This window comes from Electrophorus electricus, chromosome 24 (genome assembly GCF_013358815.1).
Source record: "Electrophorus electricus isolate fEleEle1 chromosome 24, fEleEle1.pri, whole genome shotgun sequence".
Classification (NCBI taxonomy): domain Eukaryota; kingdom Metazoa; phylum Chordata; class Actinopteri; order Gymnotiformes; family Gymnotidae; genus Electrophorus; species Electrophorus electricus.
In genome coordinates this window covers 8833910-8905838 of record NC_049558.1, presented here as the reverse complement: position 1 = coordinate 8905838, position 71929 = coordinate 8833910, and the positions used below count along the sequence as shown (strand labels likewise).

Genomic DNA, 71929 nt, shown 5'->3' with positions numbered 1-71929 from the left:
AATCTTTGCTGTTCTTCCAAGGAATCACTCATTCAGGTATTGAGCTGAAATTGCCATTGTATGCAGATGGCTTAATATATGTGACAGACCCAGTGAGCTGCTGCCTTTTAATCTTGTCACTTTTGAAGACGTTTGGCTTCTCTTCAGAATATAAAGTGAATTTACAGAAAAGTAAATGTTGTTCGGTTAATTTAAAAGCACTATCTCTTAATAAGTCAGTCTTGCCCTTTAAATTAGCTTCAACTGGGTTTAGATATTCAGGGCTACAGATATCTTGTACTTTACAAACTTTTCTCCTCTATTTGTCAAACTCAGAATGGATGTACAGAGATGCAGATCTCTCCCTCTGTCTTTACTAGCCAGAGTAAACATTATAAAAATGAAGGTCTTGCCCATATTTCTTTTTTTCTGTTTCAAAACTCTTCCTTTATTTTTGCCTAGAAAATCTTTCAAGTCCCTGGACCAATTTAGTGACACTTTCATATGTAAGGGCGATCTTTCACAAAGATGTAGAACTGATGGGGGGGCTTGCCCTCCCAATTTTCTTTCTTTTTTTATGGTCAGCCCACATACATAAAGCACTTCACTGGCTTCAATCTCCAGGGTTGCCGTGGTGCCTAGTGCACCATGACACAAATCCGAAAGCATTGTAACTACAACAGTAAATAATTATCAATCCAAAAGCAATAAATAATTTTTTTATTCCATAAACTCCTACAGTCTGTGATCAGTACCTTTTTAGTATGGCATTTACCTCGCAAAAGACCACAAAAAGATGTTAGAAACACCTTTTAGCACCGTTTTTCTGAATGTCAACCAAATACTAAATAAATCACCAAGTACAGATGGATTCCCAGCTGAATTCTTTAAACATTTTTGGCCAACCATTTGAAATAAAGAGCACCTGATTCATTCCAACTCAAATGAATACTGCATTAATTTCAATGCCCTTTATATAGAAAAATTAAACAATTCCTGAAAGAAAAATAAAAGGTCTGAACCTTTTTATGATGGTGATGAATTTTTAAGGCATTGCAGATTCATCAAAGAATTTGTATTATCATTTGAAATTAAATGAACAAAAATGGACATGCAGTTTAAGAATTACACTGAACGAAATGCAGCTACATTTCACATTTTATGCATTGCAATTGATTTTCAGGGGTTCGTCCTAAATTAGCCAGTTTTTACTTTTTTTCTCTTTACTTATGTCCCAATAATAAGCATTACACAAAGTTATCTACATCAAGCCAGATGACATTTAAAACAACTCACATCAGCACAGATATTATGGTTAGATAAACAGTCACTGTTAGCTCGCACTCTCTTAATTAGCTTGTTCCAGCGCTAAGTGTTTCGTACTTTCGATACCATGGCTAGCAAGCTAGCTAGCTAAAGTCTGTATGTATTTCTCCAGCTGGGGGCCTTCCTGTCTTGAACAGCATCTTTTTTTTTTTTTTTTTTTGCTTTGACCTTCAAGATTTTCCAGCAGGCTTTCAGGTTGTTAATGTCACACTTGTCCTTGATTCCAACAGATCCAATAAAACATTCATCGAGTTTGTCCAGGTCCTCTTCCTTTTTTCTCACAGTCAAACTGTCACTTTTTTGAGTGTATATCCTGTATATTCACTCCAATGTGGCACAACCAAGAATTCCTAACTAACAATATACCACTTCTCAACATAAAAAGAAAGACAAAGGCATTAGACATCTGCAACACCATGAATTAGTAGATAAATTCAATATTGAAACAAATCAATATTTAAAATACCAATTAAAAAGCAGAAATTAGATTCAGTATTGACTGTCAACAATCTAGATATCACTTGTGCTGTATGTCTTCTGCTGTTTTGTCTTCACTTGTTAGTATGTGCAAGTATTAGATAACATTGGAAAGATACATTCATTTACAAATTAAAATAAAGTGGTATGTACTTTTCATAAGCAATGTCAAAGTTCATTCATACTTACTCTTTTCATTTGGGTTTCACTCTGATCATTTTGCTAGTATTTGTTAGAAGCATTAGACTCAATCAATAGTGCCATCAATATTTCACATAGTTTGATTTCATAAATTGAGTAAGAGCACAAATATTCATGCTTAATATTAAAGAACATTAACCTATTTAGTGAGCTTTATCAGCTCTTTCTTTAAATAGAAACAAGCCCAGGTTTGACCTTTTCTGAAATGTTCTGCCTCTCTGAAACTGGGCTCTTCTTTGATTCTGATATTGAATTTCTCAGTACCAACCTCTTAAGTACTGTGCAGCATCTATTTATTTGTTTTACAAATTGTTCTGGCAGCCATTTGCAATTGGCTCAGTTTTGTGGCTCAATGAAAAACACAAGGGCCCATTCCAGAAACTGACTTCCAGTGACTATATCTCCTTTCAATTATGATTGAAGATTGTTGTATATTCTCATCAGATCCTCAAATCTAATGCAATTAACCATAGCATTTGTTCATTGTTAATGTTTTGTGGTTTAATTAAGGAGCATTTGTATCTTTGCATGATTTGAAGGATGTAAGATGAAATATATCTGTTTGTATTCGATAGGTATGTGACAGTATTACTCTTTCTGAATTCAGTGGATGAGGGCGGGGAGAGCAGTTTCCCTGTGGCTGACAACAGGACCTATGAGGAGGAGGTGAGCCATGGATGCACTTTGTTGCCATAGCAACACAGGGCAGCAAGCTCTGTTGTCATAGCAACCAAAGAAATTGGTAGGAAGATGAGGCCGGTGTTGACTCTTGACTTGAATGTGTTCTGTGTGAAAGATTAATGCATATTGCTGTGACATGATGGCGGCATGATGAGGAATGTTTGTGCTTTTAAATGGTATCATCTCACTAGCACAACGTTGCAGTGAGTGAATGGGCATAGAGTTGAGGACTCTGTCATAACACCTTTATACACTTGTCATGAGCTTTAGGTGCAATGTTTCATAAATATTCTGTCTAACCTTAATGTGCCTATTTCTGGGAATGCTCTCCAGCCAATCTAATGATGCATGAATATTTGGTGTACATTGACTACTGCAAGTAAAGACTATTTCAGTGTATAGTGTATATTGCTACATGTTTTGCTACCCTACTACAGTTGTCAGTTCCAGCCAGATCCAGCACATCTTGCAGTGGGATTTAAATACTCCTGGAGACCTACACTAGGGGAAATCAGCTGTATAAGATTAGAGTTGAAAATAAACTCCGAAGGGGCTTTATTCTTTGGGAATAGGACTGGAGATTCTTGGTCTAGATCAGAAATGTCCCAAAGCAAGAAAAAAAGAGAGAATCTAGTAAAACCTTAATGTAAGCCATCAACCCATTTGCAATCTTCTACTCACTGTCTTTAATCATTTTTATTGTGTTGTGAAATCTTAAGAATTAAACTCAGAATTTTGTTGTTGCTTTGTGTGTGTGTGGTATGTGTTTGTTTGTTTTTTTCAGGCTTTGGGTGACCTCTCTGTGCAGTACTGTGCCAAAGGGAATCTGAAGATTAGGCCAGTAGCTGGCACAGCCCTGCTGTGGTATAACAACCTTTCAGACGGCAATGGTTACTATGCCTTTATTAAAAGTCTTTTATGTTTTTTTGTTTTTGTTTTTTTTGTTATTGTTTTTTTTTTTTTGGGGGGGGGGGGGTGGCCCATAACTTCAGAATCATAAGTAGACTCAATTGTTTAGTTTTCATCTTTGGCTTTCAAGGAATTCTGCTAGGTTCTGCCCATCAATTTCAGCTGCTTTGCTAATTTGCATTATATACAAAACCTACTCCTGTGGACTAGTCCTAGGGTTTTCACCTGATCTGCCTGAAATTGGTGTCAAAGTAATTGCAAGAATCTGAACAATTAATTTGCAAAATAATTTGCCATTAATATTGTTATCAAATGCCACTCAGTAGTCCTTTGGTGGCGCTTTACTTGCAATAATTACACTTTCTCAGGACCCACTTGTATGATCAAGCTGAATTTAACTTTCTGCTTCTGCAGGCAAGCCTATCAACTTTCATGTTTAGCTTATAGGGGTGCTATTGATAAATTCAATGTAAAAAAACAAAAATATCTTAGGAACAATTAATTGGATTTAAATGCTGAATTTATGAGACTGACAACTTTGCAATTATGGAGTATTTAGAGAAATCTTAATTTTGCTTTTTTTGCAAAACATACGTTTCAAACTAGTCCTATGATTTTCACCTAATTGTCTCAAAGTTGGCCTTAAAAATTGTTGACTTTTTAAAGATGCCATACAATAGAAAATTCTCTTTACCATGGCAAGTTTGAATTAGTAGAGTGTGGTACAAGGAACTGAAATTCCATGAACCCCACTCTGTTTGTCAAACTCTGCAAACACCAGCCCCCATGTACTGCTCCAGGAACTTTAATAGGTCTTTGGGTTTTGTGAAGAACGGGGATAGTTGGAGTCCATATTTAACAGGATCCTGGAAAAGTTGTTTGATTGCTCTGAACATTTCACTCTGTACAGTTTCTCAATCCTTAGATAATATAGAGAAGGCTTTGCTTAGTGTTTGACACTGAAAAGAGGGTCAGGTCCAACGTTAGCCATGCTATGAGATTTTTTTTTATCTACTTTTTGTCAGTTGACACCAGATCCTCTTATCCTGAAAGTGTCATAATGAGCTAACAAATGTACTTTTATGCTGTGGAGATAGAAAGAAAGTAGCTAGTTAGTATAGGTATCGTTAGCTACTATCAAGGTCTAAGTAACTAGATAACTAACTAACTAAACAGTATGATGAAGTAGATCATTTACATGAAAATGTCTGGCCAGCCCTTCTCCATTTACATGGACATTCATTTTATTTTTTGCCTCTGTCCCATTCAAAGAAAGTAACAAGCCAGCGAGGAAAGCTAGCTAAATAATAATGACAACCTAGCTTATTTACATAGAGGTTGGTTTTGTTTTCCTGCCTGTGTCCCATTCAAAGAAATAGTCTGTGGTGTCATATAAATCTACAGTATAATATGTCTCTATCAATCCCTTTGTCAGGTAAACTTCTAATTTCGAGTTCATATATCCTCAAGACAAAACCCGGATGTTAATTAGCTAATTTAGATGCTAATTAGTTAATTATATATATCTACTCTATAGCTTGCTAACTCAGGCCTAGCTAATGTTAGCTTCTCCACCACAGAAATGATTGTCATTTGACTAGATATCTAGTCAGTCTCTTAAAATCAGCTTTGTTTAAGAATTGAAATATAGTCCAATAAAGGCTCAGGCATATACAGTTGGATGATTGACTTGTTTTTGTGTGAGCCATCATGGTGCCAGTCAGAGTAGAGCTGATCAATCATTCATGTGCCCGCCCCCAAAAAAGAAATCGGCTCATTCCATTCTAAAGCCAAATCATAAGGTTGTAAATAGGACTAAATAAAACGTATGTGGGCTTTTTTCATTCCGACCAACGTCACATACCTTCTATATAGATATGTGGTCATTTTTTAAATATGAAATAACGAATTTTGCTAACTGGTCCTAGGATTTTTTATCTAGTCCTCAAATTTTGAGTTTTAAGAGTCAATAATTATCCAAGGCATGTTAACATTTTTACCCACTATGACCTACACATACCATTCTATTCTTTCAATGCGTGTTTCTTCATTCAAAACAACTGTAATTCAGGAATTCATTGAGTAATACTCATGAAACTTGACAGGAACATTCAGTTATGGACCTTGAGGTAGCCTGCCAATATTGGTGGCTTTTCAGCAACCGGAGTTGTTGTAACATAAAAATGTATTTCAGAACAAAGAAATGAATCAATTCCTTTGTGTTTAAATTATAGACAAGAAATTAAACAGTGTAGTTTTTATGTGAAATACAGATAAGCTCATTATAAGCATCACTTTTTTTGTTTGTTTTTGTCGGTTTGGGGGTGTGCCCCACAAATGACATTTTTTTCCAAACATGTCATTAGCTTTTCACTTAATTTCAGTTAGAGTCTAGAAAGTATCTGGAGAGCTTCTTTGTAAATAAACACTAAAATATTTTGACTTGTCAGAATGTTTGCCAGCAACTGAATCTCAATCAAACATATGTTGGCATTTGTTCACAGTGTGGCCTCTAAATGCCAGTCAGCCCTTCCAAGATGTGTATATTCATTTAAATCAGCTGTAATTGAGGAATTCTTTTAGTAATTCTTATGAAACATGACGGGAACATTCAATTATGGGCTAAGGTAGCCTGCTTATTTTGGTACATTTTTCACAGTAGCAGATAATATAGCAACTAGATTACATTTACATTGTTACTTTTACATTTAAATTGTGGGTAGGAAGTTCGGTTTAAACTGCAAAACATTGTGTGACCCGTTGTTCCACTATTAAGCCTCGCTATTTAAAAAAAATGAAAATGGTTCATCAAATGCACTTGTCATTGGCCTTTTATTCAGTCACTTTAAATATGGAACTAGTAGAGAGCTTCCTTGTGAATATGTATCCCAAATATGTGGATGTGCAATGGCTGCCCCATGTTAGTCAGTGTCCAAGAGCTAGCCTTTTCATAATAGGTTGGCCAAAACCGTGGACCTTGGGGATTGCTGCTTACTGCCATATTTTGCGTTGTTTTATTAATTCACGTTTTGAGCAGCCTGTGGTCCTAAAATGTCCAAGACACGGGGTGTGTGTGTTTGTCTAGAATAGTATGCAAGAATTGTGTTAATGTAGCTTGTTTCTCACGGTTCCTCTTGCTCTGTCTTTACCTGGCGTATGGAATTGTACTGTTGGTGAAAATACACCATTAATGCCCCCTCTCTCACCTTGTCCTTTTAGGTTGGGTAGGAGAGCTGGACGAGTTCTCTCTCCATGGTGACTGCATGGTCACTCGAGGCTCCAAGTGGATAGGCAACATCTGGATCAACATTGACCCTGACCAAGAGCGGCAGAAGCGCTACCAGCAACTGGTCTCTGGGCAACAGCTCAGGCAGGAAAGTCAGAACTTGGAGCATAGTGACCTCCATCAGGATCTATGAGCTTCACTACTTCCGACAAAGGCTGTCCCTTTTGTGCTGACTTGTCTTGGCTTATCTCCCCCATCCGCTTTTTATCCTCCAAGATCATTTCCAGTTCATCCAGCCGTTTTCAGCCCAATGCTCATTTTCACACTGTAGTGCTGGTCTCAGGTGCTCAACTCAGCTAATAGCACTTTTCATAGCCATACTGCTCTCTGGTGGTGTTAGTATGTCACATATCATTTGACTGGAGGGTTTTGACTGAAAACTACTTTGTTATATTAAAACCTCTATTTAACAATTTAAATTATGATAGCAGTTCTGTTATTGGAATGTTATTTATTCATAAAAATATTTATTGAATTATGCATATTTATTGTTAAGTACGTATTTATTTATTCAATGGAGTTTATTTATTCTCACAAAGTATGTTTTGGTTTGGTTATCTACTCGGTGCACTTTAAGTTTGATTTATTGCAATAGCAAAGTATGTCTGTAATTATGTCACAGTTAAGATTATAAATGGCAAATAAATGCAACCAACGTGAACTGACTTAAGTGTTTTAAGTTTATAAGGTTTCTCACAGCTCAAGTGTGTGACTTCAAAGCAGAATTACATCTCAGAAATCTTTCACATTTCAGACTTCACCATCCCACTCAAGTGTTTAATCTAGACTCCAAAAGATGGTGCTGAAGCAGTGGATACTGTCTACCATTTCAATTATGTTACTCATCTGAGGATGCCTGAGGAAGATTTGCAAAATATAATTTGATATTAAGTAATTTTACTGTCTTGTGTCTAATTGTGCATCTCACTAAGTCATTTTACAAACATTGCTGCTACTTGTTTCTTTGTTTGTTTGCACTGTAAAACTACTGTAAAACTTTGACATATACACATCTTATTCTACACATTGTATATTCTAAATTTCTTAAAATTTCCTCATTTATAGTTTATTCTGTATGGATTTTATTTTGGTAAGTACTCAGGTTCTTTACATTTTTTATTTTTTGTGCATAACTTGTGTTTATGCAGTAAATTCTCACCACAAGCATTTTATTGTGCATTTGTCTATGACCAAATAAAAGTTAATGATAAATTAAAAAAAAAGACTTTTTGACTTCAATTGTTTTTAAATTCTAATCACCAATTTAGATTAGAGTTTAATTATGTAATTGTGTTTAACTGTAAACAACTTGCTAAACCTCATAGCAGCTGAAGTAAAAAATAAAGCCTGTCTGTAATAAAGATTAGCATTCAAATTTGAATGAAGAAAACTCTACTCTATTTGTAATAATTCCACAAATGTCTTAGGCTTCGCAGTATTACATTTACATTTACATGTACGGTATTATTTGTTATGCCTGTGTGGCAAAAAAGATCATTGCTAAAATGTTTCATATAAATAAAATTGCATAGTGACAATATAATTCAGTACAGGTACACCAGTAGAAATCCAACCCCCCCAAATGGTTAATGCAAGGACCCCTCTCATCACTCATAACACAATCACATAATTACAACCTACCTATCTTTTATGTTGCTATAGCTCCAAATTTACATAATTCCAACTTTTTCCAAGAGCCAACACTCAAAATGTAATTGTGTTACAATATACGTTTTCGGAAGCCAATAACAGTTCTTAGTAGAATGGCACAACTCAGTGGAAGCACATTTATGTACAGACTACCTGAAATGCGGCACAAAGGATTAATCCTATATCAGATCAAACTCAGACTCTTGGGATTTTTAATCCTATCCCATGAGGTAGCCTTTGGTCACTTTCGTTATGCCCAGGGTGAAGGGGACCCTTCAAGCTTAGATCAACTATGCAATTCTGCAGTCTTCTGAACATTGCCTTAAGGTTCTGTTGGCTTCAGGTGTGATCTCTGTACACTGTGTCTCGTGCCTCTAAGCAGTCTTCAGCCTCAGAATAGAACCGTGGGCAGTCAGACCATGTGCTTGTTTAAACTTTCAATGCAGTATTTCTGTATATATGTTTACCTAACTATTGCTTACTTTTTGACACATTAATTACTGTATTTAAGGCATTAAACCTTTCTAGATAGTTTGTCCTCAATATAATCCCACTTTCTGTTATAGGTGCTGGTTGGCTGTTTAAAACGTGATAGTTGCGTCTAGTTTTATTAAGACAATTTTGATTACTTGTCTTTCATAGGACGATTAGTTCATCTGACGTCTTCCATATTATACCATTCAGGTTATCAAATGTTCATAAATTATATAATGTTTCGTTTTCAGGTTAATTCACGGTCACAATCGAATAAGTAATGCATTTGCATTAAATCCACAACATCTTTGCCATCAAAAAACGTTAATCTATTTGCCAACCATTTATGTTATCTTCTTTTTTATATAGCCTATCTCATTTATCACACATTTTCACTTTTAAGTTATGGTCCCGTATGATTGGTCTAATTAGAAATGCATGCGTACTAAATCTACAACGGCAGTCGCAATCACATAAACATTAACCTCTTTAAAACGCTGTTACTGCTTTTAGATTATTGCCATCGTCTCAGTATGAAAATGCAATGTAACAAGTAAGCAACGATTGACCTGTCTGCCTGCAACATGTTTCCAGCAGCGTTAGACGCAACAAAGGAGCCCAACTCAACAGAATCCGGTCGAAACGAGTGAGTCCGGCGGGCGGTGGAAGTAGCGCAGCAGAACGGCCGCGAAAAGCACCAATCGCGGCACAGGGACCGGCGCGGAGGAGGGAGGGGCTGTACGAACTGAGCGCTGATGCTACAGGGGGCTCACATTCCCACCGACCGACGTAGCTGCATCGGTTTCTCACCTCTCCGACTGACCTACGAAACCCCTCGCTAAGGACTCGCTAAGATTAAGAGTTATTTTCATTTAACTTTTATCCATGCGATTCTTCAGGCTTACCTTCAAGTGCTTCGTCGACTGCTTCTGAGGGTCCCTTTTAGCCTACAGCTTGCGACGCACCGAAAATATTCCATCTTGAACTTCACCCTGCCAATCTGCAACATCGTCGAAGACCATTTTAAATATCTACAAATACTGACGAGAAAGAGAGACCAGCAACCCCAAACAAAAGAACTAAAAAGACGCACCTAAAAAGGACTATATATATATATATATATATATATATATATATATATATATATATAATATATATAATATATATATATATATTATATATATATTATATATATATATATATATATATATTACAAAAACGCAGTGTCCGTCACCCCGCTATTTGTAAATTATAGGGCTAGCCCTCCTGCTAGCCACTACTCGGCATGACGCCCGAGGTGGGAGAGCATGAACAAAGTAAGAATATCTATCTATCTATCTATCTATCTATCTATCTATCTATCTATCTGTCTGTCTGTCTGTCTGTCTGTCTGTCTGTCTGTCTGTCTATCTATCTGTCTGTCTGTCTATCTGTCTATCCGTCTATCTGCCTGCTTTTATGGTAACCTTTATAGGCCATCACTGAAGTTATACACCGACATGCTGTGTAGTTGATTCTTTTTATCCTGTGGTTGTAGGGCCAGTGTATTTTACATCACAGCCTGGCTTGCTGTAGGTTACCAGCTTTCAGAAATTAAAGTGCCACACAGTGTGAGCAGAGATGTGAATCACCCACATTCTGCATTTCTACTAAACCATTGCCTTCTCAAGAGTACTCTGGCCTGTAATATTGGAAGTCAATTCATATTAGCTCTCATATTAGCCATAAGATAGTCACTTTCATTAACGATGGTGATACGCATGTTGAAATGTTGAAATAAAATAACTCAGTACTAACAGTATACACTGTTACTAGGAGCTCAGTTTTATCCGGATTATAAACTAATGAAGTCTAATAGATTATGACTTGGTTAACAACTTGCACTCTTGTTCTTTCTTGCTCTCATTCCTTCAAATCTGGAATCAGCTCCTTTTTCAAATCTGTGACACCAGTGACATTATAAGATAAGATGATACAAACCAGTGGCACAACATGCAGTAAATTGAAATATAAACACCTTGATAGAAAAAAAGCAAGGTTGTCTTTGTTTTTGGCTGGGTCATAACATTATTGCAGCTTGTTCTGTTTGTTTCTGTCCCTCTTTCTTTTATTTTTTAAATCTTTCTGTTCTTCAGAGGATGGAGAGATGGGCCGAGAGGAGAACGGGGTGGCGCTCAGATGCCCTCTGGTGGTGGCAGCTGGGGGGCGTGATGGTGAGAGGTGTGAGCCAAGCCTCGGCTCAGGGGTGACGGACGGGTGTGTGTGCGGAAGCGGAGTGTGTGTGTGTGACCCCAGAGCAGTACTGGGTCATGCGGGCAGACAGACGTGGAGCAGTCAGATGGACTTCATTATGTCTTGTGTGGGATTTGCTGTTGGCCTCGGTAACGTCTGGAGATTCCCCTACCTCTGCTATAAGAATGGTGGAGGTGAGACGGATGGACACACGCACACACAAAACCAAATATCACTGTATCATGCATACATGCACATCATTGTTTGAGCTATTGCAGATCAGCGCGCTTACTCAACAAGGCCAGTAGAACACATGTTAATATGCAAATAATGGTAACACAAGATGTTTGTATAACAGGAAAGGAGAAACGTAGTCAGGACTTCAAAAAGGAACTAGTTGTTTTTATCCAATGTTATTATTACAGAGCAATTTTCTTTTCATTTGAGCAAAATACAAAGACTGAATACTTGGTGAACAGAGTGCAGAGTCTCAGATAGCCGGGATTCCACCGGAGAAGTGGTGAGGTGCTGTCTGTCTCACTGCAGGAGTAGTGATGGGCTGTCTGGTCCCTGGTGCTGACAGGGCTGTAAGATGCATGCAAGCAGCTCAAACCCAAGGTTATGTAGTAACCTGTACAAAATTCTCTACTTCTTAATTCCACCATCAGTTGCACTTGGTCCTGCTGGCTGTAGAATACTCTGCATCATCCTTTTTAAAAGCATTTGCATTTATTTGATCATAGTTGTGTGTGGACCTTGCTAGTAACAGTCAGTGGGAAATTGTTTTCAAGTTATTAAACTCAAATCCATGTTTAGGCTTTCTCTAATATGTTCTAAATCATGTTCTAAATATGGATTTCTGCCTACAGCAGATTCCTTGGTTTGGAGATGTTGTTGCGGAATTCCTTTTTGTGGAATTATGACTACGGGTTTTTTGAGTAGTCAGGTGGCGTGGTTATTGTGGGACTTTGACCAGGGATTAGTTCTGCTGGTGCCACAGAGGTTTGTGATTCTCTGAGAATCATCGAAAAGCCAGCCAAGGACACAGATTAGTGTGGGTCTTTGGATGTGTCACTGTCCTCTTTTGTACCCTTTCTGCCTATTTCTAGTTCTGCATTTGCCGTTATTTCTCTCTGAGTGTTCCTTGTGTCATTTTGCAGACATTGCATTCTTTGCATTCTTTATACAATTTTTTTCTGTCTGTGCTTCTCTTCTTCTGCTGATGCACATCCTTATAAGGTGTTGGATTCCATTACGCTGGGATAAAGAGTGAGAGAGAATGTGCACAAGATTGTTTTGGAAGACAGATTAGACTCAAACGATGAAACACTTGCACAAACACACTATTGCAAATATATGAAAAATCTGCACATATGTGAATACTACATGTTCATATGACAGGTTGCCCTTATACTTTCACATATACATTTACGTTACAATATTTATCAGACCCTCTTGCCCACAGTTACTTATAGAAGTGCTTTGTTGTCTTCACTGATCTGGCCTGCTAGTAAATTTAGGACAGATTCTAATGATAACATCAAGCTGGAGCCATGTCAGAGACAAGAAGTCAGTGAAGGAAATTATACACCCATACTGCCCATACTTTAACCATACTGCTTGTACACACACATTGGAGGTGTGTGGGTATGCACAAACACTCTGAGGAATCTTTTTTTACTACGCCTGAAAGTCATTTTATGCATTGCTTTGTGGGAGTCATAAATGGTCATCTTGTATGCACTCAAAGCAGTGTGGGATGTGGAAGAGAAAAAATCAAATATCATTACCAATATTATATAATGATAAAAGAAGGAAAGGTCAATTAAAAGGAATAGGAGCAGTTTGTTAAACCTGAAGGCATGCTGAACCAAGCAATGGGCAGGAGATTTTTTTTTTGACAAACCTACCAGGGCTCTGTACTTTAACTAGGCCTTTTTGTTAAAATGATATGACTTCCAGGCAAATTGAGACTCCTTGTGTACATGTGTACACGCATATATGTGCAAGCATTTAGACTACAAGCACTGTGTACACATGCACAGGAATGTGCATGTTTGTGAAAGTGTAACCTATCATATATATGAGCAAGTTGTATGTGTGCATGTGCACATTTCATGTATCTTGCATACACAAGATGTTTGTGTGTGTGCTTTGCTTTTAATAACATTTCACTCTGTTGACTTCTCACTTACATGTCTATTTAATTTCTTGCTTTATCATCCTTTGTTCTTGCTGTTCCTCTGATTTTGCAAGACAGGGCCTTAGAGGCCTTTAGTGTGTGTGTGTGTGTGTGTGTGTGTGTGTGTGTGTGTGTGTGTGTGTGTGTGTGTGTGTGTGTGTGTGCGTGCGTGCCATGCGTGTGCGTGTGTGCGTGCGTGCGTGTGTGTGTAGGACAGGGCAGGGCAGATTGTAGAGAAGATAGTGTTCATTTAAAATGAGGTTAAACACTGTGCTTATGACTATTGTCTTCTCAGCTATTTCCCTCATCTCAAGGACACCACTAGCCTTTCATGCTTAAGCAGCCTGATGAACTTCAACTTTCTCACGTTCTTCCGTTATCTCTATCTCTCTCACCAACCAGCATACTTCATTCTGTCCCTCATTTCTCTCTTGAGTAACTAAGAGACTAAGTAACTGTAAGTATTTAAACAGGAGTGTGTTTTAACAATAGCGCATCAGTTCATTGTAATTGTATGTGTGTATGGCTAATTCGTGTGAAAAATGAGGGAGTGAATTGTTTGTATCATGCTGAATGATTGTGTGTGTGTGTGTGTGTGTGTGTGTGTGTGCTGTAGGGGTGTTTCTGCTCCCCTATGCTCTGATGGTGTTTATCGGGGGCATACCAGTATTCTTTCTGGAGATCGCACTTGGCCAGTTCATGAAACAGGGTGGAGTGTCTGCATGGAACATCGCCCCACTTTTTAAAGGTACAGAGTGAAGATCACAGCGTGGGGATATTAGCAATTGAGCTTGTCACATTTAAAATAACAAGATAATTTATTTTTGTTTATTACTTCTCCATAGCATCCTTTCTTTTGCTCTCTTTAAGGGCTAGGCCTGGCGTCCATGGTGATCGTGTTCTTCTGTAACACGTACTACATCCTGATTCTGGCGTGGGGCTTGTACTTCCTGGTTCACTCCTTCACTTACCCTCTACCCTGGGCCTCCTGTAGCCAGGAGTGGAACACACCCAACTGCACACTCGACTTTAGCCGATCCTGCTCTAATCAGACATTCCTTACTTCCTCTTCCTCTACATCCTCACCACTTAACCTTTCTTCTCTTGAACTCAATGCCAGCTGCTTGGAGCCTGAAGGCATGCGCTCACCTATCATGGAATTCTGGGAGTAAGAGTTCTTTGAGGAGTGTTTGTGACCACGACATTTAGATCTTTAGAGTCATGTTTATTTAGAAAAATGTGAAATCGTCTTTTACAGTGTGAACTTCCAGTTTAACATGTATGACATTAGATGAGAAGGCTTAAAAATAAGGGATGATATATAACAATTTTGCATCTCTTTCTCAGACGCAAGGTACTGCGTCTGTCTGGTGGATTGGATGAGGTGGGTGATATCAACAATTCCATGGTGCTGTGCCTACTGGCTACCTGGGTCATAGTGTATTTCTGCATCTGGAAAGGTGTCAAGTCTACAGGCAAGGTAAGAGTGTCCCTGTGGCCAAACCCACAGTAGAGACTGGGGTTGGTGTGCATGGAAGGGTTCCAGTTAGGGTGGCACTAAATGTGTAGTGTTCTCTCATGACCTTTGACAGCACTGAGTAGTCAGTAGCAATGTGTTGTGGTAGACTGGAACTGTAGTACAAAAATAGTTCAATTAGAGTCTATTCACAATGTGTTTTGAGTAGTCCATGTATATATATGTATCATATCTTATATGAAATTAAAAAATCAGGTTTCAGTATCAGAACAAGAGTAATAAGGGTTAAGCTGGTTAAAGGTTGTGTGTGTGTGTTTGTGTGTGTGTGTGTGTGTGTGTGTGTGTGTGTGTGTGTGTGTGTGTGTTTAGGTTGTGTATTTTACAGCTCTTTTCCCATATTTGGTGCTGGTGGTCCTGTTTGTTCATGGGATTTCATTGCCAGGAGCTGTCAGTGGAATAGTTTATTATCTGAATCCGGACTGGAGCAAACTCAGAGATGCACAAGTCAGTATATACATGCTTTGTTACCAATTATCATGTATTACGGTTAATTATTATGGAAATACCATGGTGGTTTGGCATTGTATTGGTGATGATGATGACCATGACAGTTTTATTAGGTATGGATTGATGCTGCCACACAGATCTTCTACTCATATGCTATTGGTCTGGGAGCATTAACAGCCCTTGGGAGCTACAACCGCTTCAACAACAACTGCTACCAGTAAATAGTACTTTTTCATGATTGTGGCTACTCTGTTAGGTAGCACTTTCAGATACACACAAGTCTCTTGAATAGGAAACAGCGAGGTACCGTATTCTTAATTTTAGTCTGTTTATGTGACATGGCAGAGCCAGGAAGATGAAAAATCTACAGCTAAGACAAAAGTGCTGCATTGTCCATGAGATGAATCCTTTAAAAAGTCATTTTTGTAAGGGAATAAAATTAACGGTTTTGCCTGAATATTAGATGTCTAATACTTAGTAATCCCACTCTATTGTCTCATATTTCTCTCTCTCTCTCTCTCTCTCTCTCTATCACTCTCTCTTTAGGGATGCATTTGTACTGGCTCTTATAAACAGTGGGACCAGTTTTTTTGCAGGGTTTGTGGTCTTTTCTGTGCTTGGCTTCATGGCAGCTGAGCAGGGTGTTGACATCAGCAAAGTTGCCGAGAGTGGTGAGCCCCCATGCTGTCTCCTCCTTCCAACGTCCCCATTTCATCTCCCTGTCCCTTCATTCCTTAACCCACATTCCCACATTCACTTTGTTAACGATGGCTTATCTGGCCACTGGCTTGTCCTCCCAGTTGCCAAACCATTCAAGGAATGAAACAACAATGAAAGAAGAGGGTGATTGCATCAAATGCTGTAACACTTATGAATTATGTATAATGTACACCAAGTGTTAGTTTGCGCTTCCTTTCTTTGTGTCATTATGTTTCTCTCTCTCAGGTCCAGGGTTAGTGTTCATTGCTTACCCTAAAGCAGTGACTCTCATGCCCCTGGCTCCACTGTGGGCGGTGCTCTTCTTCTGTATGCTGCTAGTGCTGGGACTGGACAGCCAGGTAAGGATATGTGCAGCTGGCCATCAAAGATGCAGCACACACCGCAAGTTGCCCAGGAAGCTCAGCTCATATGCTGACAGCCAGAAGGATGCCGGGGCGATTTGTGGCAATAGGAAATGGAATGAACGTCCTTCTGTGGTTCTTGTAAACCATGCGCTGTACAAAGCGCCAAAGACCCTCACCGGTTCTGTCTGAATGTCAGGAGTTGTCAGCTCATGACTGAGCTTCATGGAGCAGAAAGGGAAATGTTTGGGTCAGAGACTGAATTTGACCTGATCAATGAATGCTAAAAAGGGTTCTAAATCTGTGAAACGAGTAATGTTACATAAGAAACCTAGTTTCTCCATCTGCCTTTCTCTCAGTTTGTGGGTGTGGAAGGTTTCATCACAGGACTCCTGGACATGCTTCCCCCTAAGTCCTACTTTAGCTCTGTGCGTCGTGAGGTTGTCGTGGCAATATGCTGTATCACCTGCTTCTTTATCGACCTCTCCATGGTAACCGAGGTAGGAAAGAGCAAGAAACTACGAGGAGGGAGGGCATATGGTGACTCATTCCTGTAATGCATAATTGTATTTCACCTAATATTTCCTGGGTTCCTCCACTTTCACGCCTGTAATTTCTGTGTTGTTTCTGTTATTTCTCTGATTTATTTGGTTTATTTTCATGTCTTCTCAGTCTGTTCACTTCTGTAATTCTTTCTGTAGCCCTCTCCCCATCTCTCTCTCTCTCTGTCTCTGTTTCTCCATATAGGGAGGGATGTATGTGTTTCAGCTCTTTGACTATTACTCAGCCAGTGGGATCACTCTCCTGTGGCAAGCATTCTGGGAGTGTGTGGTGGTGGCCTGGGTGTATGGTAAGACATTGCAGTAAAAATGTGTCCAGCTCAACATTGGACACAAACATCTATATGAAATATGATTGTAAGGGTCGGTGCCAGGCCACCAGAGGGAGGCCTCGAGTCAGGCACACCACTAATCAGGCTTAATGCCCAACAGCTGGGCTAAACCTTATATAAGCCCAGTGACCCGGTCACTCAGTGCTGGGTCTTTGCCAAAGTTCCGAGGCAAGCTCCTGGCTGATAACTTTGGGTAGTGAGCCCTCGTGCTACACCTCACGTCTGTGCTGTGAGGGTGTTCATGTTTTTACATGTCCCCTCCCCTCTCCAGTTTCCCCCCTCAAATCTGTCTCTCTCCTAAGGCTCCCCATAGACATTACAGTTCTTCCCTGTTTTCTGGTTTTGCTTGGGAAGGTTTAGTTTGGTTTTCCCCAGGGCATCGGGGCTGCCATTCTTCCCGTAGCGTCCTTGGTTCTCCCTTTTCCCACGCTTGGCGTGGTGCTTCGTTATTTTTCCTCTAGTTTTGTCGTCCTCCATTCCTTTGAAGGGCAATATACACGCAGGTAGTTTTATAGCTGCCGAAGTCTAGCGGGTATACGTTTGTTCACCGTGCAACAAAGCGGCTGGGGTTCACTCCCCACCTTTTAGTTATTTACTTTTCTTGTTTTACCGGTTCTACAATCTAACTGTTTCGCACACGGGCCCACCATCATTAGAGCGTGGTTGCTCACCCAGTAGGCTTTTGGTGTCATCACCTATCTGACCCAGGTTTGAGCCCACGTTACAATGATGATTACCAATTTATGCAGTCCTGTAATGACTAAATACACTTAACTGTTGACATCAGATATTACATGCAAATTTTATGCTCCAAAATACCTGTTCAGAATTATGCTCGGTAAATTATGACTAAATAAATTAAATAATAAAAACAATTGAACTTCGTGTTAATCATGGCAAAAGTCTCAGCCCTCCCTCTTCCTCCCAGGAGCTGACCGTTTCATGGACGACGTGGCACGCATGATTGGCTATCGCCCTCTGCCGTACATGAAGTGGTGCTGGTCTTACATCACACCGTTAGTGTGTATGGTGAGTCACATTCCAGCATCCTCTTTTGCCTGTAAGACCTAGCAGATGAAGGTACATAAACAGAGGTGTGTGCATATTTTGCAGGGAGTGTTTCTGTTTCATGTGGTAAACTATAAGCCCTTGGTGTATAACGGGGTGTATGTGTATCCGTGGTGGGGTGAGACCCTGGGCTGGGCACTGGCTCTCTCCTCCATGCTCTGCATCCCCCTCACTGTCCTCTACAAACTCTTACACTGCAAAGGTTCCCTCACAGAGGTGAGTGTTTGTGAGAGAGAGAGAGAGAAAGAGAGAGAAGATGACACATTTAAGTGTATTTACTCATTACAGGACTGCAGAAATTGATGACACATTTCTGACCATCTGTTTGTATCTCTGTAGCGTTGGCGGTACCTGACCACGCCTGTTTGGGGGCGGCACCACCTTGAGTTCCTCCCACCTGAGACAGAAGTCAAATTGCTGCCTAGTAGTGATCTAAGCAAAAAACACACTCCTATATGAGAGTGTCATCTAAGTCACGCACATGCACACGCACACACACACACACACACACACACACACACGTGCACTACTGGCTAACAAAACACCTTTTGTATTCTCTGACATGAAACAAATGCACATGCACGCAAAGTGATCCAGTCCCATGCTCCATTCCCTGCCTACTACAACATGTTCCCTGCTCTATTATAAGGTTATTCAAGAGTTGAATGATTAGCTGATGAGATGGTGCAGCACCAAGTATCACACCTCAGTGTCTTTCACCTTTCTGCTTACAGTTTTATATACAGGTTTGGAGTGTTTGTCCCATTCACTCTCTCTTCCACTCTATAAATATGTCAGCTTATGTCATGGTGAAGCACATAACTATGTGTGATGATCACTCGCTTGTTTGATTGTGAGATTTCTGTGTTGTGTTGTTGTCCAGTGCAGTCATCGGCATATTACAAATTAGTATTATGTAAAGGGAGGAGTTTTCCCAAAGTAAATAAATAAATAAAATGCTGGTCAACTAATTGACACCAGTGTTCTCATCATTTATTAACTTCATTTTAATATACATGTATTACATATTATATAATCTTTCCACAATTACTTCAGGTATGGAGGTATAATTTTAAGTTAGCCTATACAGGTATAGCATTAACACACATGCAGTATATCAGTAATTAATCAGACCTTGATGTTCATCATTTTTTCTCATGACTCATGTGTTTTCTGTTGCTATGGAAACAGGCCTCTCCATAGGGCTCCGACACCTGAGTGGGGGAAGAGCTGGTGGGCGTGTTAACAGTGCACTGACATCTGTTGGTTACACTTGGGAATGGCAGTACATTTCCTGTTTCTATAGCAACTGAAAAGTGGCAGACAGAACCAAGTGTGAACATGTGTGATTTTCTCTGTCTTTGTCCTAAGGCTATGTAATTGTCCAGTTACTTACAGTCCAGTACTCAAAGGGGGTTGGGGGGCATCCAACTTTCTAGAGGTCCTAGTCTTGTCCCGATGGTGTGCAAGTGTCCAAAACCCATCCTGCAAGAGAAAATCCATTAAGGGCAACGAAAAAGTAGTTAGCTGGGGTGGAGGCGTGGTGGGCTACAGGAGGAGACATCAGAGGGTGGTGGGAGTAGCCGTGGCAGCTGAGATGGGTTGATGCTCAGTGATATCATGATATCAGGGGTAGGTCTCAATGCCAACTCTCAATGCCCATGAACCCCCACATCTACACCGTTACCTAAGATGGGAAGTGGTTAATAAAATTATTGACTATACAGTTTTCAGCCTAGCCTTAAATACTGAGACTGTGTCTGAGTCTCAAACATTTACAGCAAGGCTATTCCATAGTCTGAGCTTTGAGGTAGATTTTCTTATTCTTGGTACTAGTAAAGAGATTGCACCTTTTGATCCTTGCAAAAGTGGTGGATTGTAATGCATGAAGAGTTCTTTAAGGTATTGTGGGGCAAGACCATTCAGTGCTTGTGTAGGTCATTAGAAGCATTTAATAATAAATACAAAATTTTACTGGGAGCCAATGTAAAGTAGCTAAGATAGGAGTGATGTGATCAAATTTTCTAGTTCTAGTAAGAACTCTGCCTGCTGCATTTTGAACTAGCTGGAGCCTATTTAGGCATTTAATGATACAGACAGATTGTAAGGCATTACAGTAGTCCAATCTGGAAGTGGTAAATGCCTGGACTAGTTTTTCATGTGAGGAGAACATGTTCCTAATCTTTGAAATGTTCCTAAGGTGGAGAAAGGCAGTCCTAGAAATATTATTTACATGCGCTTCGAATGAGAGACTGGGATCCATAATAACTCCAACATCTGTTAGGGAACATGTGCTTGTGAGACCATTGAGGTTGAATGAGTAATTAGAGTGTGAGGACCTAGCTGTCTCTGGGTCTAATAGAAGCACCTCTATTTTGTCACTATTATGTGAGAGAAAGTTCCTCAACATCCAGTGTCTGACGTCCTTTATGCATTCATCAATAATACTAAACTGAAACATGTCCTCTGGTGTTGCTGAGTGTAACCAGCATATTTGTGGAAACTATCACAGTGTTTACATATAATGTGACCTAGAGGTAGCATATATAAAGAAAAAAAGCAAAGACCCTAGAACAGATCCTTGCAGGACACCATAGCTAACCTTGTCGTATGATGAGAAGTCTCCATTTATGTTAACAAACATTTGGATTTAAATCATGAAAGATTTAAACCAGGAAAGATTTAAACCAGGAAAGGGCTATTACCCTAATCCCAACAACATTTTTGAGTCTATCTAGTAAAATGTTGTGATGTATAGCATCAAATGCTGCACTCAGATCAAGCAATATAAGCAAAGACACATAACCCTGGTCAGAAGCCAACAACAGGTCATTAACTACTTTAATCAGTGCTATTTCCATACTGTGATTAGGCCTAAACCCAAACTGAAAAACTTCATGGATCTGGTTCTAATTCAGATATGATATTAGCTGCTGAGCTACAGCTTTTTCTAGGATCTTGGAAATAAATGAATGGTATAAGATTGGCCTGTAGTTTGACAGCTGACATGGGTCAAGGTTAGATTTTTTTTGAAAAGTGGTCTGATTACTGCTAATTTTAATGATTTAGGAATGTAGCCTAATTTCAAAGAGGAGTTTATTAAATTTAGTGAAGGTTCAATTAATACAAGTAGGATTTCCTTAATAAAGTGTGTGGGCAGTGAATCTAGTAAGCAAATTGAGGATTTTGATCAGAGATGTAAGTTCTGGCTCTTGGAGAGGTGTAAAGGATTCCAGAGTCGTTTTTTGGCTTGGTTGTTCTGAACTCTAAGTAGCTGCTCGGTGTCATGATAATACTCTTATTGTTATCTCTAATGTGCTTAATTTTTTCATTAAAGAAATTCATGAACTCATTACTACTGTGTGATCTTGTAATCTGAGTATTGGTGTCAGTTTTTTCCTAGTTATATGTGCAATTGTACTAAAAAGAAATTTAGGATTAGTTTTGTTATTTTCTATTAGGGTCAAGAGAATAATTGTTTTTCTATACTTGAGAAGGGTCTCCTTCCATACAAGATGGAAGACTATAAGCCTAGTGTGGTGCCATTTATGTTCCATTTTTTAGAGGGTTTTGTTTTAAACTGTGAATGTGGTCATTATACCAAGGTACTAATTTTTGTCAATAATTTTTTAATTCTTAAGTGAAGCAACATCATTGAGTGTGCAGTAGAATACTGATTTTAAGCATTCAGTTATTTGATCAAGTTCCGTGGGGTTTGAATGTATCCTAGTCGCAAATGATAAGTCTGGAAGATTCACAATAAATGTAGTGGCTGACGTGATCATGCGTCTGGTATGATACTGAGGCGAGGTTACTATATTGTGACTCATATGTAGTTCAAGTGAAATTAGAGAATGGTCTGAGATGGCATCTGACTGGGGTAGTATAACTATGTTCTCTAGGTCTACACCGTTAGACGAGGGTGGTGTACAAAGGTGTAGCCAGCAGGGCACACTTCATTTAAAGCTATGTACTCATTTGGCTTGATCCAGGTTTTTGTTAGGCAAAGCATGTTAAATCTATGATCTGTTTTTGTTTTGATTTGAAGGTAAAGGATGCTGCCAGGCCCAGATTTAGCACAAAAAAAACTAGAGGGTGCTCATCCACATATATCCAATACAGAGAGATATCGTAAATATATTGATTAGAAAAGAAAATTAGCTAAGCTGTTGATGTTTTGACCCCAGCCAACAACCCTGAGCTGAAGGCCTAGCACTGCAGATAACAGAGCTGTACTAACTCCTACCAAGAAACAAACAGATGGAAAGATGTTATTAACTTACATAATGGAAACTGCATAATAAATCTGGTATACTTGTTATTTTTAGTAATAAATCTGTTCTGTTTTTTCTGTTGTAGGTAGAGAAATATTCCAGCTGTTCGCACAAATTGGCTTTATTACAACCAGATTTGTGTGTGTGTGTATTTTTGTGTTTGTTTCTGACAATTTAGGGCAAAGTTGGCTTTTACTTTTCAATTGGACCCAACTGAAATTCTATCAAGAGTGTCCTATGTCTCTACATACCTAGTCTCTGTACACCTTGTAGCTATGTTTAACAGCAAAGGTCTTGCCCAGAGAGATAGCTAAGGCAGTCACTGACATGTCTATTACAGGGTTCCCATAAGGGTTATATATGTCTTAAGCCTAGGCCCTTAAACTAATTTACTGCAGACATGAGAGTTTTTACTTCCGCTATGCATCCAGACTCTATGCATTCTGTCTCCGTCATCAGGCTTTTAGCTACCTTTATGTCTGTTTTCTTTTAACTTTTGTTTTGAGCAGAAATCCTAGGTATGCTCCTGGAACTATTACAATAATGAAACTATGCATCCAACCACTTCACTTCACTACCAGCTATCTGGACTGCCACCTGCTATCACAAAAAAAGTCACTTTGTTTACAGTGATCCATTTCCAATCACCCCACTCTTCCATAAAGTGTTACCTTAATTTCCAAGTTATGCAGCCTCCCTAGATTCAACACATCAAAATACACTCGACATCCAAGAGCAAGAGGTTTTCATTTTGGCATTGGACAGGCTGCTGAAGCCCTGTGTGCAAGTTGTAAAGTCTCTGACTAAGAGTAATGAGAGTCAGGTCTTTCTCATAGTCTCTCCAGTCAAGTGTCGAGTCCAGGAAGTATCCCAGGGTCAGGCAGAAGCCTGAGGGTCTAGAAGCGAAGCATATTTCGATAACCAGGAAAGCAGGCAGACAGAACAACCACTTATGCAATATCAGAAGAGGCAAGAGGAAGACAGCTGTATAAGAAGGAAGTCCTAAGGGAGGAAAACTGGAGGACTGGGTTAGAATTCAGGTATGTTCGAAAGCTGTAAGATTGTCTTACAGCTTATGATCATGAGTATGCTCTCGAACACTTACTCAAACTTAATTAAATTGCAACATAGCAAAATATTTTTATATTTTATTTCTGCAGGCTTATGACCAGTGTGCTCTTGAATGACCACTCAAGCAGGGATCTAGCCAGTCTTTGAATTCATGCATCGATTCCTATTTTTTCCTATACTTTAGGAAATCTAGCCTGGGAAAATGACATGGTGTTTAGTTCTTATGTAAATTTTATGTAGGCTAATGAGGTACTGAATGTGGACGATTACAAGACTCTAAAAGAAAAAAGTGGAAAATAATGTTTCTGCTTTTACCAACATAGGATAAAATCCCGGAAAAGTCCCGCTTTAAGCAGTTTCTTTGAAGCTGGCATTTAATAGATTTGGTAAGTGAAGCAATGAAATAAGCTGAATGCAGAACATGAAAATGTAGTTATACGTTTGCTTACTGGTTGGCATCGATGTTGTGTGGGCAAGGAGAATGAAGAGCCCACCCACTGAAGGAGAAAATTGGATAGAAGAGAGGAAAAATTCAACTTAAAGTAACCTGATTGCCTTTAAAGTTTCTTTTAATTTAATATGGCTCCAGTTTAAGATAACACCAAAAATGTTAGCAAGGGTTACATTAGCCATCTATGGGAATAACTATGAAATAAAAATTCAACAAGTTTTAATTTTGTTTTCAGAACCTTGACCTTTGACTTTTTTTGCAGAACACCATTTAAAAATGACTTTAGCCCATTAGGGATGAAGTTTTTAAAAGTCACAAAACATTAAAAATCATTTTATTACATGTAAGATAACAAAATAACACCTTAAATGTGATATTACACCATACTTTCAACATTAATAAGTTTTCTGGTCTGGAAGTATTTGTTTTAAAAAAGTAAAAATGTAATTAAGTTGCAAGAAAGTTAGTTGCATCAGCAGTTAAAGTGGTGCTTGAAGGTTTGTGGACCCTTTAGGATTTCCAAATTTCTGCATAAATTTGCTCTAAATTAAAGTCTTAAAAGTAGATAAAGAGAACAAAATCAAACAAATGAGACAAAATATTAGTCTGTAATTTATTATATATATGTGAGTGGCAAAAGTAGGTGAATTTTAAGGATTAGTAAATAATTTGAAGATGAAATTTGGGTCAGGTTTCGTCAATCAATGGAATGACAAGTTGTTGATGAGCTGCTGATGCTCACCAGGTTGGAAAAACATCTCTAAAGAATTGGGAATCCACTAATCCACAGTGAGATAGATTTTGTACAAATGAAGAAAATTCAAGACTATTTTTACCCTCCCCAGGAATGGTCAACCAACAATGGTCATGTCAAGAACAAGGTGTGTAATTGTCCGCAAGGTCACTAACATTCCAAGCACAAACAGAGAGTGTCGGATGTAGTATGATGGAGGATACAGTTTATTAGAGAAAAGGGATAGTCCATACATGTAATCCATTATACTCCTGAAAGTAGTCAATGAGGCAAACCAAAACAGACAGGGAACAGGCAAAGAGGGTAATCCAAAAACATAAGCAGAAATCTGAATAACCAGCAGACACACAATGATAAACTCTGTATCAAACATAACACAGGTTGACAAGACTTCACAAAGCCACAACTCATGGGTCTTATATAAGGGACTAAATGACTAACAAGTCACAGGTGACGCCAATAACAGGTGGACATACTAACCAGGGGGCAGAACCAAAAGAAACCAAAACAAGGAAGCACGAGGAAACAAAACCAGGAACAAAATAGCTAGAGTTGCTGTGGGAACCATGACGCCAGGGACGGGGGAACATGACAGTCACAAAGGAACCAAAAGTTACTTTTAAGCAACCAAAGTTCTTTCTCACATTGGCTAATGTTAATGTTCACAAGTCCACCATCAGGAGAACACTGAACAGCAATGGTGTGCATGGCAGAGTTGCAAGGAAAAAAACTGCTGCTCTCCAAAAAAGAACATTGCTTCCCATCTACAGTTTGTTAAAGATCACATGGACAAGCCAGAAGGCCATTGGAACAATGTTTTGTGGACAGATGAGACCAAAATAGATCATTTTGGTGTAAATTAAAGTGTTCTGTCTGGAGAAAGGAAAACACAGCATTCTAACGTAAAACCTCATCTCTTCTTGAAACACAGTGGTGGTAGTAACATGGTTTGGGCCTATTTCACTACATCTGGGCCAGGATAGCTTGTCATCATTGATGGAACAATTAATTATACCAGCAAATTCTAAAGGAAAATGTCAGGCCATCTCTCCGTGAGCTGAATCTGAAAAGAATGTGAGTATTGCAGCAAAACAATGACCCTAAGAATGGTTAAAGATGAGTAAAGTTTTGGAATGGCCAAGTCAAAGTCCTGACCTTAATCCAATAAAAATGTTGCGGAAGGACCTGAAGCAAGCAGTTCATAAGAGGAAACCCACCAACATAAGTGAGTTGAAGCTGTTTGTACAGAGGAATGGGATAAAATTCCTCCAAGCTGATGTGCAGGACTAATCAACAATTACCAGAATCTTTAGTTGCAGTTATTGCTACACAAGCACAAGCTGTCACACCAGATATTGAAATCAAAGGTTCAGATACTTTTGCCACTCATGGATATGTAATATTGAATAATTTTCCTTGACAGATCCTTTTTGTCTCATTTGTTTGATTTGGTTCTGTTTATACACTTTTAGGACTTGTATGACAATCTGATGAAGTTTTAGGTATATTTGTGCAGAAATTTCAAAACAAATCTTTCAAATTTATATAACCATGAAACCATCTATTTAAACTTGGTTGTCTTCATAGAACTTTGGACTTGGAGTATGAAAATGCCATAGACAGTTTTTCTTTGGTGTGAAGCATAAGTGCACTGCCCATGTTTTCTCTTCCGTCCATAAAATGCACTGGCATCCTAAAGATATACAACTGTTCCACATTGTTGTAAATTTTATCCCCTAATGGTATATTTTTAGATCTGCATGACATGCTTTTTTCAGTCAAAGAGAGCCTTTAATTTTAATTACCTTTTGTTAAAATGGCTAAAAACTTTACTAAAAACATTAAGATACAAGCATACATTTTTTTGGAAGCAATCTAATTACATTATCAACCACAGAATGAACTTATGATGGCACCAATCTACCATGTGGCCCAAAGCATGGCATTGTCGCACTTTCCCTGGATAGCATAAAGTTTGCTCACATGATGAAATTTTATTTGCTAAATTAGAAGTCATGTGATGGATTTAAATCAATTTTATTTATTGCAGGTTTACAAATATTTAAAAAATATTTTTTCCCTTTCTGTTATTTATAACTAACAAAGTTCCATAGACGGTTATCTTAAATTAATATCAACTTAATACTGATAACCATATCAAACACAGCTGTGTAGCTATTACTTTTGCAGGGAATAACTGTAGGCAACTAGCTATAATTCTAGCAATTTATAAGCTTTCAGTTCCTGTGATGTATATAATGCAGTATTTACAAGATAACATATCCAGACATGTACAGTGATCATGGACAGTAACAAATAATCAAAGAACTTATCTAACTTTCTTGACATTGGATGCCAGCATTAACTGCTCAGAGACATACTGATGGAATATCAACACATGGCCATGGAACGTTCTTACAATTTTTGCGAGTAATATATTTTGGAACTACCAAACAATGCATGCGGGAGTGTGTACACTGGATGGTCACTTTAGAGACAGCCATCAAGTAGTGCACTGAACGTCCTTTGACCTTCAGAGCCACAGCACTTTGTCATGGCATACATTCCACTAGATGTTGAAATTGTTCAGATGGAATTTTGGCCCATGCAGACAGGATAGCTTCTTGCAGTTGCCACAGATTAGATGGAGGTATTTACATGCTCTGAACAGCCTGTTCTATACTTCATCCCAGGAAGTGCTATATAGGATTAAGATCTGGGGACTCTGAAGGCCAGAGAAGCAAGGAACTCACCGGTCATGTACCTAGAACTAATCCATGACTATATGACCCTTGTGGCATGGTGCGTTGTCCTGTTGAAAGTATTCTTTTGCCACAGGGTAAACAGCTGCCATGAAGGGAGGAACTTGGTTGCCCACAATGCTTAGGTAAGCCCTACTGTCCATCCACAGGTATCAGAAGACACAGGGAATGATCAAGCATTTTGTAAACCATTTCACCACCTAAAGCAGCCTGAACTGTTGACAGGAAGGGCTCATTGATTCATGCTGCTTGTTCCGGTCATGGTAATTGCATTCTGCGTTGTTTTATGGCTAAATACATTGTTTGCACACATTTTGAGAGTAATTAGAAAAACCATTAGTGAATCATCTTTTGTTTACTTCAGATACCATCCCCCCCCGACACATGTGCTTTACCATGCAACAATTTAGCAAAGAATGGAAACATGCATTTGGTTACGCACAGACACCTTTGCAGACATCCACATCCCTTCTTTGAGGATGCATCCAGTCTTCCTCCAGAGAGCATCCTCGCCCATTGTGGCTCTGGCTTGGAGTTCTGTTAGCTGTAAGGGAGGCGTCACGATCTGGGGCCAAGAAACAGTTCGTTCATTCTTCATTAGCACTGCATTCTTGGCTGCTGCATCTCCTCGTGTGTTACCTGGAGACTGGATCAGAGTTACATTTACATTTACATACATTTACATACTGCAATTGTTTTAGATAGTTGGGTGGCATCTAAGATTTCAGACACAAGCTGATGGGCAATTGGAGTGCCTGAGCTTATGGGAAATTGGCCGTGTACCCCAATGGCACCAAAATCATGAGTTATGCCAAAGGCATACCTGCTGTCAGTGTATATGGTGGCTGAGCGATCCTTAGCTATCTTAGCTAACTAAGCTATCTTGGTGCATGGAGCTCAGCTTCTTGTACAGAGAAATGCGATAAGAGAAGTGCTGCTTTCAACCCCTCGTGATCTGTGACTACCGCATAGCCCACATTGTTTTTACCAGTGTCTGGATCTCTGGATGCTGAACCATCCACATACATAATGAAATCAGGGTTCTGGAAGGATTCATTCTTTCACCCTGGCAAAGCATAAGTGGTTAATTAATGAGACAGTCATTAGGTTACCCATCATCCCCTGTTGGAAGTAACACAGCAAGGTTAAGTACAGCACATCTCTTCATGTGATGTTTGGCATGTCTAGTAAGACTTTATTGTATTTAATCTCTTTGTCGACAAGTGTGATGTCTTTTGTTCCAGCAGAAGCAGGGAGATGGCATGAGTAACCAAGAGAGTCAAATCATAATATCCTACAGTATCTCTGGAGGCCACAGCTCTGAGGCACATCAGAAGACCAACTGCTACTGGGTCCAACTTGTTTGAAAAGTAGGCCACTGGTCTCAGCCTGTCCCCATGCTTCTGAAAAAGAATGGAAGTCATACACCCTTTCTTTTCATCAACAGTTTGTACAAATGGTTTACTAGGATCAGGTAAGCCTAGCTTAGGAGTTGTCTATAGAGCTCATTTTAGTTCTTCAAAAGCTTTACTTGCTTCCTCAGACCAGGTGACTTGATGCACTGAGTGAAGTGCCATGAACCATCTCTCTAATAGGAGCTTCCAGGATGGAGTAGTTAGGAATGAAGGTCCTGCATTAAGAACACATGCCCATGAATGATAGTTGACTGTCTGAAGAGAGTCTTTTGCCTCCCCCCGTGATGTCATGACCTAATAAAAATGCACCTCTTGTTCTATAAACTGTAGTTTGGATAGGCTAACTGTGGCCCTCTTTAGCAAGGGGTTGCAACAATGGAACAGAATCATCTTTACACTGTTCTTTTGTGGGGGAACAGATCATGAGATCGTACACATATTGGAGGAGGGCTGACATTGGCATCAATGTCAACGGGCTCAAACTGAACATTTAGTTATAAATAATTGCGGATTCACAATATCCCTGGCACAGTCATGTAAAGGTATATTGCTTCCCATCAAACATGAATGCAAATCATTATTGGCTGTCTTTGTGAACTGAGACACTGAAATGCATTAGCTAGATCCACCACTGAAAACCACTTGCTATCAGCAGGGACTTCCCCTAAAATCATGTACGGGTTTGAATTACAGCCGCATTGACTGCTTGAAAGTTCTGTACAAACCTCCATTCATCTGGTTGTGGCGGTTTTCTATCCTTCTTTACAGGGATGATAGGTGTACGAACCAGTGAGTCTGGGCAAGTGACAATTACACTGGCTTTGACTAGTGAATTAATCACAAACACTAAAACACTAATGCCTTAAATGGCCTCTGTCTTCAGTGGATACTGGGTTTGTTTTGGCCAGATTTGGGGGTGATTACCACTGGGTCTACTCCTTTGATTAAGTCCACATGTTTTCCTTGGGCCAACACTGATTCTGGAACTACTTGGGGTCTGGGATAAACTTCAGCTGGCATGGTTGATTCTGAAACAGAAACAAATACTCCTATGCCATGCTTGTCACAAGAGGTTAGTATAACGCTGCACTCAATTTGTACACATGATGCATGACCTTGTTTAAAGACCCCCAGAGATGCATTATACAAGAAGGAGGGGTCTTTTGTGGGGACCCAACCACTTCTTGTGTTTGAGCATTTCAGTACCCAATGGCCCACATTCTTCCAGTCCCTATCGAAGGGCCCATTATATTAAAAAAAAAAAAATCAGTTTGACAGCCAAGAGGAGGGATGTTTTGGTTAGCTAAAGGAAGCCTTAAATGGTACTCCTTCCCCCTGGGCAGCCATCAATGCATCTAGTATGCTGGACCTCTATGGCACAGTAATGGGCAGACCAGAATGTGGTTGTCAGATTCAGTCGTTCTCTAATATGGGATTTTTTAAACAAGTCTCTCAAACTCTACGTCTTGTCCCCTATGGATATGTGCAGTACAATGCAAATGGTCTGCAAGCATGTAATCAGTATTGTTCAGTGAGGTACAGCTGTGGGCAGTGGTGAGCATTTCTTCTCACACACATTTTCTTATCAGGGCAGAGCCTCCATACACACACACATAGGAGTTCCCCTGGGCTATACTTGACTCCATGGGGCTTCCCCCATGGTAACTATAATACCTTTTGGGGAGGAAGAAATAGTAAGGTGCAATTTGCACATTAGGTCACACCCCAATAAATTGACTGGACAATGTTAATATATTAGAAAGGAGCAGGTAGTGCATGACCCACTCAGTTTGGCACTGCAAACTTTCAGAAAACTGTTCTGAGGTTGAATGACCCATGACACCCCCTGTCTGAATTGACTCAGTGAGGCCTGATGCTTTCTTCAACGCCCCCTGTTGTATAACTGCATGTCCTGCCCCTGAGTCTACTAAAAATGTCAACATCTCCCAATCAATAGTTTGACTGAGTTTGTGTTTCTTGCTCACAGTGTGTCTCTGTCCTAACTGGGACGCTGCATCAGTCCTGTGGACGCATCTCTGTGCTTTGCTGCTCACTTTTATGGCAAGCACGTAGAACAAATGTGGGGTTGCTATCCGGGCTCTGATCGTGACCCAGCGAAGCAGGGAAAGTCCACGTTTGCCTCTTCAGTGCTAACGCAAACATTAGCACATTACCCGAGTGTGTGTGGAAAACACACGTCCGCATTGCCATTGTTTATTTGTTTACATTACGTTTGTCATTTTGTTTTTGCCTGCATGCCACGGCCTTGTCTAGCCAGCGTGAGCTTTTGTTACCATGCCAACGACCATAATAATAGGTGTTTTGCCTCTTGCTTCTTTTTCTGTTTTTCTTTTTTCGTTCATTTGGTTTGGTGATTTCTTTCACAGTCCTTCCTCTCTGCTCCCTCAGTATGACTCCAAAACGCTGTCCAATTACCTCTCTCTCTCTCTCTCTCTCTCTCTCTCTCTCTCTCTCTCTCTCTCTCTCTCTCTCTCTCTCTCTCTCTCTCTCTCTCTCTCTCTCTCTCTCTCTCTCTCTCTCTCTCTCTCTCTCTCTCCCTCCCTCCCTCCCTCCCAAAAAAACATGTGAAACTGACATAACTTTGGACAACCAGTTGTCATTTTCAACTCATGTTTCAAATCTGACCCAGTCTTGCAGATTTCTCCTTTATAACATATGAAGGATTCAGCTATTTTTCTTGCAAGAAGCTGCCCAGGTGCTTGTACAGTCTCTTGTGATCTCAAAGCTGGACTACTGCAACTCTCTACTTGCTGGTCTTCCTCTAAGAGCCATCAGACCTCTACAACTTGTCCAGAACGCAGAAGCACAACTGGTCTTCAATCATCTGAAGTTCACACATCACTCCACTGCTGCGATCCCTTCATAAACTTCCAGTAGCTGCCCACATCAGATTTAAAACCTTAAATGCTTGCCTACAAAGCCAAAAATAATCTAGTCCTTCCATACATGATGTTAATGGTCAAAGTCAAATCCATACCTCGTGTACTTTGAACCTCAAATACAACTTAGCTTGAAATACCATGCTTCAAGTCTCATGGAAGACAAGCAACGAGACTATTCTCTGCCCTGGCTCCTAGACGGTGGAACGAATTTCCACTTGCTGTCCGGACAGCACAGTCCCTTGCAGTCTTCAAATACAGACTAAAGGCCCATATATTTGTGGAATATTTAAATGACCACTGACCATGCTGCTATGCTGACTAACTGAAACTAGTACTTATTGTAGTGTATTGTTTATTGCACTGATGTTGACTAACAAACTCTAGTACTTATTGTTTATTACACTTATCATTGTCTGAGATAGAGCTTATATGTATTCTGCACTTCTAGGCATCAGCATTGATCCCTGTATTTCAACAGTATTCTAGTTCATTTGTATATTGGACGCTAACCTTTTGTAAGTCATTCTGGAAAAGAGCGTCTGCCAAATGCCATAAATGTAAATGTAAGATTGCTGGCTATAACAGCTAGAAACACAGACTTCATCAGCATAGACTCAGATGAGGACTGGCATTGGAAGCACAAAGCACAGCACTAGTGGAAGGCACCTGCGGACTTGAAATAGGGGAAACATAACAAGACACGGGTGATGCTAATGAGGTGTGTGTGTGGGAATCAGAGGGTGTGACCCTTTGGCTGGGTGCTCGGGGTACTGTGACACATATTTCATAAAGTTGCTATAATAAAAAAAACTTAGTATTTATGTAAAAATGCTGTACAGTTACATTTTGCAAAATATACTGAGAGCATGCTGGAAGGCAATGGACTGATGTGTTCTGAGATGCAAGTGTGTCCAATTTGAATGGGGGTGAATGGCTAAAAATGGAAAATTTAAAAAGTTACCACTTAGAAAAAAGTCTCACAACTTGGCTGGGATCTTACTTTAATTTTAGAAAGTAGAAGTACATATTACACTAAAAATAGCAAAATAGTATATAAGATAGAAGATGTAATATAAAAGATAGTATATAGTATATATAAGATAAAAATAATATATTTCCATTTTCAAATAGTTTTTGGGCAGTAGGACATAGCAACATCCAACTTGGGTAGGAAACACATTCAAACAAATATGAAGACTACATTTAGAATTCTACATTCAGCTTTTGACAGACATACTTCTCCAAAGCAACATGCATATCAGTAGCATAGTGTGTGTGTTCCCTGAGAATTGAACCCACAATGATAGTAACCATCCAGATCAGATTCACACCAGGAGAATTTACAGATGACAGTCAACAAAACATGCATGCCTTTGTAGTGTAGGAGGAAACCAAAGTACCCAGAGAAAACCCATGAAGGGACAGGCAAAATATGCAGACTGCACACGAGTAGTGTCTAGGCCAGGAACTGAAGCCAGGTCACTGTAGCTGTGAAGCGGAAGTGCTAACTACGGTTGCCCTGTCCTCGAGTAACAGAGATGCCATTTTCTGGAGACATTTTGTGGAAGCTTTGTCTATGCTGACCCAGAGATTATCAGTGGACTCTTATCAGTGGGGGTAAAAAGATCAACCCCTGCCCCCACCCTTCACCCACCCATTATATGTCAAAATTATGATTGATCATTATAACAGATGGTATAACTGGTTTATTTATTTACAGACTACAGAGTGTATGTGTTTGCATTCATATGAGACTGAAAACTTTTATTTTCTTCATACACCTCATTGTTTCTCAATTAAAGAAATCTTACATCCTCTCATACACCCGGGCTGGTTGGTTGTGAGAAAAAAAGTTAGGTGAATGGTAAGTTTTGAATTTTGAGACCTAAAGTCATTAAATCATTTGGTCAGAAAAGTGTAACGAAGAGGGGGAGTTTGAAGGAATAGAGTTGCGTGTCATTCATCCTAACGAACGGGAGGGCTTGGGATCGGTTCCTACATGAGTCAACCATTCATTTTTGTTGGAAGGCAAACATCTAAAAAAGGGGAGGGGTGGTATGGGAAGGGCTGTGGATTGGGGGTGTGTCTTTCAGAGATAGTCTACCAATGGGAGGGAGGGGTGGGAGGGGTTGCGTGTGTGGGTGAGCAAGCAAGAGAGGCAGATATGAGATTACACATATGATTGGCCATCAGTATGTTTCAGAGAGCAGAGACTATGAAGTAGATGGTTTGTATTTATATGAGACTGAATCCTTTAATTTAATCTGTTTATTATTTCTCAATTAAAAGGAATAAATAAATAAACCAGTTATACCCCATTATAATCATCAATCATTATTTTGACATATATCTTAACGGGTGGGGAAAGGGTCGACCTGATCAATCAAAACAAGAAATCAACTTCTTTGACACATTGTGTCCCAGTACTCTCTCCCAAGCATAAAACAGGATACCTAATTCAGGTACAGTGCCACTACAGTCACAAACAGTAGCTGCTATGTTCCAAATTACTAAGGTTTTAGTAAAGGCACTGTGATATTTTTATAGATGCTTATGCTCTGGTTGGGTTAATGCTGGCTGTCAAAGGAGAAGAAAGAGCCACTTTGTCACCAGTCACTATTGGCTCAGTCCAACCCATATATTCGTGAACTATAACCACAGTGGTTATAGTCCCTCTGTCCTTTTAATTCTGGGTGCAGAAATCTGTCACAGGTCTCTCTTAAAAACAGATGAACATGAGGCACTACTTTTCCCAGGGAGACTAGTACGGAGAGGACATCGACACCACGTAGATATCAGAAAGCTTGACTGCTAACATGCATCTCCATCCTGCTCAAAAACACATTCTAAAGACACTCTACAAGCAGATTCATTACACGTCCTTGCTCTTAGAACAGAGCAGTAACGTAATTAACCAAGTCAAGGAGGAAGGAACATGGTCAGAGAAGGATGCTCCCCCCCCACCCACCGAGTCCTGGCAGGAAAAGGGCATTCTCGAAGGAAACAGCAAGTTCTCAAGTTTTGAAATGCCCTGATATGCAAAACAAGACCTGAAACTAGCTCCACCATGGCCGCAGGGCAGGACCAGCAACAAGCTGTTGGCATCAGTGAGGACAAGGATCTGGAAATAATCACACTATGGAATATATAATAGATCACACAGTTTCAGAAATTACAGTATATGCTTTTACAGTGCATCTGAAGCAATGGCCAAATTGGTTTATTAATAAAGGTTGATAACATTAATAACTGTTAAAAAGAGTGAAGTTCTCAAACAATATGGCATCACAGCAAACAGGACCTCCAACAGTAGAGAATTTTACAGAAATACAGTTTTTACTTCTCCTCAGTTTATTAACACCAAAGTACATTAAGTACTTTATCATTCATTAGTTTTTAGATTTGTTTATTGATCTTATTTGAGTTCATGTGTGTTTAGATTTACTGCTTGCACTTTAACTCCAGGAATTAAGTTTTAATTTGTATCTCAGTTTCTATAGTGTAATCTCCTTAGCACAGTGGGATACCCATTTGTTGTTCAGTTAGTGCCAATGTTAAAAGTACCAACTTTAAATTATGTTAATAGAACAAGACAAAACAAAAATTATGTTAATACAACAAAACAGGTCTATTAAAATATTTTAAAAGATATAATTTTTGAATTTTGAATTTCCATTTTAAAAGACCGGGACTCTACAACAACTGAAAATGAAACCTTTATTTTATATGAGCAGCCAACTGATAGGTTCAGTTGACCTTACTGACCAAGACTATTGATAAGGCACTAATGGTGCAGCTGAAGCTGTTGCCTTGAACATATGAGACAAGGGGCATGTGAAATACTTGATGCTTCCCAAGCCGACATACATAATTGAGCTTTTAAATATTGTACAGACCTGCTGTAGTAGAATTCTAATATAAAATTTAAAAAAAAGAAAAAAAAAAAGAAAAACACTTGATTGTTGGTATATTAATCAGCTATCTTCCTCTGAGATAATCTTATTGGCCTTGAAGGAAAATCTTCAAAGCAACCATGGGCCTACTGTTCCTGAAAGCAATGGAAAAAACAGGCACTTGGTTCATGCTACAGCTATTAGCATGAAAGAGTTTGCGGTTATGAATCAGTGAAGGAGAACAGTCACTGGGAACCCTTGCTGTCCAATGTTGCTGTCTCACCTGAGGAGTAAAGCTTTTTTTTAAGGCCAGTGCTCATACTCTGTCCACCGTGGCCCATTAGTGTGAAACAAAACTACTACCATTCATGCAATACCAGCTAAACCAGCTGCATCTTAGTTACATGTAGTTAGAATTGCTTTTCTTCTTTTTAGTTTTTCTATATGAATGAATCTTCCACATTTTTGCTCTGTAACAAGATTTTGTTTCACTTTTAAATGGCCTAAAACCTTTAAGCCCTTTTCACATTTTTAAAAAAACAGGCGGTGAAATTTTTTTTTTTTTTAAAAACCACCCATTGGCAAATATAAAAACATTTAATATCCTCTCAATTTAGTTACATGCTCTACTGCTAAGACAGTAGTAACAATGTCCTCATGTCTTGTCCCTAAGAACTTGTCCCAGAACAGCAAATCTTGCGCTAAAAGGCTGCACGGGGCAGGACAGTACAGGTGCTTTCCTTCTCTCTCCAGGCTTTAAGGCTATGCTTTCTGTGGAACCCATGCTGGGGGGGGCCCTCTCCCTTGACGCCTCCTCTGACTGGTCCACGGGAGGTGGTTGTGGTTGTGACAAGCTGAGGAGGATGTCCTGTAGCTCGCTGCGTTCATCCTGCACCTGGCTGCAGCAGTGAAGGGCAGCTGGGTCAAGAGGATGCGCCTCCGTATTAAAGATATAACCCCCCGCCCCCAGAACACAGTCTCCTCGTGGACCTCCGAGTTCAAATGTAGTGCCATTGTTGTGAAGAAAGTTGTCAGGGTCAAACAGGAGGTAAAGGTACTTGATGGTCTCAGCCAAGAAGAAGGACTCCATGCGGTTGTCCAGCTTGTGGTCCCTCACATCCTTCACCTTTGCAAGAAGAGTGTGACAGGGGAACAACTCAAGAAAAGGTCAAACAAAATACACACAGAGAGAAAATACTGCATTCTATGACAAATACTGTGTTCATTATTTTTCCATTTACAGACATTAACAGAGATTTAATTATTAACTTTAGTGGGGGCTAACTGGATTCAGAATAAACCCAACAATAGATTCAACTGCACTGCCAATACAGATTCTACATTACAAGACTTTGAATATGTGTTAAGTAAACAGGCCTTAAAACGTTGAGTACTCACACTGGCAAAGCCACACTTAACACGGCTGATTTTTTCTATGGATTCCACTGCATCCTGTCCCAGCTGCAGAAATGTTGGGTCGCCTGTAGCCTTGTACAGGTACATGGCACTTTCTATCAGCTCTGAAATAGTGAATGACAAAATAATTACATTTGCGTGTTTTTGTATTCACAAAATGTAGTCGTTTCAAGTGTGCTGCCGCAGACAGAACAGATAAGCTCTGTGTGTTCATTTGCTGGGGCTGCTTTGCAGTTACCGGGCCGTAAAGGATATCCCTCTCGCTTGTCCACTGTGTAACCCTGAGGAATGCTGTAGAACTCTGGAAGCCCACCAAACTGCCGCCAAACTGTGTAGTAGTTATGGAAGGTCCTTGTGGCACTGTCAATATCCCCTATCATACTCTGAAATTGTTTTACACACACCAAAACACAATTATGGTATAATAATAATAATAATAATAATAATAATAATAATAATAATAATAAATAGTAGTTTTATTTATAACGCACCATTTGTCAGACCCAAGATCACAATATAATATAAAAGAGAAACACCACATATCAATAAAACAAAAATATGTACACAAATCAATAAAATAATTAATAATAAAATAAATAAATAAAATAAATATATTGATGACTGCGTGCAGGACATATGCGCACAATCATCAATATAAAAACAGGCCACGCTTGTGTGTATATGTCGGTATAGTTTTGAAATTTTCAATAGTTTCTGTTTTTATTTCTGTTTTGTTTGTTTTTTTAGCTAAAAAGCTGTTTGTCATTAAGGTAAAACCAGGGTAAACTGGCAAGAGGTAAAAGCAAGCTAATGGAGACACTTACTTTCTTGCTTCAAGCTTATATCTTGGTTTAAGGGTATTTTTGGACTGTAATTTGTGCTAGCTAAGGGTACTTTTTCTGAATAAGTGCACCTGTTAAGATGAGAAAGAAGAATGATAATGTCAAAGGCAACAGCAAGATCAAGGAGGAGTAACCTTTGCTGATCAGAGCCAGCAAAGACGTATAACTTAAAATGGCAGAACTATAGTGGGAACAAAAGACAGGTTGAAAAGGTTCATACAGATCATTACAGGCTGTATGTTCTTGTGTTGGAGAAGCTATTACCTTCCCTATGATGAGTCATTACAAGCCTTTTTCAAATCTTTCTTTCTTTCTTGTTAAAGAAAGATTTGAAAAAGGCCTCCAATTCTCAGAATAGTAGCATAAAGAATTTTTCTAAAAATTGGACTTGACAGTTTCTCTCTTCAAAGGGAGAGAAACTACACCAGAGGTTAATGAACTATATACAAGGACATGGAATGGACAGGAAGTCTCTATCATATTTGTAACATAGCCAAGGTCAGAAGTGTCCTCACAGCAACTATAGGTTAATAAATCAATTGGTCAATCTCCTGCATGCATTTATGCCATCATGTTTGGACTACTGTAATGCACTGCTAGCAGGTCATCCAAAGACATCCAAAGACATTTTAAGGGTCCTAGCACATGCAAAGATGAAACAGCATATTACACCAGCCTTTAAAGAGCTGCACTGGCTACCCGCGTCACTCAGAATTGACTTTACAGTAGTACTGCTTACTTTAAGTCATTGTGTTGTCCATCTACACCTCAGCAATATGATCACGAAGCGTGTAACCTCAAAAGGCCTCAGATCAGCTGATAAAAACATGGTATTTATCATGTGACTAAAAAGAACCGAGGCTGATTTTTGCCTCAAACTTGGAATTCTCTTCTAGTGGACCCGAGGACTATTCATGATTCAAATGCATTTAAGACCTTTTTATTTTTTGCCCCTTTCTTTTAAATTTTACCTTTTATTAATTTTTCATTTTATTTCTTTAAATTAACAAAAACCTTCCTGAGGTGATAGATTTCAGAAGGTCATAATGGAACCCTATTGTATTTGAATTTTTCTTATTTTCAATTTCTCGCCGAATCATCTTGCCCAAACTACACCACAAAAGTCCTACAGACATGAAGGTAGAAGTTCTTCTCGCTACTCCAGTGCACGATACCAGCCTGATCAGATTGAAGGTGCCACTGTAGCACCCAAAGGCATTACAGTCCTACACCATGTCATATAGACAAAATTATTTTTTCCAGGGTTTTCCAGTCTACATAAAGCCTCATGGACCATTACGCTCCACCACTCATATTTTGGAAAAATAAGCAAACCAGCACATATTTTTGGGAGTGAACGAGTTCTAGTTTTTTTCTGACTTGATAAAGTAAACAGTTAAAGGAATTTTATGCTATATTACTATAAGCAAAGTGATTGAACCCCAGGGATTGCTGCTTGCAGTTATATTTATTAACATTACCAAAAAGAACTAATGTGGGTGGTGTTGGTAAGGGGACCATGTCAAGTAGGGGGTAGTATGGGAGCTGCTCATAAATGCTAGTTGTTGTTCTCGAAATAGAGAAGCAATTCATTCAATAGAGCAGGGGAGCTGGAGAACACTGATGAAGTAGTTCACAGACAGCTTATGACAGATTTCAGGGGGTGATGTTGCTGCTTTCACAATAACACTGTATAACTGACCATATAACTCTGCATAAACCTATATAACAAGTTTTGTAATATAGGTGTTCAAGCTATTGACCAGTTCAGACATATACCAGGGAGACACATTGTAATACAAAGATCATTTTTAAATTGTGACATGAATATAACATTTTTTTCTGAGTGGAAGAGATAGGGAAGATCCATTGGAAAACCAGGTTATCAAAAAAGATGAAAAATCTGATAGAAAAAGACTAAGAGTGTTACAAACAAAAGCATGACTGAGATATTTTAAATGTTGATATTACTTTTAACCAAATCAAGACTGATTTTAATCTGATTGTGGTCTGAAAGGCCCAAAGTGAAAACCTGAGGGGGGAGTTACAATCACACTAGTGGAACAAACAATGTCCAGTGTGTAATCATGTGTGAGATGAGTAATCAACATTCTGCATTATACCAAAACAGCCTAAAACAGATGTAAATTCAGATTCAGAATTTAAATCTGAACTCAAAATACAACACACCCTAATTCTTCAAAATTCATGGTGGCAGACAGGAAATGGTCTTGCCTAGAGGAGATTTAATAGTCTGTCTTCTCACCTGCAGGCCAGGCCAGAATGCCTCCAGAGACTGAAAGACAGGCATGGAGACAGTGCCCTTATGCATCTGCACCCACAAGTACCAGTCATCAAACTTAGTGTAGTTCTTTATGGACTTATCAAACTCTGCAACACAATTGAGAAGAATTTAGGTCAAAAATAGGCACCATAGAACTAGTCCCTTACAAGTCTTTACATTTTTGCTCACTTCTGAGGAAATTAATCATTTCAACTCCATAAAACGCAATTAGTAAACTATTTATAAATGTTTTTCAAATGTATTTATTTATTTTACTGCAAACGCTACATGCTTGCATACCATGAAACATGCTCATAAGTTCCTTATCTTGCAGCATTATGGCACCCTTCACGAGGTACTCAAAATATGAGTCAACACCTGCTCCAATACCCGCATCCTGTGCCACCCACTTTGAAGTGATGACATCAATGTGGTTCCCAACCTGCAAAGCATTAGGAGTGCCATTTTTAATCAATATTAGGTTCTATTTAAATTAATTTGTCATGATGAACATCTAAACTGCACCAGAAATGCCATAATTGCACACGCATGGACACATGCACACATAAGGGTCAGGTGATTAGACAATGCCATTGGCCATCTTCGATGGCTGACAGATCATGATGGTGTTATCCTGATTAACAGTAATTAATGTAGCCTAATTAAATGAAAAGTTATTGAAAAAAGTGTCAAATAAAAATGCAAAAAAATGTAAGACTACTTATGCCAGTCAGATAGACACTGCCCAATCCTCTCTCTCTCACACACACACACACACACACACACACACACACACAGTGTTATGTAACACAAATACGATTTGTTTTAAAGGTATTTTGGCTGTTTCATCCAGACCATAGAGAGGGGGATTCCAATAATGAGAATGGATGCAAGCATTACACTCATGTGTGCCTTTTAAATCACATTGGAAGTTATGTTATGTTATGTTTCATCAGAGGCACAGATAACTCTCAATATAATTCATAATGTACTCACTAGTTAATTCTTCTGAACCAATACCTCAATGTCTTCAATACTTTATTTACATAAGATATACAGCTCTCAATATACATACAAACTAGGAAATTATTTTTGTCAAAATTACTGACAGACAAACAGAGAAGGGAAAAGGTCAGTTTAGGTCTGCATAACTTGCTTGTTCCAATTTGCAACCAATCTCTCCTTAACTAACCAGGAAAAAAGCATGACTTCTGTCACAGGGAGATTAGAGCTGACACAGCAGTAACTTTAGGGTGTTGTGCATCTCTCCGTGTGAGGAGACCTTACCAGGCCAATATCAGAGCGGGTTTTCCAGAGGGCGCCAAGGGCCTTGCGAGCCACGTCCTCAAACACTGGGTCGCCAGTTAGCCGGCTGAGGGTGGAAAACTCCAGAATGAAGGTGCCCACCCCGGCGGTGCAGGTGACCGGAGTCTCAGTAGGGTTGACCCCCCTCAGCAGGTTCACGGTGCCATAAGGCATACCAGTGGGTGTGTGGAACGCTGGAGAGGGCAGACCCAACTTGAGTTGATCAACCATGACTGATGCACATTTCAATGTCACAAATAATAAACAACTAAAAAAAAACAGCTAAATGTCCTTTTTGTCCAAACTGTCCATCAGGGCAGTCAATTGCAATAAAACTCCTGGTTTTGTATTTCAGTGAAAAACAAACAAAAAACCTAAAAATTGCACAATTAATTATAGGCAAATCATCTGGACATTTGCGCTACTTCAGAACAAACATTGTCACATGTGATTCTTATCTTTGATGCCATTCCTACAGTAGTATGTTCTATTTCACTTAGTGAGGACACTCCAGGGGATGCAGTGTAAGTGCATGCATTTTATTGCACACCTGGGAGCAGTTTGCGTGCTGCGTCCTCAGCCAGGCGGAGCAAAGGCCCAGAGCAGGGCCAGCCGTCCTCTACATCCACCCCAGCCTGTTTGGACAGCAGGTGGGCTGAGAGAAGCCCACCGACCACTGCAGAAAGCCAATTCGGCGTTAACTTTTGAGTATGCAGAATTGATTAAAGAAAGACTGCTAACCTAGGATTGCCCGAAGACGCATCGCTAGCCTATAGGTACAACTACAGAGTAAGTGGCAATACTGAATATACTGTTGGGCTTTTCTAAGTCTGATCACATTTTTGGCAAAGGAGCCAGTGTAAACCATTTATTTTAGATTAATGCGCAAAATATTCACTCGAAAAAAAACATGTTGAATCAACAACACAAGAATTTGGTTTGCATCAAGTGTACTGAACCCTGTTCCACTCCACATTTGATTCTACCCCAGTTTGCTACACCTTTAAAACAGGTGATTCAAAGATGACAGACAACACCTGCTGGAGGTGAGCTGGGAATTGAAACAGATTCAAAGTGTGTTTGGTTGAGTACGGCATACAGGGTTCTCACCTCGTATGTTTGTCTCAAACACAGATGCATTTACATCAGTGTCAAAGTCCACAGTGTCCTGAAGTAAGGTGGCCACCCGTTGAAACTCTGAGTGGTTTCCCAGTATCTGAGGACAGAACAGGACGCACAAATAGCATTAGCCAATGAAAAAACAGATTTATATCACACAATGATGTGGAGAAATATGAATTCATACCAGCAAGGTGTCCAAGGCATCAATGAGAGTGAGTGAAAAACTAAGGTATTGGAAGAAAGAGATATTAGCTATGTTACAACAACTAAAAAAAGCTAAATGGTTTTCCATTCTGTCATGATTATGAATCCAGAAGGACAGGGTAAAAAAGCTGAAACAGTGACTAGATTATGCCCTTAAATCCTTAAAAGATCAGAAAAGCAAGAGCTTTTCATGCTTCTTGTTCACTGCACTGATATTACTGTTGATCAGAAAGATTTAACTTTTGAAAGAAAATTTAGTTATTTAGATTATGCTTCTACCTGCCCCACGTATCCTGTCCGTCGCATGTCAAAGGTCGGAGTTCATCATATGGATACGCATTTTCCAAATAACTGTTGTAGGCATGGTAGAACATGGACTTTATTCTGCCTCTGTGGAGAGGAATCGTTACGTAATACATGAGGCAGTATGCCAAGTATGACGCTTGAACATTATTTGCAGATGCAGCAGGCACCAATTTCTTTGCTCATAAATCATAGATTTGAATAAACTAACAAAGATGAGCAAGGAACTGTAATAAAAAGAGATGTTCTTCGGTGCAGTTGGTAGTGGTGTGTTGAATTCTGACTCCCTGACATCAATAATAGTAGTCACATGGTATTTATCATGTGACTAAAGAGTACTGAGGCTGATTTTTGCCTCAAACTTGGAATACTCTTCTAGTGGACCCGAGGACTATTCAGGATTTAAATGCATTTAAGACCTTTTTATTTTTTGCAAGGCCTTAATTAATTCGCACCTTTCTTTTAAATTTTACCTTTTATTAATTTTTCATTTTATTTCTTTAAATTAACAAAAACCTTCCTGAGGTGATAGATTTCAGAAGGTCATAATGGAACCCTATTGTATTTGAATTTTTCTTATTTTCAATTTCTCGCCGAATCATCTTGCCCAAACTACACCACAAGTCCTACAGACATGAAGGTAGAAGTTCTTCTCGCTACTCCAGTGCACGATACCAGCCTGATACGATTGAAGGTGCCACTGTAGCACCCAAAGGCATTACAGTCCTACACCATGTCATATAGACAAAATTATTTTTCCAGGGTTTTCCAGTCTACATAAAGCCTCATGGACCATTACGCTCCACCACTCATATTTTGAAAAAATAAGCAAACCAGCACATATTTTTGGGAGTGAACGAGTTCTAGTTTTTTTCTGACTTGATAAAGTAAACAGTTAAAGGAATTTTATGCTATATTACTATAAGTAAAGTGATTGAACCCCAGGGATTGCTGCTTGCAGTTATATTTATTAACATTACCAAAAAGAACTAATGTGGGTGGTGTTGGTAAGGGGACCATGTCAAGTAGAGGGTAGTATGGGAGCTGCTCATAAATGCTAGTTGTTGTTCTCGAAATAGAGAAGCAATTCATTCAATAGAGCAGGGGAGCTGGAGAACACTGATGAAGTAGTTCACAGACAGCTTATGACAGATTTCAGGGGATGATGTTGCTGCTTTCACGAACATAATAGTTTATAATCGCTAACAGGAAGAAAACGCTACAGTTATACTCTACAGCGGTGTGTCTGTGCTCAGACTAACCCAGCTTTGATCATGCGATCTGCTCAAACATAGCAGTTATCACATGGGCTGCACTGCTGCAAAGCACTTTTGTGCCACTTTCAGGCTGGAATTATGATATCAGATTGGTTCCCTTAAAATGTTTTTCACCAATATCGGAGCAAACATTTTTGCTGGTATCGGCTCGATTCCAACACAAGATATCGGATCGTTGCCACCTCTAGAGAATACAGTGATCAGCTTTAATTTCCAAGTCTGGCACCACCAATGCCAACATGTATGCTGAAGCGGAAGTAGGCTGTTATTTCCTCCTGTTATTGTTAGAAGAGGTGGCTACTCAAACATTTACAGGATAACTACAAAAAAACTTAAATTTGAAATAAAAATACATAATTCAGGATATTCAATGCCAACATTATACTCCCCCCTTTATCTCTGCCACGATTTATATCAAATGCATTTTGATTACTTATCTTGGAGTTTAGGTTATACAACGGGAAGTCATTTTCTCTTAGTTCATCTGGAGTGATAATAATAGGAGAGCATAATATTGGCAGTGCTGTTTTGACGCCAAAGTTATATTCTCTCCCATTATCTCTGGACTTAGAAATGTTTGATTCAAATGTATTCTGGTGTGTAGGTTATACTACCATATGAAGCATTTTTTTTCCAAGTGTGGCTAAAAGGTTTGCTGACATTAAATTTAAAGTTTTTCTGTTAGCATTATTTATTATTGTTGTTCATCTAACATATTTCTGATGTGTTGCGTTGTGTTGGGGAGGGTGCTGTTCCATTTGTAGTCCGTCTTCTTTCTCTCGTGTCTGTACACATTATGATAAAAATAAAAAGCCAGTAGAATGGGTTTTTGTGATCCAGAACTAACCATCCAACAGCAGTACCTGACTCACTAATGCTCTCATTGTGGAATAATCAAATCCTCATACCAATGTTCCAACATCTAGCTTTCCCAGGTGTGTGTGTGGTTTTTTTTTTTTTGGTTTTTTTTTTTGGATATTTTGATTTTTTTTTTATATTTTGATATTTTTGCAGTGATTACCATTTACAGAATGTAATCTGTTTTGAATTGCAACATTTCAATAAAAGATGTATTATATTTTTATTTTTTGTTATTCATTCATCAATTGATTTGGGCAAGGGGAGTGCTTATTAAAAAATGTAACAATAAAATGCTCACTTGACCAACAGTCATCTGTGTGATGAGAACTTTTTGATGTTTCAAGATAATTCACCAAAAATATATATGATTTAACTTATACCTTGAAGTTTCTGAGATTATAGGGGGAGTGTAATTTTGGCATGTGTCAAAACGGCACAGTGACGAAGGCTGAGGGCTGAGGGCAGCACACATGCAGAGGTTCACTCCCCAAAGACAGACACAATGTAACAAAGACCGTCACTTTCTGAAGCAGAGCGTGGTGTGACGGAGAATGTCACTCAGGAAGGTAAAATGAGTGCTCTAGCTGCAGTGTCTTAGAGCTGGCTCTTTGGTCTGTTGGTCCACCTGTGGGACTTGGATTCGAGACCTGTGTGGTTGATTGACTGGCTAATTTAGCACTTATTGTTTATAGCACTTATCATTGTTTAAGATGGACCTTATGTATTTTGTACTTCTAGGCATCAGCACTGATCCCTGTATTCTACAGTATTCTACTTCATTGGTATGTCAGACTCTAACCTACTGCACTGTACTAGGATATTCTGTGAGTAAATGACAAAGCACTTTTGTAAGTCGCTCTGGATAAGAGCGTCTGCTAAATGCCGTACATGTAAACGTAAATGGTTGATGGCCTCAACCTTTATTACCAATGGTGTCAGAGGTGGGATGGTACTGTGAGGTCATCTGGAGTGTACCCATAGTTAATGAACCCCCCTGCTGTGAGCGGTAGGTACAAAGCCCAGTGTGAACTCTTGGGGGCATATGGGTATGAACCTGGGATGAAGTGTGGATATGTGAGGGGCACATGGAAAGGGTCACATGCAGGGGTGCACTCCCTGAAGGTGAAGGTGGTGTGAGACTGTCATTTCCTGGCAGAAAGGATGGTGCGATAGAGACTGTCTCTCGGGAAGGTGAAATGGGTGCTCTGTCTGCTGTGCCAGGTTGCTCTTTGTTCTGGTGTTCATGGCACATTTACCACCTGTAGGGCCTGTGTTTGAGACCTGTGTGTGGTCACTGCCCTTAGCCTTTGTCACAAGCACTGCCAATATTACACTCTCCTAATATTATGCATCCTGATGTACTGTATTAAGAGAAAAATACTTCCTGTGATATAACCTAGACACCAAGATAAGTCACCAAAATACATTTGATTTAAATCAAAACTTTGAAGTCAAGAGATAATTGGGTGGGTGGGAGAGATTGCTACATATCTTCTAGCAATAACAGGAGACAATAGCAGCCTACTTCCACTTCAACTGTCAGCAGTGTACACGCTTGAGAATTAAAGATGATTAACATTAAGCGCTTTCATAATACTCGTCAGGACTGAAACGCATTCGAGTCACTGAGCACTATCGAGGTTACTGTCGTATTCTTTATTTGACTTTATACCACGTACTGTTCACCGGGAAGGATTTGTCAAGCTTAACAATCTATCTATCTATCTATCTATCTATCTATCTATCTATCTATCTATCTATCTATCTATATACAGCTGCAAACGCGGATGTAGTCCGTAGCATATAGGATTTCGACACAACACACGGCGCTTTCAAAATGATCATATAGCCAATCCCAAGCGTTCAGGAACTAGATGTACGAGCCAAACTAAAATACAGTTACTGATCTTAGCCATTGCCGTGTTTCTCTGAGCGAAGCCAGTCCCTTTCAGTGAACAGCACCAACTTGCCTCTGCTGTGCAAAACAAGTCTTGCGTTTTCCACTAAACGAAATAACAGCAAACACTTGATTTAGAGCCAGTTCTGAAGCCAACAGGAAACGACATGCATTTACCACTACAGTGACCCTGCATAGGTTATGACCACATAGCCAGTTGCTACCTTGTGTAATTAAGTTTAACTGTGAAACAATTAGGTAAATGTACGCAGCTATATCCAGCTACTGGCACGCTCCAGCAGCTTGTTCAGCTCACCTGTAATGAGACATCATCTCTTCCTCGGTATTGAGCTTTCCGCTCGCATGGCCGACGATCGGAGACAGGTACGTTGCACAAAAAGTGACGGCAAACAGGAAAGCAACCATGAATCTGCGAGACGTGGTGAAGCGAAGTAATACAACAAGGCCAAGCTCACATAGCTGGTGAAGATTTTCTGTGTAGGTTGTTGGTTTATTTATTTATTTTTGGTCTGCTCAAAAGACGCAGGAAGTGCACAAACTGCGCAGGCGCACAACAAACGCTGACGAACGCCGAGAAACAGCAGCACAGGCGCCTCTAACCTTCTCTTTCCTTTTATATCTAAAGCGGTGCTTTAGAGGTGCTTTCCAGTCGGTGACTGCAAAATCTTCCTTTAGGTTTGGAAAGTACAGGTGAGCATTACACTAAAAAATGTCGAAGAAACCGTACCTCCATATCTCCATATTTTTTTGCTGTAGAAAAACAAGACATCTACAGTTTGGTTTCTTTGATATTTTAGTGGTTTCAGTTTTCCAAAATTGCAGGAAGAACCTGGTCAAGTGATGAGAAATTGTTTTAATTTTTTTGTTTGTTTGTTTGTTTTTAGCTGTTCATTGACCACTCTCGCGTGCGCCTTTGACAAAACCGGAAATCATTACGGCATATCAGGTCACCTCTACAAATTCTCTGTACATATTACTGTCCCAAAATTAGGTTCCACGTAGTAAATAATAACACATTAGATGTATTCATTGTAGTTTGTTTATTTTAAAATGTTCTAAGTGCGTACAAAGTAATAAAAGAAAAACAATGGAAATTGCTTAACTGGAGGAATCAAGCCTGGTAGTACTAAATAAATAAGTAGCACCATAAGGAAATAATGTCATATACGCGCAGAAAAAAAGCAAATGCAGGCCTATATTTAACAAGGCAAGGTCATTTCCACACATATGAAATATTTGCTTAGCCTGCCCATCATACTCAAAGCATTTAAATTAAAAAAAAGCTCTGATTAGCAAACTGGCAAGTGTGTGATACCATACAGTCTTACTATATCCAAAACACTCCCACAAAGGTAATATACGTATTAGCATCAATGTAGCTTATATTTTTGTAGAGTACAAAAGTACTTTATGAGGCCCATTGAGAAGCTATATTTACTCATTTTGTAGATATTGCTATGCAATGGTTATAGCTTTATAAACAACGATACAAAAAAATAATAATGCAAAATGCATCTTATCTGTGTTACTGTATTCTGTGCAGTTTTATGTCCACAAATCTGACTTTTTTGGACTTCCAGAATGGACCACTAGTGTGTTATAAAATGAGATTCAATTCCAAATGAACCAGTACAATTTATAATCTTAAATTGTACATTATTTTGTGAATGCAGTGACATTTGGGCTTCATGTGCGCTAGGACACTACAACATCCCACATGGTAAAATCCACGCCAAAGTTATTAATCCTTGGAGGCGCCAAGACTAATTTCAGTGCTTTCCCTTATTGTACCCCACCAACATTCCATGTGAACATGAAAACCAAATGACACTTAACAGTGTAAGATGCAAGAACCCTCTGGTTCATGTGGTTATGTGAATGCTGTATAGAGTACTAAAGCAAGGTATTTTGCTTATAAAGGGATTAATAGTAAGGCATGTCTCACAATGTAGTAAATGGTCCTGCAGATTGGAACAATAACTTTGATATTAAATCATGAAAGCAATCATTTTATATTAACCTTAGCTCTTTCTCTAAATACCATTTGAATGTGTTATGTTGTTAGTTATACATACTCTGCAACTTTTGCCAGCATTTAACCAGCATTTCGATTATTTTCAAACGTCGATGCCTTATTTTCTTCTGCTTCCGTCCATTTTTGCAGGATGTTGCCTTTTGCCTTTTTCCCTGTAAAAGTCCATAATTACTTCACAGCACATTCACCAAATGTTCAACAATTGCAATTTAACTGAGTTTCCATATACAGTTTAAATGCTAGACCATATGACATTGCAAATTCCAAAAGAAGATGAATAAATAGAACAGATGACTTATATAAAGGAGGTCCTTGCCATGGGTGCCTTTTTGCAGTTCTGTCTAATGAGCTGGCCCATGCTGGCCACTATATTAGTCTTGCTGTCTCTGTAATGGCCTTCACTGAGGCACGCAAACAGCTGAGTCATGCCATAAATGGAATGCAGAATGCGATGTACCTGTTGTTGGAACATACAGATGGGGAGACATTATAACATACTATTAATCATATGGGCAAAAACAAAGCAGTAATGAAAAATGGCAAATCTACAACATGTGGAAAATACATCATTATCATAATTATAGCCTAGATAGAATGAATGATGATAAAAGATATGTTAAAGGAATGCTTTGTGAGGTCAGTTTACCTTTTTAGAAGGACAACCGTCCTTTTCTTTAGCTGTATCAAATGGGCCTGTCAGATTCTGGGTTACAGAATGGCATAACAATTACAAAACTTTATCCACGGTACCTTCCTTTCTACACAACAGAAATTCAATATTAGCACAGTTAAAAATACAAAACAAGCACAGAATGAATTCTACTAATGTTATAAATGCATTTTGTGTACAGCAAACTGAAGCCTGTCTATGTGTGACCCATCTAACCAACCGACCCTTAATCCCAACCAGCTGTGACCCATCTGACAATTACCATACCCTTCAGCAATGATCTGTTTTTGAAATAATGGAAATCCATTCAGCACTGATCCTGTCATGGTCTATTAAGAACATAGAAATGACATTGACATAGTACTGGCATTGTAGTGGATGTTGCGCTAATATGAGTGTATCAGGCACAGCGGAGATATTGAAGTTTTTACTTTTTTTTTTCATGTGTCACAGAAGTGTTAAGACTTGTCTCTTATCCAGACATACTCAATTATTTACTGTAAACTGTAAAGTTGTTAATAAAATTACTGTAAAATAAGCATAAGTCAGCAATGGTCCTGTGGTGGAAACTGACAACCGATGAATAATTGGAGGGTGACTAACATAAATCTTGATCTAACTGCACTGGCCTCACATTTACATTTATGGCATTTAGCAAACATGCATCCAGAGTGACTTACAAAAGTGTTTTAACTGTTATAATAAAGGAATGTTTGTAGTAAAGTGTGTGGAGAGTGTATAGTAAAGTAAAAGAATACAGGAGGGAGTGTATATTCGGGGATAATTTGACGTTGTGGTTTGGTGGTAGGCACAAGCCAGAGGCCAGTTCAATCGTAATTTTATTAATGACCCAGCAGATGGCAGCACTCAAACATATAATATAATGGTTACACCCTTTTGATACTGGAAAGGTATTCTTTAAAAGGACAGCAGATATATAAACTAAGGGGACAAAGAGTGTAATGTCTATTATATGAGCTGACTGCAATTACGAAAGTGACGCGACTCATAAACCCATAACACCTACCAGACTCTGGAGTTCAACAAAGGTCAGTGTCCTATAAGTGGTGAGGATCATGGAGTAGTTGCATTTGCGTTTAGAGTGCACCACTCCGAGGAGCAGCACCACAGTGATACAGAGAACAGGCTTGCTCACAGTCTGCGGGGGAGATCGTCTGTTATTTCAATGCATTCACTTTAAACAAAAAGCTCTTATTAATATTACTATCAAATAAGCTTAGGTCGAACGTAGAAATATAGAAAATGTACTAGAATAGGCACTCAAAATATTTACAACAGCAGAGCAGCAATTTCTAGGCATTTAAATTCCCAATAGAGTGTTTGCTTGGTTTAGACAAATTCTATTAACGGGGTACAGCAGCCATAAGTAAATAACTCACCATTGATCATCGTCTGATATATGATTCTTTGAATGCGCGGATACCATTCGGTGCGCACCAGCTTGAGCCTCCCTTGTCGTACATGGCTCACCGGACTAAACTGCTCCTTCACATGTTCCGAGGAGTGCTGAAACGCCGTCCACACGTTAGATTTTGTTGGTTTTCGACTGTATGTACACGTTTTTGTCAAGCGCTCTCTTCGTATGCATTAACAGCTTCTCGTCCAACATCGCCGAATTCCCCAGCGTGACTCCAATTTCCTTAACCGTCATGGATTACTGGCGGTGCGCTTTGGATTTCACCAGAACTCCAGTCCGATCAAGCCAAGAAAACTTCCGCGATCAATCACTTTTCTTTCGGTTTCGCTGAAGACGATATTTAAAAACTATTATATCTATGCAGACAGAGCTCGCCAAATCGCCACAATCAACGTGCGCACGGTGTAACCTTGTTCGGACGCATTGTCTACTTACGCGTCTGGAAATGCGGTACTTGCCTCATATCCATAACGTTTTAGTTTATTAACAACAACCGTATTACAAATAAAAAGCTGTTCCGCCTCAGCAGTGGACACCAATAATTTACACGACTGCGTACATGTTACTTAAGCTTATTTAATAAAAATCAACAGAGAAATCTTATAAATTTACATCAGCTCACTCACCTCAAATCATTTATTGTTCAGTTTGTTGGAAATGTACAGATAAGCTTCATGACAAACATAAATGAATGAAAACACCAACTCTAATCGAGGAGGTGGACATCAAATGTCTTCATTACAACTATACCTAATGATGTTAGACTACATATCACAATTTGTTTTTAAGAAGCTGCTGATGCTTGACAATAAAAATATCAACCTAGAGCTGTATCATCCTGTCTATATCTAAACAGAAAGAGTGACATGCCGCAAACTCGCTCGACAATAAGACAAAAATACTCCTTATCCACAGAGCCTCCAAAAAAGCACATATTTACTAACACAAAGTTGCACAGGCACATGGCATGGGTGTGTCAGTGTGCGTCTCAGTCCCTGTTTAGAAGGTGTTCTTAATCTTGACAGCCACAAGAACAAGGATCTCGCCAATCTTCTTCTGCCAGTTGAGGATGTGTTTAGACTCTGTGCACCAGAGCTCTCCATGGCGGGGTTCAGCGTTCTCACAGCGTTTCTTTACCTCTTCTTGCTGCTCCTGAGGCACGAGATAAGCCAAGTCAGAGATATTCCTACCGTGCCTGAACTTTTTCCATTAGTGAATAATCTTATGCCACAGCTGTGGGTTGAAACTCGTCTTGGGTCGCTAAACTTGAAAAAATTTGAAAAGCCATAATTTCACCTTTTCCAAACTCACCTTAGCTAAAAAATAAAATTTGATAATAATAAAAATAATTGATATTTGCACAGCAATACTGGTTTTGATTAAATATTGGGATTTTGTGTCAGGCTGTGATACAAATGAGTGATAACACCTAAGCTTTTTAGATTTTAGAGTGCTTTTAGTCACACTAGAGGCAAAACTGCTGAGTTTTGTTTCTTAATAGCAAACCTGTACTTGCACAGCAAAACTGGTATTGGTTCAATACTATGAATGAGGCAAATGAATAACACCATGGCTCTGAACAAAATGCCATTTCTGTTTTAGAATATTTTTAGCTACAGTACAGACAAACTACAAATAATTTATTTTTTATGTTTACTCTCATAGCAAACCTGTTTTGGTATTAGTATTGGCAGAGACAGAGGGAGTGTGGAATTGTCTAGTAGTTTTAATATGGCTGTACACTGTCCTTCAATCTTTCTCACTAAGAAATACTTTGTAGTCCTGAACCCACCTTGTTTACATGTGTCCAAGGACATTCGTAACGTTTTGCTTTAGCTGCACCAGAACTTCAAAATCAGATGCAAGCCAAACAGTAGACATGGACTATGCCCTGGCAGACGTTCAGCAGTTCTTACCTCTGTCCCATGTTGAAGCTCAAACTTATAAAAAAAGGCCCAGGCATCGCCCAGGTCTGGCTCAATCTTCACCGTGCGCAAAAACCATTCTCTAGCTTTGGTAATCTTTCTTTCGCTCCAAAATAACCTATGGACCAGACACATACTTGTGAGAATACCGGCCAAACTGCATTACAATTTGGACAAAACATGAGTATCAGCTGCACCGGGCGGCCATGACACCACAGATGTACAGGTTGGATTTGCACTTTCAGAGCTGTTCGTACTTTGCAACAGCCAGAAGAACATGAGGGTCATGCTCGCATTTCTTCAGCGCATCGACACTCTTCGTCTTTCTCTGTGGTCTGGCCTCCAGGAAAACAGCTTCGGCCCAAAGGATGCCTGTTGAAATGAATGAAAAGGACTTCATAGAAGGTATCTCCACAGGGGTAATGTGAGAATCACAGTAAAACAGGCTAATGCGGGCAGAGAGACCGAGGAAGCCACAGTCTACCTGAGCTGGGGCATTCCTGTAAGGCTTTGGCCATTAGCGTGTTGGAGATATTCTTGAGGCCTGCTCTGTATTCTAGTCGAACTGACTCCAGCCTAGGTAATGAAAAGTAAAAAGAAAAAAAATAAGAAGGAGAGATTGTGTTAGGTCAGTTTCCTGGACATGGATCAAGTCTTGTCTTGTTCTACATTATAATGAAAGTATAAAGCTACCACTGAAAGTTGAATTTTAGTGTAGGTTTAGGTATTTTTCTGGGTTTAGTGTTTTAGTTTGTGGGTGGACCAGTGATAAAATGTGCATGTGTAATGTTCTACCACAGCTCAGGGGTCTGTGGGTTCTTGAGGCGAGATTTCTCCAGGATGGCACGGGCCCGGGTAAGCTGACCCACTCTCTCCTCCAGGCGGGAGAGGAGCAGCCACAGAGGCATGGAGTGGGGACACTTCTTCAGCTGAAAAACAACAACGAGACGAGAAGAGGTTCATGGCAACGGCCAAAGTGACCTGCACATTATTTAGCCTCTCTTACACCGTACATTCAACTAAAAAGTGATCAGTAGCCAACATAGTTAGTTAGCAGAGATGAAGAGTTAGCGTTGAGAAATCCCTTACATTGCCTATCGATAATTTGTGTGATTTTGGACACTAGCAAAACATTCTAAATTGAGCTGAACTTCCCTGTGTGTCAACCTTACCCCCTGATTGTAGGCTTCTCGGGCCTTGTCCATATTTTCTGACTGTTCCTCAATCTGGCCCTTCATCATCCAGAGTTTGGGGAAGTCTTCATAGTGCTTTAGGGCCTCTGAGCACAGCTCCTGGGCTGCTGCAATGTTCCCCAGCACCCACTCCAGCTTCACAGACTTCATGAACACCTGCAGAAGGACACGTGCTTCTCTTTACAAACCATGGGTGCTAAAGCAGCTGTGTATAAGAGAAAATGGCACGTCGTATTCCTGTTCTGTGACTGACTGCATGATGACAAGTGAGTTCAAAATATATGGCAGCTAATATGGCAAAATGAAACATGCAAATGATTCCCTTTTCTTAAACAAAAGAAAAAAAGATTTAGGAAATTTTCAGACACAAATTTTCAACATTTGGACTGAGTAATTTAAAATTAAGTGCTGTTTAAGCGGTAACATATACGCCAAGCATGAAAGATACGCATAGGGTATTCGTCACCATTTCCCACACGTTTGCACTGATTGCTTTGAAAACACTATCCCTTTCACAGAGTGTTGCTAAGTATCAGAGTGACAGCTGATGGGGTGAAAAGTGCTTTGATGCGGACACCATTTCCTGAAGCAAGACAAGCCCAGACAAGAGATGTTCTGGCACCATTCGCATCATTAACTTCCAAACATCCAACCTGTTTAAATAGGAGAGACAGGACACTATCCTGCTCTTAACCTTTTGCCCAGAGACAAGAGAAGCCACCTTCTTCTGCGTAGTTCAATTGCAAACCTCTAAACACACCTCCTGTTTGCCACATCTAAATAAGAAACTCTGCTTTGTGAAAAGACACGAGGCATGACTCTTTATATTTGTACTGTGCATGATATGCAACGTTTGGCAACCTTTTACTTTTATAATAATGGCGTAAAATGGATATTTTGCAGTACAGTATTCTGTGACTTTAAACCAAAATCACAATCACATACTTATTGACCACATGCAGCATTTCATGGCACAAATAATGCAGGAGAGAATCTTTCACACGACAAGTACGGAGAAGCCACGATCCTGTTTGGTGCTGTTTTTACACTGAAAATCTGGAACCCTGTCTAAAGCCAAAATAGACAAGTGGAAAGTAACTTGACTATACAAACATTTGCGCCTTTTCAGATTTATCATCAGAGTGACATTACTGACTGTGTGCGTATGAGAAACAGGGTGTATTCTAACTGCTGCACACGGATGTGTCAGTTTGGGCTTTGTGTCTATTTGTTCATTATTTCAGAGGTCTGTAGCAATACGCATTAAATGATGCATGATATTTATGGGCAGCTACTTCAGAGGCAGGATATTGGCATGGAATAGGAAATGATGTATACGGCAGATGTGTTTTTTGGGGGTTTTTACCATGGTAACTAAAGCCCTTAGAGACAACACCACCACCATCTGCAATAATAGGACAGCACTTACTAAAATCACAGAAATGCATTTACTCTCCTAGTAAAACAGAGCTGTTCCTGGGGCCATGGCACTATTCTGACAACCCACAATTAGGAATTAAGTACCAAAACTAATTCAGATAATTCAGTCACAGACTTCAAAAAGTAAAGTAAGTCACTGTCAGAAAGTAAATCACTGAAATACTAGATATTGTGTAGTCACTAGATAATTATCTGGCACTTGAATCCTTTATGTATGAACATTTATTGGTTTAAATTATCACTGAATGACAAATTGTCCTCTTTTTCAGTATTTCATTTAAAGAGGCACATAACTACACAAATATACCAGAGGCCAGAAAACTGTTTAGCTGTGTAGATTATCTGTCATACAGTCAGATGTAGGTTCAGGTACAGCAGTGCCATGTGCCTTTCATGTCCAGGGATGTCTAAGAACATTGCTCCTGACTATAAATATTGAACTGTTTGGTAACAAACACTATTCACTAGTTTCATCATCGCCCTTAAGCCAAATATTTATGTAATCTTTTTCTTTTTTTCTTTCAGCATTTACTCCAGCCTTACACAAAAAGCTTTTAAATAACAAATACAAAAACAGTAAAGCAGGGTTTCTTCCCTCCTGAGACCAGCACAAGCAGGCTTCAGAGAGTGTTGAAATGTCCCCTCTGGGCTCCCCAATTTAGGCCTCGATTACACAAGACGGATAAGTTAGCAGAGTGACTCACCACCAAAAAACAACCATGAATCTCTCAAAAGTGAACCTTGTAGTGAAAAGGAGTTAGTTGAAGGATGCCAAGCTGTGCTGGGACACTCACCCTGGCAGTCGGGGCACTACTGCGCGCTTTGGCCAGCAGCTTGCGGGCTCTCTCGTATTCATTGTTCTCCGACTCCAGCTTCACTGCAGCCAGCCAGATCTCTTCACTGTTGGGGTTGGCCTGAGGGAAGAGACCGAGCGGTTCAAGGTCTTGGTCAGGGATGAGGTGGGGGGGTTTATCTGAAGCAAAACCAAGAATGTCTGAGTACTGGTGAAGCCTAAGATAAGGCTGGCAGAAAGGGCCTAGGAAGTGGTTTGTTGAAACGAGTCTAAAGTATGAGATGCAGCAAAATGAGAACCTCACATTATACATGCCGAAAATACTCTGCTAATTTCTAGACAAAGTCATTGGCGATAGTATACAAAAGTAACATCACGAAACAGCCAGAAATATCCATCTTAATGACACGTACTGAGCATATTTAACCCAGTTAATTAACATAATGATTATGCTGTCACACAAAATCACAGATAGTGAAAGATTTCTGTGGTCTTTGAACGCGTGACGCCTCATGCTCTTATGGCTGCCAATTCAGTGCCTCTGCTACCAAAGATGGCCCACAGTTGTCTTCTGGCAGTGGCAGGAATTTAGCTCCAAAATCGTGCCATGTGACCTCTGCTATAGTGCACATCTAAAAACAACCAATAGGGAGCAGCCTGGAATCACGCACAACCCACGCACTGACTTCTAGTGAACAGCAGTGTCGTGAAAAGAAAACAAGGCATGTAAATGTTCTGTAGAAATATGGAATCAGAGACCATGCCCTTTTTATGCAAAAAAAAAAAAAAGTTACATATGGACGACAAAAGCAGAATATCATCATTTCCACCATCATACGTTTATGAAAAAACTTTATCATATGGTCTGACTTTCAACAGAAAGGAGGTTGCACAGTCTGTCATAGTATTTGCTCAAGATTTTAGCTGCAGAATCTCATGCGATCCACGTCTGTCAGGTGTTGTAAGATGTGGAGCTGCACCGTATAAAGCCAGCTTAAGTGTGCAAAAGAGGCAGGATTGGGGCTCACCTGGAAGGCCAGTGCCAGAATGCTCCTGGCCGCAGGGACGTCTCCAGCCAGCCACTTAGACTTGGCCCCCATCAGCCACAGAACCTCTGCCTTAGGACAGTGAGCCACTGCCCTCTGTAAAAGAGCCTCCAGAGATTCTCTGAAAAAGAGAAGGGGGGGGGGGGGGTTTGGAGAGAAAGCACCTTGAGATTTCTCTGCAGACAAGCAGAATGAGCAGCACTTAAAAGCTCATAATCGTGCAATACAAATCAAGGCTTCAGTATAATACGATATCCTCTAATGGCTACAAGATAATCAGCCAAGATAAGCAGGGTGAGATGACATTCCGTGTCAGGGCCTTTATCTCACCGCGTGCCGTGGCTTTTTTCAAAGTAAGCTGCTCGAAGCCACACGCTCTTCTTGCTGGGAAAGACTTGCAGAGCATGGGCGTAGATGGCACGGGCGCATTCCAGGGCATTATGAGCTACACACTGTGAGATATACACACACACACACACACACACACACAGTGGAGATAATTAATAATTAAGCATGATTTGACAAACAACCCAAAGCAGTTGCAACCAAACAGTAGCTGGCTCGATTCGCCACTGGACTTCATGCATAATTTAAGATTTTTGCTCTTACAAACACTGCAAAAATTGCCATATCCAAATGAGGGTTCATAATTTATGCATTTTCTTTCCATAAATGAAAGCTATTGGTTCCATTGACTCTTTGTATGTTGGGTGGCACTTCCTCACACTCTCTGCATCCTCCATCCAGGTGTGTTTGCAGTCTTCTTCTTCAATGCCGATGCCAATCACAGCTCTGATCACCGCCTGACACGTGGCCACGCTGCCAGCCTTATCACACTCCTCAGCATCCTGAGAAAGGAGAGAGAGAGACAGAGAAAATGAATAAGGACTGCAGAAGGAAAGAATCCACTGCTGTAGTCTGAATAAGTCCTTTCTAAAGGCACTAAAAAGGCATATTTTTTTGTGTTAGATCAAAGTCACATTGTGGATGAGAAGCTTGGTTTGTGCACAACCATCTGTGTTGAGACTTGAGTCAGAACCTATTCCTTCCTAATGAAATGCTGAGTCCAAGCCATATCAGGGTGTCACCTGACAGAAGAAATCGTTCCTTGTATGGGGTAAAAGAGGTTTGCCAGGTTGCATTGGCAGAGAAATGTCTTCTACCCACATTGTGTGTGTGTGTGTGTGTGTGTGTGTATAGTGATAGAGAGAGAGAGAGAGAGAGAGAGAGATCACCTAGGTTAAATACAAAATATTGTGCTGTTGCGTAACCCAGCGTCATAATGTTCTCCCAATGTCTCACCTCAGAACCCTCAACTGAGGCAGGCTGGATGTGCTCCGCTGCATATCCACTCAGTATGCTCTAGCTCGTACTGAGGTCTATTTAAAGTCAAAGTAACTACTTTTGAACATTTCCCTCTGAATACACAAACCATGCTTAGGATAATAAAGAAAAGAGAACTAAAAAAGAAACAATATTGTGTTTGTATTTTTACTGGAAACAGAAAACCTACAAAGAACCCAACAGAAAATTGTTTCTGCTAAATGAACCGTATAACCTTGAAGAGAAATATTAATTAAATTCATATTATTCTAATACATTTCGAAAAATGCTAATTTTCTATTGATTCATCTTCATTTCATGAATAAATAAGTTCTCGAGTTTCTCATAGTAGACTGCCACTTGATTGTCCATTCTAAACAAGCCTATGTGGAATGAAATGTACGGCGTTTCTTTGTGGGCGTAGCTGACCTGAATCCACTGCTCGCGATTGATCTCCACCCCGTTAGCTCTCAGCGAGGTGATGGCTCTGTCTATGATCTTCTCCACCATCTGGGTGTTGCCATTGGCCTCTTCCAGCTTAGCGGCAGTGATCCAGATGTGCCGGTCAGTAGGGATGTTCTCACGGGCCTTGTTCAGAACCCGCCTGGCATTCTCGTACGTCTCTAACCGAGCCAGGGCGAGCCAGAGCTGTAAGCCAGTGAGGAGGGACACTGGTTCATTTGTAAGGCATGATATGTTTGATGTGCGATTTAAGATGAATTTCAGCTGCTCAATAGGGCACTGGCTCTCCGAGGGGTTCAGCAATGTGTTACTGTACGTGTCAAACGATTAATTTATTTGTTTTTTAAGAAGCAAGTTTTAAATAGAGAATGTTCCCTTTCCTAGTGCTGCCTTAACATTACTGCAGTGACTGATGCTGAGATAGTGGAACAAAAATGTCACAACGGGCTACTCAAGAACTAGCTCTGGAAAACTAAACTTCATTGCAGGCAGTACTGGCTGAAGAAAAGCCAGGAAACATCTGAGTAACACCAACAGAAACTAAACTGCTCTACCGCTACCCAAATGTTGGCACCAAACATTTCCTCAGCAGTAGAAGCAAAATCCTGACAGTATGATTAAGCACAGGGGTCAGTAGCATTTAGAGCACAAGACAAAATGACTCTGCCGTAAATCATAAACGAAATGTCTAGTTATAAGGGTATTCTGTTACAAAACAAACAGCAAGTTCTAAAAGATAACTGTAAGACTTTAGCAAAGACTGCATAGGAAGGAGATGAAATTTGAGCTTCTGAACATTTTTAGGGTGTTTTCACACTTGTCCCGAGTACTCGAGTCCACAACCAGGCCCGATTCTGGGCTGGTTTGAGAGAAGCGCTCATCATCACACACAGGAACTCTATCTGAACCGTGGATCGGTAGCGTTATTCTATACGTCACTTTTCTGCACATACAGGTGCGCTAAATGATAGACAGAAGCTTCATCCGTTTGCTGGTTTTTATTATTTCGTTGGGTGCAAACAATCGGGTGGCAAGGAATGGAGCTTTTGGGAATTTCACCGTGCAGGAGCACCTGCAAACAAGGAGCTATTCTTGTATGAGGACATTTCTGTTGCATTGCACGTCTGTAGACTTTTCCCCCCCTGTAAAATATACAATGCTGTGCAAACATTTTAAGTACCTAAGAAATTAAAAAAAGGTTTGTTTGGGTTTTTTTTTTATCTGGATAAGCCTTTATTTAATCAGAAAAATACATGAAACTTGATAAGGGAAGTAACACGATAAGTCAAAGCAGTCACATTACCAAACGAACCAATCATGCCACCCCACATGCAGCGCTGGAGGCCGATACCTTCCACACCTGTTGCAGACTGCACTAGAGCTCGCTAGAAGCAAATACCTGGTTTGAGACCAGTGATTTCAGAAGGACCAGAGATCGGTACTCTGAACCCCCCTGGGCTCAAAAACTGCTTTCACACATGACCAAACATACCAAACTCACGGAGCAAGCAGACCTGGGTCTGGAGAAAAGCTCTAGTTTGAAAACGCCCTTAGTGGATGTATATGCTCTTTGTATGCGTGGTCTAAAGTCTGGTGCTTCTCTTCCTAGACCACGTTGACATGTTCTGGCATGTAGGTGCTAACAGGTGCATTTTATAAGTGTGTAATTAGAGGGCCGTTAGCAGGCACTACTGAACAGGAACACTTTTACGAATCACGAGTAATCGTCACTCGGCCTGTCCAGGCGCCTAAGTTTTCCCAAATTTGCAGTTGTTAAGAAACCATATCTTGAGCACATCATTTAGCATTATTAGCCATGATCTTTTAAGTTCTGGCCTTATTTAGCTCTTGATATGCCATCTTGAATTTGTAAGTAATTAACAAATTATAAATTATATTTTTTATGCTGATGATTTATAGTTAGACCTGCAGTTTAGCAAGAATCAGCAACATCATTATCTTAAATGGCAGACATTGAAGTCTGGCAGAAATGAGAAACATTTTATTTCTGTACAACTAGAAGCTACTGTTAAGGACCCTGAGGTAATCTGACTTTAAAATGGATGTTCTGTGGAACTAAATTATAAAAAGATGTATGCAAGATGACAAAATGTTTCCTGCTGGTTGAATATCATCTCTTAGTAGGTGTGCCTTGTTCAGGATGCAGCAACCCACATTCCCACCAGGAAAACAAATCCAAACATGATTTCTTATTCAAGTTACATCAGCACATTAAAAGGTTTGCATTATCTTTGCTCATGACATCAAGCTATTTGTATTAACTCCTATTGACTTACATAGTACCACCATGTTATGCATCATGTGCATGCACACACACTCACGCATGCACTCAACTGCTGACATGTACGAGCACACTCGCGCACAATCTCTCTCTCTCACAGACACACACAGGTTTCCATTATGTTAATTACAATGAACAGCACTTATGTGGCTTTTTGACAAATGTGTATCTGCAATGCGTTTTTGCAATATCTCTATCTGGTTTTATGACCCATGTTCTATTGCAAAAGTGTGAATGGCTGATTATTCCTGTAATTTCTGTTGTTAAAGCTATGCTGGGGTATTGTAATAAAATTGGTCAAATTAATCTCTTTTTTTCATAATTTATAGCCATTCTTATGCTATGTGTTTGGCTGGAAATCATCAAACCAATCTGGCAATACCGTTCCATTTCCAGCATACTGAACTCTAAGCATTATAGCCCCGTGATCACTTCAGCTGAGGCAAACCTACTGTTTACAGAATCACTTACAACTCAGCTGGTAGAAGATATTTAACTGACAGCTCCAAAAGTCTAGAACAATATTCCAGAGAATCTTAATTGTGTAATCTTATTAGAAGTGTCTTTGAGATTGTGAAATTACAACTGAACAATTCTGCACAGAGATGAACATGATTTATAATGGTTTTTTTTAAAGAGAGAATTGGCTTTATTGCCCCCCAAGCACGGATGCGTCTGTGTACCTCCACGCTGGTCGGGCAGCACTCCACGGCTCTGCTCAGCATGATCCTGGCATCCTCCGGCTCCTCCAGCTCCACCGCGGTCTTCCACAGACGCACCGACTTGGATACGTTCTCCAGAGCTGCAATGTGACAGACGCAGAGAGGGAGGTAGACAGAGACCCATATAGAGAGACGCACGCAGAGACAGAGGCAGATGCACACGTTTATTTTCATAGGCCAGTGTTTTATTGTCTCTGTGTGTAACTAAACAATAAGCCTTTTAACGTAAACACGTACATCTTGTATATGCCCGTCACCGTGCTGCACTAGAAATCGTGGGGCTACAACCACAAATTAAGAGGTCACATATATTCCTAATATAAATCTTCTGATTCATCTATTATTTAACAACTATTATGTAACAACTAGTTTTGCACAGGATTAGGAACATCTGATCTCATTCATTGCATAAGCTCTACACAGCTATTCAGTAATAAGCCTATCTGGGATAAAGGGCTAGCGGCAGGGGTGCTTAGACTTAGGGGTGCCGAGGAGGCAGCGGCTGCACAATGAGCTTGAACAAGCCGAGGCTCAGCGACTCGTTAGGAGGGAGGAAACAAACCATCTGTCTGTCACAGAGGCATGCTGCCGGGAAGAGGAGCGCACAAGCAAAGGAAGCGAGGAGAAGGTGGATGAAAGGATAGAAAGAGGAAGAGAGGAAATAATTTTTTTTTTTTTTTTTTTTTAAGGGAAGCAGCTCGGTCACTGACCTTTCCTCAGCACGCGCTTCTTGGCCCTGATGTCGGTCTCGAGCTCGGCTGCTCGGATGTAGATGCGCACAGACTGAGGTAGATGGCGCACGGCCTGTGCCACCACCGCCTTTGCGGTGTCTCCCGGCTGCAGTCGTGCGGCCTCCAGCCACACATCCTCGCTCTGCGGATAGAACGCAAGCATGCGCAACCACACACATGCACGCACAGGTAAATGCTGTCTGTTGGGGGCTTTCAAGTAACTGTCATAACTGGAGCTTATGTACATAAATCCTTAATCCTTACTTTAAACTTATGAACTCCAAAGATATTTTTGGCTCATTTAGTTAGCTTAGTATTTCATTTAATATCGCTAAAATAAGTTAGGTTTTTTGCCTCAGGAGGGTGTCTAAAATGCCAAAATCTTTGTTTTCTTATAAGAAAGGAGACATTTGTTACGAACAAAGAGAAACACACATGCGCTTGCGTACAGGGCAGATAAAATGCCACACATCTGTACCATCATATGAGTACCGTTAGTCCTGTGTCAAAAACGAACTCTAAACACTGTAACATCAGATTACACAGTACAAAGCCATCTTCATCCAGCACTACTGCAGTTACTTTCCCAGTGCAGTGGGGAACCCGGAGAAGCAATAGTCTGTGGTTAAAAGTCAGATGACCAGATTTACTACAGCTCTTATCCCAGACAGGGCAAAAAGCTTATTATCAGAAAGTACTAGTAAACTGAGTTAATCAATCTTGTTTGTGTGTGTGTGTGTGTGTGCGTGTGCGCGCGCGCGCGAGTGCTCCAGAGTCAATTATCTCCGTACAGAAGGAGGGTGGGTTCTGCTCCAAAAGCTATTTCATGCATTTGAAATAAGACACAGTTAATGAGAATGTCCGTTCCAGATAGGCATTACCCCAAATACTGAACCTATTCTGAAGGTAAAAGTTACAAGTTTATGGACAGGATGTACAGACACAGTGCCATTGTTTTTGCAGCTTGAGAAAACAGCTACACCACTATAGGGAGTTTTCCAGCAAATGCAACATGCAAGTTTAGGTCACTATAACAACCAGTCAACATCGCAAAGCAACACTTAATACAGGAGTAAAACCCTTAAGTCTTTACATACTTTCCCATGCTGCCCCCTACTGAACAACCATGGACCCTTTTGTTCAGCTTATTACCATGTCACAAATGTGTTGGTCTTTGTACATTTGCTAATGTGATTTAATGATTACATTTAAAATAGTTTTATGTTAATCCTAATTTGTTGCCTTCTTAAGAATATTTACTTTTAATTCATATTTGTACAGATTCATGTGTGGAAAGAGCAAAAAGAGAAAGAGTCTGCCTGACCTTGGGACACATTTCAGTCCCTTTCATGATGAGGTTTCTAGCCACTTGCAGTTTGCCCGTCACCTCCTCTAGACGTGCTGAGGCTATCCAAGCAGGAGGGTGGTGAGGGTTCGTCTCTCTCACCGACTTCAGCAGCAAGCGTGCCTTTTTAATGTCACTGCGGATAAAAACATCGACATCTTCTTATGACCATCCGAGAGGCCAGGTCGGAGGATAAGAATTGCTGTGTGGCAGTGCCAGAATGCGTAGCAAATCGCCACAGTTAAAATCTCACAAAAAATGTCTCATTAGCAACTGATCCAATGTAGATCCAATGCAAGCTAATATGTAGAGATATTTCTGTTGTGGAAAAAAAATGGTCACACTGAAATTAGTGTGTGAAAGGTTAAATCATTGCTATCTGAAGGTGCGCCTCTATGAAGGAAAGCGCAGGAACTGACCTGATGTCACCTCCATGTGTAGGGATCATGGAGTTTAGGTCTGTGAGATAGCCTTTAGGGTCCACCACTGTCTGCCCACTCACCGAGTCAGAGACCTGGGTACACACACACACGCGCGCGCACCCACATCAGCTCTGCCACTATTCCTACACAACACAGTAGTTTCCAGTTGCATAGGATATGATATGATACATTTAGCCTAAACTCAAACAATGCAGGAGGAAAAGGAGGAAATCACTTAATCTACTTAATAGAAAAAGGATGTGAAATGAAATTACAGGGGAAAAAAAAAAAAAAAAGAGTCAATCAAGTTAAGAGGCAAGTTAATAAAACTGTCTCAGTATTAAAAACTATATTAGTGGACAATATCTTAGGAGAGAGTCCATCAGCTCTGATTAATTAAAGCATTTAGTGTAGTATATCTGATCTCAGTCACTTTGCAGGTCCCAAAGGAACATTTGAAGATGTCCTGGGCTTATAAGACCTTGTTGTGTCAGGAAAAACACAACCCAAAACCGCCACAACAAACCAAATGACCCTTCTGGAATTTCCAGAGATTATTTGTGGAGTTGACAATGTCAGCCACAGAAGACTGAAGCTCAAGAAATCCCTACCATGTTCGACATTCCTGCATTTTAGGTACACGCGTTACACTGCATAAGAGCTTGTTTTATGCATATAATATGTAGTCTAAGTGTTAAATGTGTTGTTCTCCAACAGTGGTTCTTAACTGGACTGAAGAGGGGCAGTGGTGCAGTGTGTACCTGACTGAGCCTCATATCCATTAGAGTGTTTCTGGCCTGGCCGATCTTCCTCATGTCCAGCTCTCCGGCCCCTGGTGTCATGCCTCCTGGGTATGGAGTGTTTAAGCCCCCAGGGAAGGGTGTGTTCAAACCACCAAATTGCTGTGGAAATACAAGAAATGCCATTCAAAACTCAAAGATGTTTACCAACTGAATGCCTGATTTTCTATTAAGCTCTAATCACCAAGGAAAGATGATAATCATGAGAATAAAGAACATTTTTTTTGGTGTCCTCACCCCTTGACGGGGGTCAACAGTGGTGTGGTTGTCTCCAGTTTGGAGGTGCTTGGCAAAGAAGCTGTCAGGTACAGGCGTGAGTTTCTCATAGCGTGGATTCCTTTGTCTCTTGTTCCGGGCATCACCCACATCTGGAATGCTCAGCCACTCCTCTTCTGTTACCTCAGCCAGCTTCCTCTACACAGTCACAAATCAAGAATTAGAGAATTTGGTGATTAACAGACTGCATGTTTCTTTAACTCCACACCTTTTGTACAAAGAGGACAGCCTACTTGCAGAAAGATTTTCTGATTAATACAGACTAATACAGCTAAACCATGCTGAAAATCTTAGCTGCAAAGTTGAGGTTACAAAGTCACAGAGACATTTTCTTCCTCTGACAGGGACTATTAGTGACAGATATTAGGATGTAAAGAACGTTCAGCTGAAAAGAAACTGTCAATAACATCTTCAATACTTTTTAAGGCAATAAGGAAAAAAAAGTAATTATAATAAAATCACTAAATAGGAAGCAGCCAAATACTCAGCAGAAGCAACAGACATGCCTTTAGATCAGAGAACTGCTGCTGGATCTTGGGCCGCTCCATACGATACTTCTCTATCTCCTCCTTCTCTCTCAGCTCCCTGTGGAAATGTGAATAAAAACAACAAACAAAAAAATATCACCAGTGACATAAAAACCCAATGTGTAGGACTATGTAAATATCCCAGTGCACTAATTTTATTTGGAAGAGCTACAAAATGAATATGATGATCATCGTCTAAATCGACAGTTAAAATATAACCAAGACACATTTAATAATTAATGAACCGGTCTAAGCATGTAGTGTATTATTGTATTTTCTTGGGGTGGAGGGTGGCTGCTCACATACAAATCTGTAATGTCCACATTATGTCATGGAAGAAAAATTTTTTAAAAGGAGGAGGCCATCATAAATTATTCACACATAACAGCACGTTCTACTCCTGCGTTTGGAGGACAGGGAGCTCTCACCTTCTCTCCTTCCGTCTCTCGTCCATTCGCTTGTCCAGTGCTGCGTAGATGGCATCAGCCTCTTCATCATCCTTCTCATAAGGCCCGCTGGAGAACAGGCTACCAGCATAGCCATTGAACTAAAAGACCCACACATTTTTTTTTAAAAAGGTAAACATACAAAATACCCAAAATGCATATTTTAATAAGGTAAATAAGTAGAAAAGTTGGGTTGTTGAACATAGCGTGGCCAGAATTGATTATTTCAAAACAGTCCGTGCATTTGGAAGAAGGGGATGCAACATAATTTGCAAAAAGTATCTGCAGAGTCGTTAGCTACCTCATCGTAGTTGGTGTCGTTCAAATCCTCGTCGTCGTCGTCCTGGTTCTTCTTCATCTGATCGCCCACCGTTCTCTTCCCCGGAGGAGCATGACGGTCGTCCACAGGGTCGTTGGCATCTCGAGCCGGACCGATATCCGATCGTGTTGTGAAACCAGTGGCTCTGCCGTGAGGAACCAGACAAACGCACAAACTGTAGTTAAGCACCTTATCCAGCCATCCAGCCAGCCAGCTAACCAATTATTTTCACGCTGAGATACAAGTCCAGTGACGTCCAGAATAGGCAGCTGTTTGGTTCAGTGTACAAAACCGTACCGTTAACCTAGCTACATGAATATTTATGATCTTGGAGTTTCTGATTATTTCAGTAATTATTTCAACAATCAAGAAAGCTAGCTTAGCTAACGCTAACATGGGTTAGCCTATCCATACCCTCTGCCGAGACCAGGTACGTAACCAAGGGGCGCTGGCATGCCCAGAAACGGCTTCTTCTTTTTGTTGAGGCCACCCATAAGTGGAGACGCCAAAGGTACTGCGGCACCACCGGCGGCGGCTCCGCCACCAGCTCCAGCAGAGCCTTTAGTGGCATTTTTCGAGGGCTGTTTCGCTGCAGCGCTCGCCATCGTCGCTTCACTGTCGCCGCGCTTCACTTCCGGAACAACAACAAACGCACTTCCTCCAGAGCCTCGACCGCTTTCAAACTACAGCGCCTCTGTTTGTAGGAGGTGTTAACGCATCGTATAGCTGCCCCATGGCACTTACTACATCTGCCTTGTTCACGTTTATGGTATTACAAATTATTGTGCTAACTCAAAGGTTAGTGAGAGATCTACTGTTGTTGTTTTACACATAATAATCAAAATAGTAAAAAATGTGGACAATTTAGTTTTAGAGGTTTTGTGCCACATTAGGGCAAAGTTATTAACATTATCTGGAGGCTTCCTTGGCGGTAAATATATGATATAAACACTTAATGTATGGCGTTCCTAATAAGTTGCCAAAAACCTTGCTCTACGTTTATATAGAAAGTCAATATCTCTATCTAAACTGCAGGGTGCAGCAGAGACTTTCTGTTGTGTGCAGGTTGCTCAGCGTTTTGACAGCGTGCATAGTTGTTTAGTTGAGTAGGCCTACTCAGAGTTTGGCATTGTGGGTGAACTTTATTTATGCTTATAATTTCTTACTTAAAAAGATACTTAAAATGATAAAATACCCATTTGTTTAATTGTTGTTTAGCTACACAATTATTCATATCTAAGATCAAAGCATGTACCTGATGTTTTTATCCAATGCAACTTACAATTCTGACTGGTCACAACTTGAGTGTTAAGCATTTGCTCAGGGGCCCAACAGTGGGGCTTGAACCAGCAACCTTCTGACTAGTAGTCAAGTACCTTAACCACTGAGACTCAGATCTTAGGGTTTCACATATAAAAGTATTCAAAAAAAAATAATAGTGCTACCTATAATGAATAAAACTGATTCACCATCATTTCTAGACACATGGCAGACAAGGAGTCATTCTTATAAATGTTTAATGCTCAATTGTTCATATCCCTTTAGATAAAAAATATTAATCTTTATAAAAGGCCTCACTGCCATTCTCTTCTAACTGTGGATTTACATGGGGAATCTAAAACTAGTTGTAGTCTCATCTAGACTTCACCAGAGTTCTCTTGGGGGAAAAAAAGCTCATTAAAATACTTTGACAAAGTCAGACCATTAAGCCATGCATTAAGCTAAAGTTTTGTCAGATGTGAAAAACCCAACACTTATGCACTGCATTTGAACAGGCTCTACAGTTGCTATGGACAACCTAAACGTTTCATAATAGAAACACTAATTATAACCTCTCCAGATGTAAAATTAAATGGACTTGAATAAGTTCAAGCAAAAACGATCTGTTATTCTATGAATCTGAAGTTAAATCTATTCCACTTTATTTACCTTCAGGGTGAAGGATTATGACATGAATAAGTGTCAAATTTATTGTCTTTCTAGTCAGATTCACCATCTTTAGTGGCTGTAGTCAAATTACTCAGACTCACATAAATGTCATCATTACTGTCTTAATATATTCGGAATACTTATCTATTTTTTTCTTTTTCTTCAGTTTGGAGAGTGTAGCACCCAGAGAAATATTTTGCTTATAATGACCAAAGGCACTTTTAGGCATAAATATACTTTTATAGCTAGTTGAGTTAATTATTTTATCCCATTGCAGCTCACAATCAAAAAATACATCCTGTAAAAGCAGTCTGGTTTATGTGACTAAACATAATTTAGTACTGAAATCATGAAATCTGTGATTTATAAACAAAGTTTCATGTAACAGATCTGTATTAGCTCTTAGTCCCTGCTAGGGCAGTTTTTTAGCTTTCTGTGAATCTATTGGGCTTAGGTAAACACTACTTGGTTACTATGACAAACAGATCAGTAACTATTGGATGATTTTGCCATGGTGATGGAACCTTAGTTTAAATAAGTCTAGCTACAATGAAGTAAGTACACCAAATAAATTGAACAAAACACTGGAAACACTGTCGGCTTGCAATTTGTTATATCAATGCATGCATCAGTTCTTATTAAATCAGTCCATAAGTCTTTATTAAATAAGCACACTCAAAAAATCCTAATAAAAATATGAAAGCTCATTAAAAGTAGCATACATTTTAAAAATCCTTGTTACTGTATTGTAGAAAAACAAACAAATAAAAACAAGACTAATCTTGAGAGGGATGCACACTGATCTACTAAAATACCCCAACCCATCTTGATAGATCCATTGAAACGGTATTTTTAAATAATGTGCATCTACTCATTCTCCTCAAGATTCACTTAAAGCTGTTATCATCCAAACATTTTTTTCACATTATCCTCAGATATGAATTAAATTCTGCTATTGTGTCAAAATGGTCTTAATCAACTCTTATTGTATTTATCATTATGTTTGCTGTATTCCTTTTTAATCCTGCATTACAATAGGTTTACCAATGTATCAGCACTGTTAAGATACACAAAGTCCTGTTTTCTCGTTCACATCTTAGCTGCAGGGTGCCATGTGGTGACAGTAATATTGAGCTCCTCCAATGCGTACTTTTGCATGTCACATGGGGACAATTGGGACCGCATTATAATACCATTATAATCTCACTGTTTTTGAAAAAAAGGTCTTTATACATCAATTGGGATTGCGAATAAATGATGTGTATTGGACCCAAGGGATAAGCCAGTGGAGGAGGTACAGGAGCATGGGGATAGAATTATTCTCTTTGATGTGTTCCCATGGCACAGTTGGCTTTGGTTTTCCTCTGAACAAAGACATCAGTGAGAGAGAGAAGGGAGAGAGAGAGAAGGAGAGAGAGCGTGAGAGAGATGTGGGGGGGGGTGCAGGGAGAGAGAGAATTCCCATTTATTAAGGAAAGACAAAGCCTAGAAATGCATTCAGTAGTGAGTGTTTCTTGAAGTACAGATAGTATTCCAGGTAGTAAATGTGCTAATATGTAGGTATCATGGATGCTCCAGTGCTTATGTCAGAAGAGATTGCCGACTGCCACTACATTATTGCATCATGGACATGTGCATGACCTCACTCATCATTTTCTCCAACAAGCAGAAAACAATCCTGTTTGACATTAAGTCTGGTTTCAGGTAACATGTATTATTCATTCATGAATGAGGCAGTTAATTCATGTTGATTCAGCTATCATATATTTGGACAAAAAGGTTTTGTGATGATAACTGACAATGTATATTTTGTAGAGATTAGCAGATGTGACATGCATCGTGCCCCATCATGTGCATACAAAAAGGAGAAAAGCAGGTTCTTTTACAGCTCACAGTTCATTATAGGAGATACAAAGGATTTGCTTAGGTAGTGAATAGCCAGATGGACTTTCATTGATCTGCACAGGGCTTAGGTGGAGTCATGGAGCTTTGGTAAGTAATCAAGTGAAGATTTTATAAAGGAAGGACACACAGACCCAGGGCAAACAATACAGAATCTTTAGTGACGTCATGCCATGTAAAGACTGGGGGAAAAAGAGAAACAACAATAAAAATGTTTTAAGCAATGCGCAAGTAACAATAAAGCTATATGAAAAATGACTTCAGTTCTGTAGGTTCATTTACATGTAAAAGGGAAAACTGGTAGAGATGCAACATTTCTGGACTACAGTGAAGGTCAGCAGTGTTTCCTGATCCAGTTTCCTGCAAATGACATGCAGGTGCGACTGTTTATGCTGCGTTCATGCAGCACAGCAAAGGTGTCCAAAC

At 39.8% G+C, this 71929-nt stretch overlaps 4 protein-coding genes and 1 long non-coding RNA gene across 7 annotated transcripts in view; 3 read left to right on the top strand and 2 right to left on the bottom strand.

Annotated features, from left to right (window-relative positions):
• Positions 1 to 7524, top strand: part of zgc:158254 (uncharacterized protein LOC791209 homolog) — a 15845-nt gene extending 8321 nt beyond the window's left edge. The window contains exons 7-9 of one of the 3 annotated variants that reach the window (XM_027019227.2): positions 2559 to 2649; positions 3449 to 3554; positions 6793 to 7524. In XM_027019227.2, coding sequence (XP_026875028.2) covers positions 2559 to 2649; positions 3449 to 3554; positions 6793 to 6992 — 397 coding nt within the window. In that variant the 3' untranslated portion in view covers positions 6993 to 7524. The other 2 variants (XM_027019228.2, XM_027019229.2) reach the window with 2 other exon arrangements.
• A 2678-nt stretch (positions 7525 to 10202) lies between these two features.
• si:ch211-117c9.5 (sodium- and chloride-dependent creatine transporter 1) lies at positions 10203 to 19374 on the top strand. The gene is given in 15 exon segments (XM_027019219.2): positions 10203 to 10299; positions 11119 to 11409; positions 14014 to 14145; positions 14268 to 14565; positions 14745 to 14877; positions 15244 to 15378; positions 15495 to 15598; positions 15928 to 16052; positions 16327 to 16439; positions 16802 to 16942; positions 17190 to 17292; positions 18263 to 18363; positions 18448 to 18618; positions 18742 to 18840; positions 18842 to 19374. Coding segments are annotated over 15 exon segments (2010 nt in total). The 5' UTR covers positions 10203 to 10268; the 3' UTR covers positions 18875 to 19374.
• A 15857-nt stretch (positions 19375 to 35231) lies between these two features.
• On the bottom strand, positions 35232 to 47965 carry edem2 (ER degradation enhancer, mannosidase alpha-like 2). Its single transcript, XM_027019237.2, has 11 exons — positions 47753 to 47965; positions 43378 to 43488; positions 43079 to 43118; positions 42883 to 42988; positions 42323 to 42448; positions 41755 to 41966; positions 40768 to 40909; positions 40450 to 40574; positions 37580 to 37724; positions 37324 to 37445; positions 35232 to 37051 (listed from the first exon to the last, which is right to left on the bottom strand). Exons 1-11 carry the CDS (start codon positions 47860 to 47862, stop codon positions 36581 to 36583), a joined length of 1710 nt encoding a protein of 569 aa, XP_026875038.1. The 5' UTR covers positions 47863 to 47965; the 3' UTR covers positions 35232 to 36580.
• Positions 47966 to 52160: 4195 nt separating this feature from the next.
• prpf6 (PRP6 pre-mRNA processing factor 6 homolog (S. cerevisiae)) lies at positions 52161 to 68303 on the bottom strand. The gene is made up of 21 exons (XM_027019226.2): positions 68087 to 68303; positions 67655 to 67817; positions 67336 to 67454; positions 66887 to 66965; positions 66342 to 66518; positions 66066 to 66206; positions 65302 to 65396; positions 64862 to 65018; positions 63517 to 63679; positions 62768 to 62886; positions 59750 to 59968; positions 58723 to 58845; positions 58328 to 58449; positions 57980 to 58118; positions 56953 to 57072; positions 54698 to 54874; positions 54321 to 54454; positions 54010 to 54101; positions 53783 to 53897; positions 53517 to 53643; positions 52161 to 52752 (listed from the first exon to the last, which is right to left on the bottom strand). Exons 1-21 carry the CDS (start codon positions 68275 to 68277, stop codon positions 52600 to 52602), a joined length of 2925 nt encoding a protein of 974 aa, XP_026875027.2. The 5' UTR covers positions 68278 to 68303; the 3' UTR covers positions 52161 to 52599.
• LOC113583107 lies at positions 63651 to 66100 on the top strand. The gene is made up of 3 exons (XR_003411230.2): positions 63651 to 63726; positions 65745 to 65940; positions 66022 to 66100. It is a non-coding gene; the product is annotated as an uncharacterized LOC113583107 (long non-coding RNA).
• Positions 68304 to 71929: the final 3626 nt, after the last annotated feature.

Excerpts from the sequence above, each read along its gene's own strand:
- edem2 (XM_027019237.2), bottom strand. The coding sequence starts at position 47,862 with ATGGTTGCTTTCCTGTTTGCCGTCACTTTTTGTGCAACGTACCTGTCT. Across the intron at positions 43,119-43,377 it reads GGACAGGATACGTGGGGCAG|TTTTTCACTCACTCTCATTG; the intron begins GTAGAAGCATAA and ends CCAATACCTTAG. Across the intron at positions 42,449-42,882 it reads GTTTGAGACAAACATACGAG|TGGTCGGTGGGCTTCTCTCA; the intron begins GTGAGAACCCTG and ends GGCTTTCTGCAG.
- prpf6 (XM_027019226.2), bottom strand. The coding sequence starts at position 68,277 with ATGGCGAGCGCTGCAGCGAAACAGCCCTCGAAAAATGCCACTAAAGGC. Across the intron at positions 67,455-67,654 it reads ACGACACCAACTACGATGAG|TTCAATGGCTATGCTGGTAG; the intron begins GTAGCTAACGAC and ends TGGGTCTTTTAG. Across the intron at positions 54,875-56,952 it reads GTAGTGCCCCGACTGCCAGG|GTGTTCATGAAGTCTGTGAA; the intron begins GTGAGTGTCCCA and ends GTCCTTCTGCAG.